This window comes from Diadema setosum, chromosome 9 (genome assembly GCF_964275005.1).
Source record: "Diadema setosum chromosome 9, eeDiaSeto1, whole genome shotgun sequence".
NCBI lineage: Eukaryota > Metazoa > Echinodermata > Echinoidea > Diadematoida > Diadematidae > Diadema > Diadema setosum.
Window position 1 is genome coordinate 2,696,694 of NC_092693.1, and position 72,089 is coordinate 2,768,782.

The 72,089-nt window shown below is 39.0% G+C and overlaps 3 protein-coding genes across 3 annotated transcripts in view; 2 read left to right on the forward strand and 1 right to left on the reverse strand.

The window, feature by feature from the left end:
• The window catches only part of LOC140233144 (ribosome quality control complex subunit TCF25-like), a 14,817-nt gene extending 4,011 nt beyond the window's left edge, over positions 1–10,806 (forward strand). The window contains exons 5-15 of the mRNA XM_072313259.1: positions 327–360; positions 1,045–1,141; positions 1,922–2,021; positions 2,957–3,143; positions 3,605–3,710; positions 4,970–5,188; positions 5,909–5,991; positions 6,532–6,690; positions 7,223–7,393; positions 8,375–8,456; positions 10,618–10,806. Coding sequence (XP_072169360.1) covers positions 327–360; positions 1,045–1,141; positions 1,922–2,021; positions 2,957–3,143; positions 3,605–3,710; positions 4,970–5,188; positions 5,909–5,991; positions 6,532–6,690; positions 7,223–7,393; positions 8,375–8,456; positions 10,618–10,806 — 1,427 coding nt within the window. The remainder of the gene's footprint in view (positions 1–326; positions 361–1,044; positions 1,142–1,921; positions 2,022–2,956; positions 3,144–3,604; positions 3,711–4,969; positions 5,189–5,908; positions 5,992–6,531; positions 6,691–7,222; positions 7,394–8,374; positions 8,457–10,617) is intronic.
• An 8,704-nt stretch (positions 10,807–19,510) lies between these two features.
• LOC140232631 (adenosylhomocysteinase A-like) lies at positions 19,511–27,930 on the forward strand. Its single transcript, XM_072312732.1, has 8 exons — positions 19,511–19,538; positions 21,423–21,613; positions 22,935–23,163; positions 23,945–24,057; positions 24,507–24,714; positions 25,302–25,507; positions 26,778–26,972; positions 27,558–27,930. The coding sequence occupies exons 1-8, from the start codon at positions 19,511–19,513 to the stop codon at positions 27,687–27,689; spliced, it is 1,302 nt and encodes a 433-aa protein (XP_072168833.1). The 3' UTR covers positions 27,690–27,930.
• A 5,028-nt stretch (positions 27,931–32,958) lies between these two features.
• LOC140232748 (uncharacterized) lies at positions 32,959–58,414 on the reverse strand. The gene is made up of 27 exons (XM_072312864.1): positions 58,342–58,414; positions 57,996–58,109; positions 57,722–57,832; positions 56,700–56,936; positions 55,788–55,898; positions 54,999–55,112; positions 53,276–53,496; positions 52,286–52,481; positions 51,150–51,260; positions 50,752–50,871; positions 50,004–50,297; positions 49,206–49,319; positions 48,491–48,613; positions 47,554–47,937; positions 46,601–46,726; positions 45,808–46,200; positions 44,829–44,939; positions 44,404–44,520; positions 43,119–43,490; positions 42,665–42,796; positions 41,909–42,283; positions 41,020–41,247; positions 40,680–40,800; positions 37,491–37,562; positions 36,952–37,023; positions 36,132–36,230; positions 32,959–35,272 (listed from the first exon to the last, which is right to left on the reverse strand). The coding sequence occupies exons 1-27, from the start codon at positions 58,412–58,414 to the stop codon at positions 34,141–34,143; spliced, it is 5,673 nt and encodes a 1,890-aa protein (XP_072168965.1). The 3' UTR covers positions 32,959–34,140.
• Positions 58,415–72,089: the final 13,675 nt, after the last annotated feature.

Here is a 72,089-nt window from a genome sequence, read left to right on the forward strand (position 1 = left end):
TCACTTCTTTGGATATCTCAGCCATTTGAAAACCAATTTTCATCAAATAAACGTTGAATCCTTCTTAGAATTACATGCTCTTTCATATTTCATAAGAGGTTTCTCATTATCTCACCTAGGAATGTTCAAAACATGAATCCCCACCTCAACCAGTACTGTACAGTCCCTTTAATATTTAACCCGTAGAGGACGGACTGATTTTGCTACAACATGCATCATCCATAGAGACCTGCCTGAGTATACTCGGGACTCGTCCTCAACGGCTAACAAGTAGGGTTTGGTTGAGTATCAAGTTTTAATGTACCTTATTTGTCCATCTATTCCAGGTTTGTCGATGAAGCACATATCCACAGAAGGAAGGTAAGCAAGTGTTTGTAAATTTCTGTTATTGGTACCACCTGATCAGATGTACATCATACCGTATGTCCAAAAAAAAAAATTACAACGGAAACCTCCGCAATGATAACTTTAAAAATAGTGAATTTCAGGGTATGAAACTATAACTTAATACTGACATCTTACAGAAAACCCCATTCGATTTGCTTCAGTGATCAAAGAGAAATGAGGAGTTTTGTAGAGCATGTCAGGAATCTCTTCCCTCCAAGTTCTGTCCATTGTGTTCACACATTATTCAGTTCCAAGAGCGTCCAAGTGCTAAACTGGACCCATGGCATAATTTACAATGATCCACATTTCTCTGTGACCACTTAAACAAATTGAATGGGGTTTTCTGCAAAATATAGCCAAGATGTTATAGTTTATGACCTCGAAGTAGCATTTAGACAGTTTGATCATATTGGTAGTTATCAGCATGAAAATCCAATTGTAATTTGTTAGGGGACATACTGTACATTGCAATGTATTCATGGAGTGAGATGAGATTGAGAGTATGAATAGAGTAACACAGAAAGAAATGAAAAGGGAGCAAGTGACTAGGAGACATACATGCCAGTGTAGGGTGCAAAGCAAGACCTCAAGTTTTGACTACACTTTCAGAGATAGTGCCTTATGCCACTCACATTACTTCCCGTCTCCCCGATACAGATATCAAACATTCAGCTACGAGCACTCCAAGGATTATCAGAATGTGCAGTTTGACTTCCTGGATGCAGTTGAATCTATGAACCCCGCAAACATAATGGTGAGTTAGCAGTTCTAAACCTAGTAGAAGTATGAAATGCAATCTAAAAAATCCTGGAGTTAGGTGTATAAAAGACTGTTGTTTGAAGGCTGGTTCTTGCATTGTGAGAAAGAAGAGTTGTAGATAGTTTGCAATACACCTTTGGAGAGCCCTAATGAAGTCTGTGGGATTATTATCATCTCAAGATGGTTATGAAAGAAATGAGCTGAATGCTATGAGAGCTTCACCTCTGAGAAAGGTTGAGTGGCCATATCTGCCACCGATAAGTAATGGATGGAGCTTGGTAAAGATGGTGTAGTACATGGACAGAGTCTAGATGTGCAACTAGGATGCTAGACATGAATGTAGGATGGACTGCTGGTCTGTCAGTAGAGTGGAATGTATGTGGATGTTGTATCAAGTAACTGTGGTAGGGTGCACCTTAAAAAGGAATGGTGTTGACATTTATTAATTTCAGTGACTTGCGTAATGAATCAGGGCCCAGTTTTATCAAAAGATAAAATCGGTTGTGAATTTCCTTACCACACAGGCTGCCATAGACTTGAATATAATCAATTATACCTCTTCATAAAACAGGGCCCTGGTGTTCCAGTGTTTGATTGATTAGTGCAATCAGTAAGCCGGTGTGTTGTCAGTTAGGGTTTGCACAAGGAACGGCCATGAATGTGAATATATTATTTGTGAAGCTAGCATATCACATGGCAAAATAGCTTATTTCATGTCTGAAATCAATCGTGGAAGTGAGAGAAGTTCAAAGATGTGAAATTTTGTTGTTTACAGGCAATAGTCAATGCACATCCCTACCACATAGACAGCCTCCTTCAACTGAGTGAAGTCTCCAGGATAAATGAAGACATGGGAATGGCCATTGATCTCATAGGTGAGTTTTAACCCCCTGACACTACCATTTATTCCTTTAAAATGTACTTAGCCTGGTAGCCCAATTTTATGCCACAATAGACGAAACCCTGTATGGGTTCATGATTTCAGGTATACATGATAGCACAGACCCCTCTTGCAGTCTCAACTGCTACCAGTATACAAAAATCATGAGATTATGACTTGTATGTGGCATAAATGATCCCTAAGTGTCAATATGGTGAGAAACTTTCAAATTAGCCTTTTTTTCTGAAGGTTAACCTTAGTAAAAAAAAAAAAAAAATCAAGATAGGGACTTTGACTTGTAGTCATGATTTGCCAATATTTTTTTTGCAGCATTTCTTTGCAGGATATAGGATGAAAAGCTCTAAAATGAGATGTTGACTGGCTTGAATAATTTTGCTATCAGTGAGTGTAAAGTTGTATGCGCTGTTAGTTTGTGTCATAATGTACATATTTGGCCTTTTAAACTGTTGTTGCACGTGAAATATATTGCAGAAAGTGACAAATTTATTTTCTTTTTGTGTTTTATTGTGTCTGCATATCATACTGCATGCTATTCTTGACAAGAATAAGTATTTAAGGAAAGATATTATTCAGACATTTTTGTTAATTTACAGATCAGCAGTTGCGATCTTATCAAATTTAATTTGTAGAGGGAGACAAAGTGAAGAAACTTGCACCTGAATAATTATTTACTATCATTTCTGCCTGTTTTTCCTGACAATTTTGTATCTCTCTTTGTATTTCATTTATTTCCTACTGCACTCTCTCTTCTTGTCAATAAAACATTTCCTTTACATGGCTTCATGGCTATTTCTTTTATACTCTTCATTCTTTCCACTCATTTTTCTTTCTTTCTGTCCATCTGTCTTTCTGTCTCTCCTTTCTCTTTCTATCTTTCGTTTTTCTTTCTGTGAATTTCTGTGTGTACAGAACGTGCTCTCTATGCCAGTGAATGTGCCTTCCACACTCTGTTCAGTGTAGCTGAGGGTCTGTGCCAATTGAGCTACAATAGACCTGAGAACAGGGGTCTCTTTCTCGCCCTCTTCAAACACCTCGCCTATCTGGGCCAGAAGGGGTGCAACCGGACAGCCCTTGAGTTCAGCAAGCTCCTCCTTGGGTAAGAATGTAGTGTGTTTGCCATATAGCGCGGGACAATCATGGCTCTTTCAGTTTGCCAGCTCGCATATTTCAAGGATGATGGTAAAATATGGTAAAATGTGGAACTTGTAATTCTATACATGAAGTCTAAGAGAGGGGTCCCCAAGTGTGTGTGTGTGTGTGTGTGTGTGTGTGTGTATAGTACAGCTGACTCTCATTATAATGAAGTCCTTGGGACAAGTATTTTTCTTTTGTTATATTGGAATTTCATTAGAACCATACAAGTGAATAATTTATATAAAGAGAGGTAAGGAATAATTTTGGGACAAAATTCTGTTCAAGCCATGCTCATTAGAATGGGAGTGTACAGGCTACATGCATATCATTCTTTCACGTTAGCAATTAATTTGATAATATCAAGTCTTTAATATTATTTGCAATTCCTGTATGTATTTTTTTCTTGTGTTCATTTCTGTGAAGCCTCGACCCATCAGGAGATCCCCTGGGAGTGCTGCTAATGATTGACTACTACTCCCTGAAGACAGAGCAGTACGCCTTCTTCATCAAGATGTATGAGGAATGGGAGGTACAAATTCAGTGTGTGTAGATGGTTCATCACTAATCAGTGTGGTGGTAGTTCATGATCATCATTCTGTTTGGACATTCTTGAAATTCTAGAAATAAATTGAAATAATGATAATAATGATGATGATGATAGTGATGATAATAATGATAATAATGATAATAATGATAATAATAATAATAATAATAATAATAATAATAATAATAATAATATTGATGATAATAATTGTAATAATAATAATATAATAATAATAATATAATAATAATGATAATTACATCTTATATAACGCATAATACAAGCATAAGTCTCTATGCGCTTCACGTTCATAACATTATGCACAAACGTAAATACAAACAGAAATCTGCTGTTATTCCTGGTATGACTTCCATCTTATGAATGAAATGACTGATTTTTTTTTTTCTGTTTGGAAATTTAAGGAAAAGAGGATATATCGGCAAAAAGGTGAGGAAAAGGTCATTGAAGCCACCTCTTGGTGTATCTGTATGCCCCTCTACATCCACAACACAACATGGAAGACTTCAGAGATCAAACTCATTATAACAGGCTAAAGCCGAGAGGTGGTAGTATGTCAGAAAGTCAAAGTCCTCATGTATATTGATTGAGGAATGGGACACTTGGCAACAAACTTGATCAGGCGAGAGCGTGTCTGTCACCGGCACTAGAGGTCCTTGGCTCTTGCCCCACTGGGACCAGCTTTAGCCAGTGTTGTATGTTCTATATGCAATTCCCTCTATTTATAGAAAGGAAAGCATCTTACCTTGGGAATAGGAGATTGAACAAGAGGTCCTGTGTATAAAGAAAAGACAGAGTCACAAGTCATGTATGTGATGGATCCCACTTCACCTCTTACTAAGAGCAGGGTGAAACCACGATGAAGTGGTCTCTTCACGGAAAAGGGATGAACTACTCCAACCCAGTGCTTTCTTCCCTGGTGACCAGTAATGGTCAATAAGTGATATCAGCCAAGCTTATCATGCCATGAATAAGAGGGAAAATAAAGAAGAGTCAATGGATCTGTGATCTAGAGTGTAATGCCATCTGCATGTTGTATTGCAAAGCTCAAAGAAAGACAATTTGACATGTTGACCTTATGCCACCTACACAACACATGATGTATCTGAGGAATTTATTTCTTGAATTGCTAGAAATAATTTGAAATCTTGAGATTATTATTGATAACCAATGGCTTTCATTTTCTTGATTCTTTCTTTCTTTCTTAATATATATATATATTTTTTCAGGCACACAGGAATCTTTCACAGCTGCCAAACTGGGCTTTTTCCATTGCCATGGCACATTTCCGTAGCAACTCTTCATCATCTTCGTCGTCATCATCAGCAGCAGCAGCAGCAGCCGCATCATCATCATCATCACCATCAGCATCATCGTCTTCTTCGGAGCATACCAGTACCAGGCGTGCAGACAATCTCCTTCAAGATGCACTCCTCATGTTTCCCTCGGTGAGTGCGCCCTCAACCAGGAGTTTGGGATTTTGAAAGATGATGAAAGAAATATTAAGTGCACCCAATGGATGTAGTACACACATATACACTTTTGTCTGCTTTGTAAACCTGTCAAATGCTGTTCTTGTTAGGAGGAACAACTCTCGTCTCTTGGAGTACAAGAGGAGTAAAGATGGATGTGTAGGAATCAAATCAATCAGATATCATTTGATCCTCCTACATTCAGGCAGGTGATATGGAGTGCACTTTGTGATTGTGATTGCATGGGCTGTTTTGATGTAGCAAATTCATAAATCTCACTGGAAAGTGATATGAGTATTGATACTGGTATGCTTAGCTTGTTTTCTTTTTTACCTTTAATTAAGATACTGCATCAGACACTTCGTAATGAAATTTGGTCGTGAAGCATCCATTTGTCAAGACCCTTCATGTAGGCATGTCTATTTTAAATGTCTTTGTCATAATCATTGCTCAAGAAATTGATCTTCAGTGATGTTTTTCCTGAAGGCTTCCAAATATTGGACTCTTGTGTCAAGCTTTAAAGCCACAGTTGGGTCAAACTGTGTTTGTGACCAGTCTTCCTTTCATGGTATATACCCAGCTGGCCACCTAAATTGGTAGAAACTGAGTGTGATTGTGGTAAAAGGACTTTACATTCTCACCAGGAAGACTGGTGCAAAGTCATTGTTTTGTGCATCCATTCTGGTCACTTTGCAGGTGTTGCATGCCCTCCTGGATAAGTGCAGCATCCAGCCAGATGCAGTGATCGAGAGCCACGCCTTTTTCACTCATCACATGCTGTCAACGTAAGTCCAGTCATACTGCTTCTCTAGATCTTGTTTGTTTTGTTTTGGTATCTGCTTTTCTTGGGGGGGGGGGGGGGTTGAATGAAAGGTTTTATAGCTCATTAAACCCAAAGCTTGAAAAGAACAATTAAATTGAAATATGAAATATTTACAAAATTTAGGACACAGCTTCTATTTCTTCTGCTGTGAATGAGTCCATTGAGTATACAATGTATTTCAACTGATTTAGAATGAGTGCTGAGTATGTTCGGGCTAGTGGTGTTATGGGGAATTGATGTGTTTTTATTGTAGTACACTGTATTACTTTCCTTTGAAACAGTATTGGAAAAAATGATTTTAGAATTGATGATAAAAAATTCACTGCTATTTGTAATAATCAGGTGAATCAGTGGTACGAAAAAAAAATAATAGAATGCTTGATAGCCAACCAAGAGTTGGATAAAAAGAAACCCTTTTGGCTAGGTCGTTAAGTCTATGAAGTATATGCTTTATACATGTATATATGTTTATCTATTCCTGATTGTTTCTGTGCAGGAACAAGACTGCTCTCCCACAGCTAGTGGAGCTGTTTGTGGCCAGGAATTACTCCTTCTGGAAGGAAGCGGAGAGCATGCTATGGTTGGAAAGGAATGCCAGAGAGGTCATCAACAGAGTGAACGCTGGTGACCCAAAGGTCAAGGAGTACGCTGAAAAGTGAGTCACACTTCTACTTGAGATCATTTACTGAGATCAAGGGCCAAAAGTCAAGGGTCAAAAGCAGAAGATTTGCCATGAAAAGTGAGGCTAGCTTCCCAACATAAGGATGTGACCTTATTGACCCTGTAGTTTTGCAACTGAATCTACAGGTGGTTTTGAAGGAGACCAAACATGGAATTGTGATCGTATGAAATCACATTGCAACACAGACTTTTGCTTTTAGCTTTAAAACATGTTTTTGACGTGATTATTTTTGTTTCAAGAAAAGATCTTAACATGGGGTCATCTTTTGTCTATTCTCTAAGACTGAGACAGGAAAATTGGAGCAAAGATTGACTAAGGCTGAAAACTGACCAATCTGAATCTATGAAGACAAGTGATTTAATGAAAAAAAAAGAAGAAACAATAACAAAACTCAGATTGGATGGTATATCAACATGTTAACTTACTTTTACATTGTAGCTCTGCATTGTAAACTTGTTTTTTCTCAAGAAATCTTCCCACACCTTGTCATTCCCATGCTTACTAGGCGGGAATCTCGCTACCAAGGTGCACCACGCAATATCTACCGTCACATCTTCTTGTCAGAGCACCTTGGTGTGAAGTTGACGCTCCCCTCAGAACTTGCCAGCACCCCCATGATGTCTTATGATCCCCTCCCTCCTAGGGACTCTGTAGTCTCCTACACTCGACCAACAAGGTGAGAACAGGATATGTTGTGTTGTCTCCCCTCCCCACACCCCTCCCCCCATTAAAGTCTGTAGTCCCCTATGCTTGGCCCAGATGTGAGAAAGCAGCAATTATGTAACTCTTTGTCCTAAAGACTTTGTAGTTTTCCTTGTGTAGCCCCTGAGATGAGTGTGCAGTACTTAATTTGTCCCTCACCCTCCCTTATAATTGCTGCAGTCACCTACACTTGGTCCCTTCATTAAATGGCAACATTTGATTATATACTCATCTCCTTCCTTTTATTTAGTGCTTTCCTAAAATATGCACGTGAGGTGGAAGGTAAACATTTGATCATGTTCTCCTCCCTGTAAGTAATGCAACAGTCCTGTATGTTTGAATCTCCTCCCTTGTTATATGTCTATGTGCACACCTGCAGCAACCTGTAAAGTAAGTTGTAAACATTTGGTTGTAATTTTCCTCTTTACAGGGACTGTGCTACAGGCCATGCTCTGCCTTTTAAATATTAGTGTGGCAGTAATTTAGATGAAAGTCTTGTGTACTGTTGATCACAAAAATGTTTTCATGAAATTTCTGAACAATACTATGTACAGTAGATTTTATATCCCAGACAGTTTGGGAATAAGTTGAAGAGCTCATCTGTTTGGACTTTTGGAATGATTTGATATTGATAACTGTGATGGAGAGGTATTGGTTTGATATTTGGGATGATGTATGATAGGATATTAGGAGAGTTACGTAAAGTGATCACAGTAATGTCAATATTTCTGATTCTTTCAAAGCTAAGCTAAAATGATCCTTGTCACAAAAGCACACAATACATAATGAATCAAGTTTGTAATTGCTTGTAGTATACTGTATATTATCATATTTCTTCTCCTTTGCTCCTGCTTCACAGCAGGCCTTGGAATAGTTGTACTAGATATAAGGTGCAGTGTAAATGCGATGTATTATTCACGGTGTACCCCTGGTATGTGCTGTTTGTCCCATGTAGTCGGCGGCCCAGGACCACAGCTGGCAGTGGAGGAATGTTTGCAGAGTTTCTACGTTCATTGGTGCCATCGTATATCCCTCCAGTGAGTAAAGGGCTTTCAACTCTTTTTCTGTGGTAATCTATGAAACATAGAATCATGGTGTATTGGAAAACACTTTGAGCAATGGATTAAAGGGAAGGTAAACCCAAAGAGCAATGTGGATTGAGTGAAAGCAGCAACATTAGTAGAACACATCAGTGAAAGTTTGAGAAATATCGGACAATCGATGCAAAAGTTATGAATTTTTAAAGTTTTGGTGTTGGAACCGCTGGATGAGGAGACTAGTAGAGGATATGACGTATGAGTGGACAACAATACAAAGAAAATATAAAGGACATTCAACAAAAATTCGCTTTTCTAGAATTATGAAAGAGCAGTGGACCAACCGCTTTCAGAAAGCAGGGGGAATAATTGCTACCCTTAACATATGTCAATATCAAGGTGATGGAATTTGTAATTTTCATGAAAAATGGATTTTTGTAGTATTTTCTTTATATTTTCTTGATATTGTAGTCCACTCATACATCATAACTCTAGTAGTCTCCTCATCCAGCGGTTCCAACATCAAAACTTTAAGAATTCATAACTTTTGCATCGATTGTCCGATTTTCTTCAAACTTTCACTGATGTGTTCTACTAATGTTGCTGCTTTCACTCAATCCACATTGTTTTTGGGGTTTATCTTCCCTTTAATAAGATTGCATGCTTCAAATGAGACCTTGGAGCTATTGCGTGGGAGCTACGTTTTGTTTGAACCAGTACCCAATGATGAATTACAGAATCATAAGTTTGAAATATGATATCATTTTCAACATGAATAGGTACTGATGTATTTGAAAAATAAGTGTAGGGACAATTGAGCATTATAAAAATGACTGATATGGGAAGGAACACACAGAATTATTCATTCAAAGCTTTTGAAATGCTATTGAGGGAGGATATGAGTTCCCAAGAGGAAGTCAAGGAACTTCTATAAAGGTTGTGTTTCCCTTTTGCAAATACCACAAAATTTTGCATGGTTGAAGAAAAATGTCTCTCAACATCTTGTATGAAATCTTAGAGTAATACTCCTCAGAGTTTTTAAAAATGGAACTAACCCCATGTCACACGAGACACAAAAATACGCTCCACTTTTGTACCAAGAATGGTTGAAATTTTTTCGGTGTCCAAATGAATTCACTGCAAATCTATAGTATCTTTTCCCCCTCCATCATGAAAAAGTTTTCAGTTTTATTACTCTGAGGAAAGGTCTGCATTACCTACCTCTGTAATGTGCCTGCTTATGAAAGGAAACTAATTTTCAGGGTCACCGAAGGGAAAAACAAATTTTAAGGTCTTTCCATGAAGAATGTTACAAATGGTCCCCTTTGTAATAATCCCATAAATAACCCCATCCCATGACCATGTTATGCAACAGCCTGTTGTATAATATCTGTAGAAAAAAAGCAACAATAAAAAAAACAATAAAACTAGTCAAAAAAAGGTAACTGAATGCTATGGTTTCTAGCTGAATGCATTTTCATGAGATGTCTTGCTGTGTCTTCTTTACAAGTGGAATTCATTGTAACTTTACTTTATTTGCTAATTGGCCCATCCCACATACATGCTTTATTCAACAGTCAGCACAGATTACATAAATGTCAGTGAATAAGGATCACATTACCTTCAAAAGTCTGTGTTCTCTCAGAGCAGTCTTCATGTTGGCATGTTACACTGCTAAACCGTGATGGGTTTGCAGAACATTTATCAGAGTCAAATGTAAGGGGACTGAATGCCAGTGAAATTCCGCAACTGTTACTAGGTGCAAGGGCACATAAAGACTTAAGAACCAAGGGTCATTGTGTCCATGGACTGCTGGCCTCCTGACAAACTGTAATGTTTAGAGGAGGAACTTTGTTTAAACAAAATACGGAGGACTCCCATTGTAACGAAGTCCTCAGGACCGACAGTTCTCTTTTGTTGAAAGTTCATTGCAACCAAATAAATAAACTGTAAAAGATCATAGAGTGAATAATGTTGTGGCCTGAATTTTTTACTTCATTGTAACAAGAATTTTGTTATAACTGTGGTCATTATAACGGAAGTGCACTGTATACATAATCTTGTAAAACATGTTGAAACTCATTTGTGAGTTCTCAAGGTCTTTTGTTCCTGACATCACCAGTAGTGTTGTATTTCCATGGTCTCTACCCTCCATAACCAGAACCCTGGAGATGCAGCAGCTGACGACGAGGATGACCTGGGAGCAGCGGGTGGGTACCTCAGTGAGAACAGCAACCTACGGCAAGGAGTTGGGGCAGTCATGGAGGCCATGAGGGAACTCCTGCAGAATCTGGAGCCACTGCAGAGGCCTGAGGGGGAGCCAGATCCTCAATTAGAAGAGTTCGATTGACGATCCTCCTCTTCCCATTTGACATTGAGCTCCGGTGAACACGGTCACCTCCTGTGTGAATCGCTATTGCATGAATGTGAATCACATGCATCGTCTGAAGCTGGAGCGAAAATAACGACATTCATGTTTGCCAACATGTGATACATCAATATTTGATCTCCCAGCTTGATTATATATTATCATAGGAGACTTCTCTTGTATCCTGTGAGAATAACCAATTTGATTGTTGCGTATATATATCATCCTGTTGATGACGAACTGATTTTGTTGTAACACACATTTCCCATAGACACCTGCCCAAGTATACTTGGAATGAGTTTACAACAGGTTAAATGAGATGCTTAATCATTCACAGTGCTCACAACTCATTTGCTGTAGGATTTGCTTTTTTTTTTCCACCGACTCACTACAACCAGTGAACTTAACTTAAACTTGTTAAAACTCTTAACCAAAGTTTTATGCTCTTTGTAATCCTTGCCCCCTCCCCCATTGCATGATCACTGAAAGAAAATTGTAATACTGTTTTACAGCATGCAAGTGCAGCTGCACAAAGCGGTGATTCTGTTCTTCCCTTGTCTTGAAGTGTTTTCTTTCAGGTATATGTGTGGCGCTCCGACGGAATGAGTCAAAAGTCGCAAAAAATGAAATCGTAGTTATGCCTATATGTGAATTCTACAGACTCTAAGCTTTACACTGATATGTAATACAACTCATTTCGACATCCCTGTAGATCACAAAAACGAATATTAACTACGCTTACGATGTCAGTCCTTTTTCTAAATAACGGAGAAAATCGCTCTCAAAGTTCAGGTTAGGTTCAAGCTCACAACCTGTTTCTTTCGCGGGACGAAACAATACAACAGTCCTGCTTAGCGACGGCGTTTACGCTCCATCGCACGCACTACCGTATAAGGCGATAGCTTGGGTGTGTAAGATAATTAACCAATCGCAGGACAGGTCTATCATTAACGATTCTGACCAATACGGTCGTCCGATGTAAACTTCGGTGCGTTTGTGTCCGTGCCGCTGCCGCCGCATGAATGAGTCGGTACGCGTTGTGTGTCGGCTGCGGTGTAGTTTGCCGCAAGTTTTTAACTCACAAACAATAGGAAACAGTAGAAAGAAAAAAGGCACGCAATGCGTATTACGAAAAGCGTCTATAGCGAGAGCGTTGATCGCTTCCATTCTCCTCCCATGTTGTTGTCAATGGAAACTATAGAGGATGCGTTTAGCAAGTACCAATACCTAAATCGAACCTGAGTACCTATTGTAGCATAGGCGGGCACGCAATGCGTCTTACGAGAAGCGTCTTTTAGCGAGGGCGTTGATTGCTTCCATTCTCCTCCCATGCAGTTGTTGTCAATGGAAACTAAAGAGGATGCGTTTAGCAAGTACCAATACCTAGATAGAACCTGAGAACCCATTGTAGGCGGGGGTTCAAAATGAAGTTAATTAACGATAGTCGTCTTTTGAGATCGTATTCTTTGCGTGTACTAAAAACCCTCAAATTACGCACATGGTCGTAATGTTGCAGAACATCAAAGACTGCTTTCGCGTCTGTTCTGCTGCAGCTATATACAGCCGTAACATTCTGAATTCCCGCCATATTAGGCACATATCCTTTATAGGCGTTGCGTCCACAGAATTATCGCTTATCAAGCTTGCCAATGTTGCACGTACTATACGTATCAGAAGCAAAGGTTGATGTAGGCCTGACAGCTTCACGTTGGGTTTATAATTATGACTGTATCATGAATATACTTCTTATTCTCGGTCACTTTTGTAATACCATAGCATATAAAGACTCGTTAACTTGTAGCTTAAGCTTATCTTTTTTTTTAACATCACATTTACAATCTTTACAATTTTACAATCTTTCTGCATTTGTGAAGTTGAGTATAGATAATTATAATGACATACATTCTAAATTGATAGTTAGGCCTTCCTCATTTCGTTTTGTATTCACAAACCTTACTAAAATAAATGATTGCTTGATTACTTTCGGGTAAAGGAAACACCGGAAAAGGAACCGCATTTAATGTGTGTGTGTTGTTTGTTGTTGTTTTTTAACGAACCTAAGCTAATAGCGAACCATATTTCATTGTATGATTAACAAACCTTCAGAATAATCAATTGTATTACCCCCCCCCCAAAAAAAAAAAAACCAAACAAACAAACGAACAAACATTTCAATGTCATGTGTTGCCAATAGTGATAAAAGGCCCGTTTTTATTTAATAGTATGTCTCAGTACTCCTGTGTTTATTTTTAAGGATGTGCCTCACCTTATGATTGCGATTGATGTTCAGCTATTTCTTTCCCGCAAGCTTGAAAAGGAAGCAGCTAAAGTTCAGGCAAGGAGACTAGTTTTCTTCCATGAGATACAATCATAATTGTATCAGGCACTATACAAAACGGTTGAAATCTGCTGAAAGTCGAACTTCGTTTTTTTTTTTTTTATAATTCCATTTCAAGCGGGGATAGACGAGAAATGAGTTTGTCTATACTGGCAGGAGACATTAGTTTTACAGTACATACTCCGCATTTAGATAGTCGCCATATTTTCGTGGTCAGAATCAGATACACACGTGATATTATCATAAAAATGAAAATACAAAACAACTAACACGCCATAATCGTACAAATATTATGAACTTCAATGAATTAGTGACTATACTATACAATCCGTTTCAGTAGATATACAATGTAATTCTGTTTTCATAAAATGAAAGAGAAACGTAAAGAAGTCAACTTTTTAACTTCATTTAGCTTTCTCACCAATTGAACTTGATTTGATCTGCCACGCATGATATCGCTGTATGTTCTATTAATTCTATCAAAGTATACCTTGAAGTAAGAAAAACATGACAAGGTGACAAAGTTTGTGACTTATTCCATTGCCTGCTCTTAGGGAAATGTGAACAAGCAGTTGAGAAGTATTGTATGAGAAACTTGCGTGTTTTTGAAAATTGATAAGCACTTTTACATTCGTGCTATAGGGACTTTCGTGAAGGTGGCAACATTTGAATGATATTGTTCAATAAATTATATCCATAAATAGTTACCACAAAGGCAGTTGTCATGTAGTCGCTGTGAATAATGTAGACAAAATGTTTAATAATAAAGTCTGTAAAACTACTTATACAAACTTTACTCAGCCTGTGTATCATTGTCAGTGGTATAAAAGCACAGTGCAGCATGACATGCTTAGGGCCTTGTTTGTTCACTCTGGCATGCTGTGGACCACATTGCGTGGTGCTCCACTGAGTCATACCTCCTGGCCCAGTTCTGAGAACATGTCACCTTGGCATTTACACTTATTCACAAGACTCTACTCTCCCTCCTTTACACTTTTCTTTTCACTTTCCACATCTCTTCTCTTTACAGTCCTATTCAGGACTTTCCATGTGGTATACCACAAACCTCTCTCTTGCTATGTTAATCTCATCACCATGCAAACCTTTAAAGATGATACACTACAGAGACTCCAACTCTCCCGTTTTCGACGGGAGATCTCCCGCCGAAAGCCCATTTTTGCAAAATCTCCCGTTCTCCTGCTTCAGATTTGATTTCTCCCGCCCTGGCTCTGTGTCTCCCGTTGGAAAGGATTTCTTACTTATTGCTATTGTATGTTGAAAAAAATAAGCCTTACATAGCACCAGAGAACATCTAGAACCCTAGGAACTTCGCGCTTCGCACACATCAACTTGAGGTCTCCCGTTTGCTAGGGGTTTCGGGCGGGAGAACCTCCAGATCAGAAGGTGCTTAGGGTTGGAGTCTCTGACACTATAGTTTGTATTTCACAGAGAAGACAAGAGGGACATGATTTGTCTATAGTCCAAGAAGCAATAACCAATTATGTGTGCATGAATGATGCTTGTATGCTTGTATGTGATCATAATGATTATATGTAGGCCTATTGTATAGTCCTACATATGCATATCTGTGTGTGGTCATTGTCTCCTGCAAAATGTTTGTGGAGTGAATCATTAGGTGGCAGGATTGAATGAATAAATACCCCTCTGTACCTTTGAAGCATCTGTGTCTGCTTTGTAATGAATTTAATCACTTCAGTTTTATCCTTTAAGACTTGCTGCTTGATTTTTATAAACACAATAGACCCAATGATAAAGAAAAAAGAAATCAGTAACACACTAAGACTAAAAGTAGGTTCCAAAATATATGTTTACTGTTAAACTGGACTACATAATTCTTTCTCGGTTCTCTGGGGGATGTGTGACTGAACATGTGTATTTGTGAATTTATGAGAGATGTTGATGCAAGGAACCATAAAGTTCTTCCACAGTGGCGGATCCAGAGGGGGGCACACCAGGCACACACCCCCTCTTTATTTTTTGTTAAAAGAAATAAAAAGAAAAAATGGGGGGGGGGGTGCATGTACCCCCCCCCCCCCCTTTAATTAGCTCACCTGAGCCAAAGGCTCAAGTGAGCTATTGCGATCGCCCTTCGTCCGGCGTCCGGCGTGCGTCGTCTGTCGTCCGTCGTCCGTCGTGCGTAAACTTTTTACATTTTTATCTTCTTCTTGAAAACCCCAAGACCGATTTTCATCAAACTTGGCAGGTAGCATCCCTAGGGGGTTAGGAACTCAATTTGTTAAAATGGACACCATGCCCTACCCAGGGGGCCCCCAGGGGGGCCCAAACCCCCCAAAATTAAGGAATCTGTAAAAATCTTCTTCTCTAGAACCAGAAGTGATAGAGCTAAGTTAATACTATGAGTTAGTACATTGATGACTGTAGTTTCAAGTTTGTTCATGGCAGAATCAGGGGTGCCCCCCTTGGGACCCAGGGGAGGGGGTGGGGAGGGGTCCTAATGGGGCCTAAATTATACATTTTTATCTTCTTCTTGAGAACCCCATGACCAATTTTCACCAAACTTGGCAGGTAGCATCCCTAGGGGGTTAGGATCTCAATTTGTTAAAATGGGCACCAAAATGAAGGAATCTTTAAAAATCTTCTCTAGAATCAGAAGTTATAGAGCTAAGATAATACTATGAGTGAGTACATTAATGACTGTAGTTTCAAGTTTGTTCATAGCAAATCCAGGGGTGCCCCTCTTGGGGGCAGGGGGGAGGGGGTTGGGAAGGTCCAAATGGGGGCCTGAATTGTACATTTTCATCTTCTTCCTGAAAACCTCATGATGGATTTTCGTCAAACTTGGCAGGTAGCATCCCTAGGGGGTCAGGATCTCAATTTATCAAAATGGGCACCATGCCCCACCCAGAGGGCCCCAGGGGGTTCCCAATCCCCCCAAGTTAAGGAATCTTTAAAAATTTCAGCCCTTATTGTACATTTTCATCTTCTACTTGAGAAGCCTGGTCAAATTTTAGTAGAGCTGTGAATAATTTAGATTGGTGACTGCGTGAAAGGTGAACTTGCGATACTCAGGTGAGCGCTAGACCCGCGGGTCTCTTGTTTTGTAAAGGCACCTCCCCTTTACGGAATTCCTGGATCCACCCCTGCTTCCGTGTAGACCAAAAGATAATGTGGACCTTGGTGTGAGTCCTGTGTGTGTGTGTGTGTGTGTGTGTGTGTGTGTGTGTGTGTGTGTGTGTGTGTGTGTGTGTGTGTGTGCACAGGGTCAGGTCATAATAACTCCCATTCTATCACAGAGTGACTGAACTAGTATAGTGCTTGCTGGAGTGAGCGGAAAACATTGGCAACTAGAGGAGCATTCCAAGAGAGCAGATCTCCGCCAAGCAGCCATGATTGAAATATTGCTCCTTCGTAGGCAGTATCTTTAATGCTAACATAGAGATATAGGGACAGCTACACATGTACATTTGGTGAAAATCTTATCATCCATTGTTGTTGAGTTATTGGGAGATTAAGCTTATTTTTTTTTAGACCCTCATGACCCCTATGACCTTTGACCTCATGACCCTTGGTTTTAATTGTTTCTTTCTTACTTCATTTATGAGCAGACCCTGCAAGTTTGATGAAAATTTGAGCTTATTTTGTATCCTGTATGACTCGTATGACCTTTGACCCCCAAAGTAATTGATTTCCTTCTTGCCTTCTTATGAACACCCTGAAAATTTTGTGGAAATTATTCATTCCTTCTCGGGTTATCTTGTGCACAAACAGACAAACACACGGTCGTATGATGTGACAAAAATGTATATATTCAAAAGGATGAGAAATTTACCCCACAAATCATAAAAACGGTAGGACTGTTTTTTAAAACTTGATTGGATCGTTATTTGCTAAGTCAGAAGAGGGTTCACTCCACTCAATGTTGCAGTTGACAAAAAGGTTGTAGAAGTTTGTAATCTTTCCATGAAGCAATCACAAGTGGAAGTTGAATTGTCATCGACTCATATACGTCTCCAAATGACTTGCACACCACATTTCACTAAAGTTCTCTTTTAAACAATCAGAGAAAAGAGAAAATAACATTGATTGCATTGGAGAACTTACAGAGATGTAATGATTTGATAATGAATGTGAATCTTAAAGGGAAAGTTGTATTTGGGAATTTTTTTCATTTTTTATCTATTTTCTTTGTGTTTTTGTTTGCCAAAAGTGTCGTTATCGTCTTTTTAGGCCCTATTCTATACTCACTACAGCAATAATTGATATGCGTGTAATGATGGATAATGCTCTGGTAGTACCACTCCTTTTTGAGTCGTCATATGATGTTGAGTGTTTATGCCAAAAAACTATGGTGGGTATATATATATACATTATATAGAGGCTGCAGAACCCGAGAGGGGGGGGGGGGGAGGGGCTACAGCCCTCCTTTGGTTTGCTCATCCTCCCCCCCCCCCCCAAAGAAAAAAAAAAATGCGCCATCCACCCCCCTCCCCACGCGGTCATATGTTCCGCACACGCGTTTCCCGGGAATAGGGGTATATTTTAGGGGCTCAATTCGGAGACACCCCCCCCCCGAAAAATCATTGAAATCTAGGGGTCGCTAAGTACTTTTGCCCCAAAAATAACTTTAATTAAGGATACAGTATTCAAATCCTTCCCAGTCAATCTTAAAGGGAACCCAAACCTAAAGAGAAATGTGGATTGAGTGAAAGCAGCAACATTAGTACAACACATCAGTGAAAGTTTGAGGAAAATCGGACAATAGATGCAAAATTTATGAATTGTTAAAGTTTTGCTGTTTGAACCGCTGGATGAGAAGACTATACTAGAGGTTATAACGTATGTGTGGACAACATTTTAAAGAAAATATAATGAAAATTCCACAGAAATTCACTTTTTTAGCTTAATGAAAGAGCACTTAATTGACTATTAATTACCGCTTTCAGAAAGCAGCTGGGGAATAATTGCTACCCTTAACATAAGTCAGTATCAAGTTGATAGAATATGTGTAATTTTCATGATAAATGAATTTTTGTGGAATTCCCTTTAGATTTTCTTTATATTGTTGTCCACTTATACGTCATAACCCCTAGCAGTCTTGCCTCATCCAGTGGTTCCAACACAAAAACTTTAAAAATTCATAGCTTTTACATCGATTGTCCGATTTTCCTCAAACTTTCACCGAAATGTTCCACTAATGTTGCTGCTTTAAGTCAATCCACATTTCTCTTTGGGTTTGGGTTCCCTTTAAAGTATAGGGTCCCAATAAACCCCTTGGAAAAAAAAAAATCCAAAATAGGGGTAGGTTGCCTATAGTGCGGCTTCTAGCTTGATGTTTGCCCCGATTTTTCCCCCGATCGAGTGCGCTTTACTGTGCATGTTTTACTCCAAAGCATACCGGGCTGGTCTCGGATCCTTTTGGCAGGGACATATACTTATACATATACATATATACAAGTACATGTTCTCTGGTAAGGTATATGAGAAAGTCCCTGTCCATGCAAGTGCTGAAAGTGTGGACATTCTTCATCTCGGCACTCTTCGATCCTTCATTTTTATAAAGGGGGCAGGTCCTAATTCTGCTAGCTTATCTTCCAAAAACCTGTGATATATAGGGGTAATTTTGCGCATTCCAAATGCCCATGATAGGGGTTCAAAATCCTAACCCAAGAGTCTGGAGCAATTAAGGTTCCGTTTTAGCAGATTAATAATTTAAATTGATTATTCTTCTCGTCTAAGCGGGATCATAAATATGCCAGTGACCCGGACTCCCGAGCTCCCCACCCCACCCCAAAAAACGTTCCGCGGCCCCTGCACACGAGTGTTTATTTTCTCGCAAAAATTGACTACTCAATATGTTCGTATCATTGCATCTCTCCGATCTGATCATCGCAAAAGAAAAAAGAAAGAAAGAAAGAGAAAAGGGATAAATGAGTATAGAGATAAATCTTCTAAAACCGCTCGTATATCTGTTTTCTTCCGCAGAAATCGTGTACGGAAGGAAATTTGCATTTGACGTTTTCAACACAATTGTACTGGGTTTGTGCTCTATGGAGCCTGTGCGCGACCCAAACGCACATACAGTACATGTTGTATTACATGCAGAGTTTAATATATTGAAGCGGTGGGCGTGACTTTTGAGAATAACAAACATGCATGAAAATGCCGCTGCGAACTTTCAGTTGTTCTCTTTCTCATGCGCCACTGCCAGGGTCAGACGTGCCAGCCCGGAGCCCAAGTACACACACGTGCGTGCAGCGTACAACTCCATTGATCTCACAGGAACTACATGTATACAGAGATCAGTGGTACAACTTGCTAACAGGTGTAAATCGTCAGCTATAACTGTAACCAACTGTCGGCAGCACCATGTCTTCCAAACCCCCTTACAAAATTGGTGAGTAATTTTTATCATGGCAGGTGGATAAATGTTCTGCGGTAAACTATCGACAGACTATCAGTATGAAACATGTAAGTAGCGCGTAGCCTCGTAGAGGGAAGTGAAATCTTGTGCCCAGGATTGCAATTGCCATCTGACTGATCGTTTCACTGCAGTATCGTTTTGTATAGCGCCATCTTCTGGTAGCATCCATATGTCACCCCAAGTCTGTCAAACTTGAAAAGACAAACATCCACTTCATATAATTGATTGAACATCAGTAGGGAAAGAAAGACAAAAGCGCTAATTTCCACCTCCATCAATAATATTGTTCTGTGAGCTCACATAATTACATCTCATGAGTTTACATGATAGCCATATAGTCAGGTCGCTTAGTGAAATTACCGTTACACGGCGGATAAAAGCACCAAATTTGGAGAGATGACCCTTCATGACCTACTCATTGATATTTGAGTAGGAGCCCTCTGTAATTTTTTTATTTTCATGGTATAAATGCTGAATTTCATTTTGCAGAAAATATCGCGGGCATGAAACTTTCGCAAATTCGCGAGGAGCTAATATTTGCAAAAGCAAAATGCGCGCGATTCTAAACAATGCATTTGATGCAGTGGCAATTCGCGGAATTTTCATGCTGCGAAAAAGACCGTCGGCTCTAAGTCACGAATCATTCGTGTCGCGAAAATAACACCGTATTTATGTATCTGAGGGAGTAAAGTAACAATAAAACGACGTTCACATTTGTTGTACATGTTTCAAGTTTCATGGAACTGGAAAACAGGAACCCATCTTGAATTCCTAGATCAACAAAGCATTTGAAACACGGAGGTGGTTGAATTAATGACCGATTTATGAAGAGAAAAACGCTTAATGCTGTTAAGGTGTCACAGTCCCTAATATTCCCAGTTTGAATACGTATACAATATCAAAGGGGCTTGGAACGTTTTCTAATGTCAAGGGGTGGGACATCACTGACCCTTGAACACCCCCCCCCCCTCCTCCCTCAACGGTTCACATCCCCCTCCATCCCCCCCCCCCCCCCCCATCATTAGAAAACGTTCTGCAGCCCCTTTAATATCGGGTCTATATTTATGTACATGTATAGTACATAAGTGAACCGCCAATAGTACATCACACTGTGACACCTCAACAGCATTTTCTATTCATAAATCGTAATATATTCAATAACCTCCATGTTTCAAATGCTTTGTTGATCACGGAATTCAAGATTGGGTTCATGTTTTTCTAGTCCCATAAAAAATGAAAAAAATACAACAAATTTAAACCTCTTTTTTGTTAGTTTACTTCCTCAGATACATAAATACAGTGTTATATTCACGACATGAAATTTTCGCACATTGGAGCTGACGGTCTTTTCGCAGCATGAAAATTCAGCGAATTGCCACTGGCATCTAATGCATTGTTCAGAATCGCGCGCATTTTGCTTTTGCGGATATTAGCTCCTCGCGAATTTGCGAAAGTTTCATGCCTGCAAAATTTTCTGCAAATTGAAATTCAGCATTTATACCATGAAAATGAACATTTTACAGAGGGCTCCTACTCAAATATCAATGAGTAGGTCCTGAGGGGTCATCTCTCCAAATTTGGTTCTTTTATCCGCCGTGTAACGGTAATCTCAATATTTGACATTAAGCGACCTGACTAATAATTTCAATGATCACCAAATGATTGGGGGACCCAGTGGCATTGACACCCCCACCCATACACACACACACACACACACACTGACAAATGTTCCACGGCCCCATGCAGCTGGAAGAGATTTTCATGCTAAAAACCTGCCCAGATTGACATTAGAAAATAAGTTTTGAAAGTGTTACCAGCCACTTTTTAACACATTCTCTTGTTCTGATCATCCCGCAGCCGACATCGAGCTGGCCGAGTTTGGTCGCAAGGAGATTGAGCTGGCTGAGAATGAGATGCCAGGTCTCATGATGATGAGGAAGAAGTATGGAGCCAGCAAACCTCTGAAGGGTGCACGCATTGCTGGCTGCCTGCACATGACCATCCAGACGGCTGTCCTCATTGAGACTCTGAAGGAGCTAGGAGCAGATGTAAGCCTCATCTTCTGCTTTTTACAGGAATTTAGCAGACTTGGGGAACAACTGGATGGGTTGAGTGAAAATTCAGGAAAACAGACGGATAGGAGCAGAGGTACATGTATAAAGTCTGCTTGGCATTTCCTGAAAAGAGGATTTGAGCAAGAGAGTGTAAACATTAAAAATTAGATGAAACTATATCTGCTCTTCATGGAAAGGTTACATGTACAAGAGTTGGGTTTGAATGAAAAAAAAATTACACAGAGAAATAAGAGTAGCAGTAAGTTTGGTCTTTGTTTTATAGAATGATGTGAGGAGTGTGGGTGTACTAAAGGAATTAAAAACCTAATAGTGTAGGGAAATCAAGGTGGTCTGATTGAGTCAGTTTCATTCGTTACCCAGGGGCGCACATTTAAAAAACTACAAATAGCGCCCGTCAGCCACGTATGCATAGAAGTGTACTCCATCAGTAAGGATCAATTTAACTCCAGTCAAGATTGTGTGCTCCTGTGTTTGTACTTTGTACACCCCTCCCCCTTCCCTTCACTCATGCTCTTTTCCTAAATTCTTTACCCTTGTGTTGTTCCTCATCTCCTTTGATGCTTTCCTATTCATATTTATCCCGAACAGGTTGCCTTTATCATCCTTTAGGTCATCACTGGCCCACCTCTGCATTTTGTGTCCTCCCCCTTTAATCCCTCTTCTTTTAAATCTGTTTGACTCCCTGCCTTTGACTCTAACCTACCCATTTTGTTTTCATTGTTCCATGTTCATAGCCCTCCTCAGACTGTGCTTGTTGTGTGTAGTCCCATGCTTACCCTTCATGTTTGTCATTTTGCCTCAGACAAAAATTCTGCTAGGATCAAAAGTTCAGGCGTTTTGACTCCATCCTATTTCCATAGAAGTCAGTGATAAAGCAGTACACAATTCATTGGGAGGATTCTTGAATTATCTGAGCTAGGCCAGCCTTCGTAAATCCATAGTATTCCTACACTACCAAATCTGTAAGTAAAATATTTAATATTGATTGTATGAGAGGGCTTTGAGTGAGTGGAGATGATGCTACTCTTTACTCCACAGAATGGTCATTGGTGTACATGTTTGGGACAGATACAGGAATTGAGTGAAAACCTCTCCAGGTTTAACACATAGAGCTATAGGAGTAGATGTCATGTTTGGGAATTCATTCCCAGAATTACAGCAAAACATTGCAGTCTTTATTGTTAATAGTGATGGTAGATGGGAATGAGATGTACAAGAGACATATATGGAGAAGCGACTGTTTGATCAAGTATACAGCCCAAGTATATTTGTCCATCTGTTTTTTGATGACCAGGTCCAGTGGTCAAGCAGCAACATCTTCTCCACCCAGGACCATGCGGCCGCTGCCATTGCAAAGACGGGGGTGCCAGTGTATGCCTGGAAGGGTGAGACGGATGAGGAGTTTGAGTGGTGCATTGAGCAGACTCTATTCTTTAGAGACGGCCAGCCCCTGAACATGATCCTGGATGATGGAAGCAATCTCACACACTTAATCCACAGGAAGTACCATCACCTCATGGAGGGTAAGAGGGCCTCTTTGTCTCCAGTGTGTTCTTTGTAGAAGAGATACTTTTATTGTGAGTGTATGTTTAATCTTAAATCACAAGACTTCAGAGAATATTGAACAACGCTGCACAAGTCCTGAAAGGTGCAGGAAGAACTGATCATATCACCCCTATTTTAAGGGAACTCCAGTGGCTCCGTGTGTCAAGAAGAATCGAGTCCAAGATTCTGACTCTTTTATGGAACATAATGCTCTCCATAATGCAGCACCTACGTATATCAGGGACCATCTTGTAATGAGACAGAATAGCTATCAATTACGATTGTCGTCATCTACTGTGCTGGTGATACCTCGCAGCCGAACCACCCATTATGGGGACTGTGCTTTTAGCTGTGTAGCACCAACCATGTGGAACAGGCTGCCTGGTAGTATTAGGAACATTCATAACCTCAAAGCTTTTCAGTCATGCTTTAATTGTCACCTGTTTATCAAGGTAGGACATCCTAGTTATCATTTGCATATATGTGTTTTTGTTAGATGTCTCAATTTATCAACTTATTCATTTGAATTATATTGTTGAGTAATTATAATGCATCAGTTATTGTAGCGCCTTGAGTGACATACCGTCAGAAAGTGCACATTAGAAGTATTTATTATTGTATAAACTGACATGTCTGAAGTTTGTATTTGTGACCACCGTTTGACATGTTCTGCCAAAACATCGTCATCTTTTGAAGGAGAATTTGAATGTGGTATCTTCATTTTGTTTATTATTCTCTTTTACTTTTGTTTTGAGCCAGGCATCAAAGGTTCTTCCGAGGAGACAACAGCAGGGATCCACCGTCTATACAAGCTGATGAGCGAGGGCTCCCTCCAGCTGCCTGTCATCAATGTCAATGATTGTGTCACCAAGGTGAGTAAATGGCTATTATGCTTTGTATTACATGTATATGATTATATATTTTTTGAAGAAGACAACAGTTAGTCATTTTTGTACAAGCAAGGAGAGGACAGTCGATAGGTTAATGCTTTTGAAGCCATTAGAGACTTGAATGCGTGGGTGCAAGATCACACAAAAGACCATTTGATGGATGCAACACACACTTTAAGGATAATTCATTTTGTCTTTGATTTGATTTGGAATAAATTGTATGACCCATCCATGTTTTATGAAATGTTAAGAAGCCTATGAATTTATCTTCAACAAATCACAAACTTACTGAAAAAAAATAGTTCTCACCTGCTTAGTGCATGAGCCATGTACATGACATGCATGTGCATGGATTGTTCTCTGTGTTTTGAAGTAGGTCTTGTGTAAGCTATGGTTGACTGCATCTGTCATAACATGGTAATCTGCACTAGAGCAAGTTTGACAACCTGTACGGCTGCCGCGAGTCTCTCGTTGACGGCATCAAGAGGGCGACAGATATCATGCTGGCTGGCAAGTGCTGCGTCGTGGCGGGGTACGGTGATGTCGGAAAGGGTAGCGCCCAATCTCTGAGAGCCTTTGGTGCTCGTGTTCTCATCACAGAGGTTGACCCCATCAATGCCCTTCAGGCTTCCATGGAAGGTTTGTAGTAGAAATAGACTATAAGGAGCTTTAGAAGCCTGTATCTGAATTATATGAGTTGATCAATGTTGTGTTATAATGTAGTTGGTTTGTTGTGCATTTCTTTTGTCAAAAAATCTTGTGAAACCTACACTTGCATATATAATGATGCAAGTCATGTAGTGAACTGCACATAGTATTGGCACATGTAAAAGTGCTAAAAATGTTTGTTGGGGAAAGCTGACTTTGAATGTTGCATTTGTCATTGTGCTGTAAGGGGAAATACTGGTTATCTAGATTTGTGAAAACAATAATTTGGATATACATGCATACATCAAAATGATGCTTACAAACCCTGTTTACACTGACAAGTGTTAATTTTAACAACTAGGGCCTACATGATTCTTCAGAAATAGATATTAAGAATTTCTTAAGTTGGTTTTGCTGCCATTGCTTCAAATAGTGTTCAACTTGATGAAGCATGCTTGTGAAATGACACAAAGAATCATGCAGTTTCCATCATTCAGATTTTTGCTTGCATGCATGGGTTCTTTAAAAAATAGAGTCATGGATATGTATGCTTTCAACTGTTGTTTGTGTGTGTTCAGGCTATGAGGTGATAACGATGGATAATGCCTGTGAGAGAGGCCACATTTTTGTTACTACCACTGGCTGCGAGCATGTCATTGATGGACATCACTTCCAGAGGATGAGAGATGACAGCATCATCTGTAACATTGGTCATTTCAGCTCAGAGTTTGATGTGCCCTGGCTCAACAAGAATGCTGTGGAGAAGGTCACTGTGAAACCACAGGTGAGCATAGAGATGGTACTATAAAGAACACTAGAGGGCTTACTACCTCATATTTGTTTCAGGATGATATTATTTTGCACACATGCTGATGTTTGAATATTTATTTTTGAGAGAGGCATTTAATGCATGCCATGAAAAAAAAGTTGGAAAAAATTACGATAGTGTACACACAAAAGAACTTTCTCATTTTTTTATTACTATGTACTACTATAAACATGTATTTTTTTATTGTCATGTGATGAAACCCGGAAGTAGGACTAGAAAATTGCACTTCATGCTTTTTTTTTCTTTTGCTTGTCAACCGATGAAAACTTGAAGTAGCACCAGAAATGTGAAATGGCCCCACCTTTAACCCTAAAAGGGCCGGGGGGGGGGGGGGGGGGGAATCCGCCCCCATTGACGTTTCGTGCTATAATTCTGTAACGTGAGAAGGCCTCGTCGCGAGGCTTCTTGACTTTGTTTGTTTAAGTCTCGCACAACTTTTGAGACCAAATTTGCAATGTCCACGCATACTTTTGCGAAGCCACGCCCATTTTTGTAATGGAATATCGCCCCAAAATGAGCACAATTTTGTGATTTTGTGTGCATTTCCTATGGAAAACAGTGCTCTGTCATGAAAGTCATAAAAACCTGATTATTTTTACAATTAATCACTTTCATTGATTAATTCTATGCTAATTATGGTAGAAAAGTGGTCAGTGACATTTTCCAATAAAAAAACAAAGAAAAAACAAAAGTTTAAAAACAAAGAAATACATAAGGAATTCTGAAAACAATAAAATACATAAATATTGAAATGAGTTTTGAAAGTTTTTGTGATGTACAATTGTTGAATATGCTAAAACAGATATACAGATAGAAAATTAGACTCTCAATGCTTTTAATTAGGCTAAAGTATGATCTTGAGCTTAATTTGCATGATTAATTAATTAAAATTAGAAATTGATTGTTTCAAAAAATCTTATGACACAATCTTGTATCCCCCCCCCCCCTCGGTCTTAGCATAGCAAAAAAAGCCCGACCCTTTTAGGGTTAAAAATGCAGTGCTGACTGTGCACTATAATGAAGTCATTTTTGTGATTAGGTTATGCGGAACCATGGACTTGATGTTATGTATTTTCTAATTCACTGTTTATGTTTCAGTGCAATCTGTGCCAAAAAAAAAGAAACATTTGATACTCAAAAGAGCTATAGATATACAAGTGTGAGGACACACAATAACAACAGCTTTCAAACATCCGAAAACTGTCAACACTATATCTTTCTGCAGGTTGACCGGTACACCCTGGCCAATGGACGTCATGTCATTGTCCTGGCAGAGGGCAGTCTGGTCAATTTGGGATGTGCCATGGGCCACCCGAGCTTTGTTATGTCGACCTCATTTACCAACCAAGTCCTGGCCCAGCTAGAACTCTGGCAGAATGGCAGCACATATGGTGTTGGAGTTCACAGGCTTCCTAAAAAGGTGAGTGACCACATTGATTGTAGTCCCGCCTGTTTGGGACGGCGTGCTGGTGGAACAGTTTTTTGACAAATGAAAAGTATTGCTTGTTGTTGGTACAAAAACACCAATGAGCTAGGCTCTGTTGTTCATTTATTGATTTGGATGTCATGCATTCTAACCACTATTAGAATATAATGTAGAAATATAATTTCTTATGAAACATTATAACTGAAGGAATACTGTCCATCAAAAGAAAATATATATATATATTTATATAATCTGCACAAGCTGTTCAATTGACAGACATTGATTTAATTGCTGCTTTCAAGTTACCAAACTAACATTGCTAATAAACTACTAGTAGTCAATGAACCAGCACTATGAAGTCATACCACTGTATTCAAAGGAACACACTCTCTCTAGGCAAATTCTTTTTTTGAGTTGATTGTTTAGATGTGTCCTTTTGAATCTGAATCAAAGATGAGTTAAATCGTCAAGTTTATCATGATTTCTTGCTACCGCAAATCTATTTCTTTAAGAATTTAAAAAAAAAAAATGCATTTCAAACAAAGCGTACTACTTCAAAGACACCTTCCTCTTTGGCAGCTTGATGAAGAAGTTGCACGACTTCACCTGGACCACCTTGGAGTAAAGCTGACACACCTGTCAGATTCTCAGGCCAAGTACCTTGGACTGCCCAAAGATGGACCTTACAAACCAGAGCACTACCGGTATTAGATCAAGTCTCGTTCCGCTGCTACTAAACGGTGAGAGAGATTATATGGAGAGAGAGAGATACTTTGAGGAAACAGCCAATGTTTCTGATGTCATACTCTGTATCTCATTTTGAACCCAGTCAGTGCCGGAGGCATGATGGAAGGTATCAAACTTAATTCAAGCATGTGACTTGCATTGTTGAACTGTACTTTACAACAAGGTTTGCAGTAGGTACAGTCTACACTTCAGTTCTTATCTGCAAAATTGCCCCATAGACCAACATAAGTTTCCAACTATATCTTTGATGTGCATGTGTTTTAAGTAATGTTTACTTGCACTTATATGTGTATATCAATGCCCTGGTCATAATGGTTTGAAATAGATATATGTGGATTCAGTCCACTGATTGGTAACTCTCGAATTTCCCTATGCAACTCAGGAGTGGAGGTGTGAGGTGTGAAGAAATACCCTCAGTAGCTATGGAAGAACTGCCCAATCTTTATCCAAGGTACCTGACCTCAAGAAAGATATTTATGTTGGGTTTTTTTTATTTCATTTCAATTTGTTTTCATATTTCTCATGAAAATGGCACCTGCTCTAGGACAAGTGCAATATGGTCTGAGGCAGGGCAATATTTTTACAATGTCGGCTGATGAGATATCAGCTTGAATTATGCCCAACATTAACACAGAAGTATAAAGATGTAAGGTTTTTTGTCTTTTGAACATGTATAAAGCTTGACTTTCTGTAGACATCTACAGGGATTTCACTAATCTTCTGGGGGCTATGGCAGTCTGTCATATGTAGTTGCACCTAGAAGGTAGATAATAGTAATAAATGAAAGCTGGACATGCATTGAAGTATTTTCTTCCATAGACTGTGTGTAAAAGATATGAATGGTACATTAGTCTTAATGAATACAGTCATGTGAGGAAACGGGTGTTCTTACATTATGAGTATAATTGGAGCTGACGATGTATGTGGAAACTTTTATGACAGAAATTGCACACAGAATTATATATGTATATATACATTAAGAAATTTTAGAAGAAATACCGTATACTAGAATTGCTGATATTTACATACATAGAATTTACATGAATGAACAAGTACCTATTGAGGAAGAAGTATGCATGCTAAATGACTTGCACACAAGAATTTTTGATGGTGAGAATGTAATGTAACATAATGTGTTTAAGGCCCGGTCCCACTGCACTTACGGATGCAAAGAGGATGTAAAGCGTACAAAAAATCTTGCCATCCGTTGGAAAACGCTACGAATCCGCTGTGTACCCATCGCATACGTGTTTCATCCGCTCTATCCATCGAGCATCCGTCCACTGTGATTTCATCCGCGCAAAAAGTTTTAAGCTGCTTAAAACTTTTAGAACGGATGAACTTTCCGCTGTGTACGATGTAAATCCGCGACATACGAGCAACAAACGTTGTATGTCCGTGCGGCATCCCTTAAACGTCCGCTGCATCCTCTCTGCATCCTCTGGGCATCCTCGCAACTCACATCCGCTGCAGCTAAAAACGGAAAGAGGGAGGAAAGATATGGTACGTGGAACGTCTTTACATCGTCAATAGCACGTTAATAGAAAGGATGTAAGCGTATGCATCTCGTATATAAAGCATTTCGAAAGCATCCCCCCTGCATCCGCTCTGCATCCACTCTGCATCCACTCTGCATCCGCTTTTTCTGCTATGCGTCCGTTTCGCAATTATCTCCGGTAACCCCTTCGGAGCTGTCACCCCCTTCCATCCGCTTTCATCCGCTAGGCTTCCGATGAACATACGTTTAACATCCTCGCTACATACTACCCACGTCCGTTCTATTTCCGTTCTGTTACCGCCAATTTTCGCCAATTTTGTCAATTTTTGGAGCGGATGAAAGCGGATGAAGCCATCCTCGAAATTTTGCTCGTCCGCTGTGTCCTTTCTGCATACGCTTTGTGTCCGTCGGCCAGTGGGACCGGGCCTTTACTAAGAGCAGTACTAAAATTTGTGACTACTGGAAATAAAACTATAATGTTTCAGTCATTGTTTCTCGTGGATAATTATGTCATGTTGATTATGTCATGTTAGGAAGTTTTTACATTATTTTGTGAACTTATTTCTATCTCAAAGTGTAATGTTGTCAAAATACATTGCCAAATCTATGGTCATAGGCAGTGTTTCACCAAACCAGTAGTTTAAAATTTAGAACATTCCAACAATGACTTGTACTATTTTTATGTAAACCAAAATGAGGGGTACCGGCATGCGGCAAAACTCAGTTTAGTATTTATATCATACCGTTAAAGTGTCACTCGAAATGATTTACCAGCTACTCGCTGAATTATAAGGATGAATAATGAGTAGTTTAATTGAGATAAAGACTAGACAACTGCATTAAATGAAAGTACATGTAGTACCGTGGTCAAGCCTATGTTTCTATTGGCTTTGTGTGCTGACGTGGATGAACATAGCATGCTGCAGTGATTTGTCTTTGAATAGGATGCTTCCAAATTCCGAATCCCGTTTTGCTCTCACTTTATCTGGTCTTCAAAACAAACATCCAAATGCATCCTTGTTCTCCAACCTGCCCCTCTTTCGTGTGCAAATATTTGCTAGTTTTTTTTGTTTTTTTTTTTTGTCTATCAGTTTTGTGCTGTTATCATTTTACAGTTATAGGGATAGTACAGTATTGGTGGAGATGAGAATTGGGCTTTAAACTTTTTGCGAGATACCAAGAAAACACTTATGATATAGTACAGAACATACCATTTTAAGAGGAATTCAAATTTTATTTGATGAAAATCGGGTTTAGAATGACTGAAACATCCAAAAACAAAGTAAAACAAAGTGATCGTAATAACGTGTGGGTCCCACACTCTATTATAATCACTCTTTTTTGGATATCTCAGCCATTTCAAAACCAATTTTCATCAAATAAATGTTGAATTTCTCATAGAATTACATGCTCTTTCATATTTCATAAGAGGTTTCTCATTATCTCACCAAAAAAATGTTAGAAACCTGAAATTAGGTATCAACCAAAACTGTAGCATCCCTTTAAACTCAAACACAAACAGTTATATCTGCCTGATTTTCAATGTGCTATATTTACAATGCATCCTTCTTCAGCCTACTCTTCTGTCCTCTTCTTTTCTTGTTAATAATTATTTCCTCTTTCATATTCACCTATACTTCATTTTCTTCAAGAAAAACATTCACAATGAACCTTTCTTCTTCTTCTGCAGCCTGCTCTTCTTTCTTGCACACATTTTATTCGTGTTGGTTGATGTTTTGTAATCCCTCCCTTTGATTTTTTAACATACCAAATTTGTTTGTCTCATTTCCATCCACCATTCTTCTGTAACCTATTTCTCTCTCCTCGAATCACACACGTTTATACCACCAGCTGTACACTTCTCTCATTCAACAGATGTACCAAAACGTGGTATGTTGAAGTCCACTCAGAGCAATATATCCATATTGCTTTTGCTCATTTTTTTGGACATATTTGTCTTCTAATCCATTTCCCATGCATATTATCCTGCTCAAATTTGGCAACCAATGTCCATTTACATTGCCCCCCCCCCCCCATTTACAAACAGTACTGACTTTGTGTTATATTTGAGTTCAGAAGTGTCAGTTTTTGTAACTTTGTTAGAATCAATTAAAACAATAAAGTTGGGTCTGCAGGATAGCGTGTCACGTTGGGTTTGTGGTGGTGGTAATGGTGTGTGGTTGCTGGGTGTGAGTGTGGATGGTGATGATGGTGATTGTGGTGGTGTGTGTTAATAAAAACCTTGGGTTGGGTTTGTTCGGGATTGTGTTGGTGATAGTGGTGTGTGGGTTTAGGGTTGGGGTTTGCAGATAGCGTGTCACGTTGGGTTTGTGGTGGTGGTGGAAATGGCATGAGTGTGGATGGTGATGATGGTGATGATGGTGGGGCTACAGACAGCTTGTCACGTCGGGTTTGTTCGAGATTGTGGCGACAGCGGTGTATGGTGGTGGTGTGTATACGTGTCACGTTGGGTTTGTTCGGGATTGTGGTGGCGACAGTGGTGTGTGGGGTTTGCTGGGCGTGAGTGTGGATAGTGGTGGTGTGTGTGCGCTACAGATAGCGTGTCACGTTGGGTTTGTTCGGGATTGTGGCGGTGAAGGTGGTGTGTGGTTGCTGGGAGGGAGTATGGATGATGGTGGTGGTGTGTGTGTTTAAGAAGAGTGTAGTTTTATAATTGGGTTGTGATGAGTGTGCCCGCGATTGCGTGAGGGGCTTGTGCTGCACGTCCACTCATGGCGACCATCAGGGGGAATTCCGCCCGACCATCCGGGGGTTGCATCTCTTTTATTGACTTCTGGGTGTTACGCATGAATGATTCCCGAGTAGCCTAGTCTTTTCTTACCAGCCGCTTTCTCTCAAATCTAGAGAGGATAGCATCCAAAATAACTTAACCACAGCATGTTGGGTGATGTAAAAAAAGACTAGCACGTGGAGACCAAACCCTATTGTCCGGATCAAGTGCTTACAACGTAGCTACAAAACAAAGAATTATAACCCCCTTGAAACCACAATCAAAGGGTTCCAGTGATTTTGTATGCAGTAGGTTGTGAATAGTGATGGCAGTTTCAATACACCAGACACTGGCCGCCGATTAAAAGGAACTTTGACCCTAAGTAATCTTCCAGTGTGGTCGAGGATTGAAATTCAAAAAACTGGAGTAGACAAATAAATGGATGAGGCAGTCAAGAGTTTTCTATACATTTTGCGTAAGAATACCAGGGTTTAGTGTCCCAGGCTTTCTACCCGTATTTATTAGCTCCGCATTTAAGACAGGACAGGTATCATAGATGCAGAATGTAAGAATTACAATAGTCACGCCCCATCGTACCAATAAACTTAAAAAAAAAGTACAAAGCAAAGCTCAAATTGTCCCCCTCTTAAATTCGTCACTTTGAGTTTGAGATCTAATGTACACCTCACACAAATACTGAACAAGATGAACTCACATTTGGACATTAGAACATAATCATAAGTATATTAAAGCCTGAATCATATGTTCCTTTTACTTACACATTCATTCTCAAGGGAACTCTTTGAAACATATTTTTTGTTGAAAGATCACATTATGAATAAGGAAATAAAACAGTAGAATGCTACCGATTTTCATTTTCTAAATCATTTCTTTAAGAACTATTTAGACTAAGGAAAAGACCATGTACACAGTTCAGTAGTGATAAGATATTTGGTCTTTTTGAGTGGTTTTGACATTTATTACTGTAGAGGAACGTGGGGCAAGATGGGACACGGGGCAGGATGGGACAATGCGATAACTATCTAAGTAAGCATCAGAGGGCGCTATAATCTGCACTGATAAAAAGCACGCTGTCAGGAAGCCATCTTTACGCTCTGTGAAGCTGAGATTCTCTTGAGCTTTGGTGAACAAACGCAAAAATTGATATCGATGACGGTAGAATTTCTGCCGGTAAGAAATGTATAGTATCCCTGGCATAATATGAAGAAAGGTAGAACATTGATATCGTGTGGTGTTTATAGTATATACACAGGGCTGCCAACTCTCGCTCATTGAGAGTGAGACTCACTCACTTTGGTCCTTTCTCACTCTAAAACTTTATTTCATTTGCATGCATTTCTATTGATGTCACTCATTTTGACTCCTAAATTTATAGCATTGGCCTATGGGAGTCTCACTCTTTCTAGTTTCCAATGTTGGCAGCCCTGTATACATCAAGTTTATTTCACAAAATGTAGGCAGACTGTATGTCATTGCATGTATTGTGTAGAGCTTAGAAGTGTAGTGTGTGTGTGTGCATGGGGCAGGATGGAACATCCACCTCGGGGCAGGATGGGCGGGTGTCGCATCTTGCCCCATCATATTTGATATGGTTAATGTATATGTTTTATTCTTTTTTTCAGTTTCAGAATGGTCCGGAATTACAAAAGAAAGAGCGATCGTTTCCAGTGGAACACGGAAATAATTATGCGTCTTCATTGTTTGTCCCAGCCATCGTATGTGGGGCAGGATGGGACAGATTTGGCTATGTTGAGATGGATATTACGTAAAATAAAAGATGATATTAAAAAGATGTGATAGTGTTGCCTTACACAATCTTTGTAAATCCTGTTTCATGTGGTAGTTTGTGACGTAGTATTTGAAATAAAGCACATTTAGTGAAATGTGGTCCATCCTGCCCCACGCTCCCCTAAGCATATTTTACCATCACTGTTGGACGAGACTATGTAGTGATATGAACTTCGGGTACATAATATTTCGTTATAATGACATGTGGTTTCATATAAGCTGATAGAGGTGTAGTGGTTGTATTACTGATAGGTAGGCGTTACTAACAACTTTAAAAATTCCTAACTTTTTACGGATTGTCCGATTTTCCTCAAACTGTTCTTCCAACATTTTTGCACTTACTAAATCCACACATATATTTAGTGTATAGTTCCCCTTTAACGGCTCTTAAGAACATAGCTGTTTCCTTTGCTGATAGTTGATATGGTGGTCTTAATTGGTTTCTTATTTTGGAGTTTACTCAGCAACTCGGGGACAAGAACGGAGAGGGTGTAGAGAAACGGATTGATGGCCGAGTTGATTGGGAGAACAAAGACAACCACCCAGGCATAGGTCTCCACTGGGATCTTGACGAGACGTGCCTGTGACAGTATCCCCATGACGACAACCGGCATCCAGCAGAAGAAGTTGGTGAGGACAATGACAGCCATCTTTGCGGCCATTCGGATATCATCCTCGCGGTTTCTGCTCCGAGCCACGCTCTTTGCAGATCTCTGTACAGAGACAAACATGGCGGTGTAGCAACAGGCAATGACAAGGAGACTCAGAAAATTAATACCCAAGAAAACCGCAATAGCGTAAGGCCATGCCGGCTTCTCTGCATTTGCAACGGCCTTCTGGTACTGTCGCACTTGTAGTGGGCTGCTCACGTCCTCCTGAGCTTCAGAAACACTAGATGTCTGAGTAATGAGGGGAAGTCCGATGCAGACATCAGACATGCCGTAGATGGCGTTTTCCGATCCTGAGAGTGTGATGGGAATGACAGAAATTGTGAATGAGGCAAGCCAGAGCATACAGACGACTTTCCTAGCCTGAGCAAGGCTGGCGATCCTTGCCCTGCTGAAAGGAAATACGATGCAGGTAAATCTATCGACTGTAATCAGGGTAATGAGGAACACCGACGTTTCACTTGAAAGCAACGACAGGAATCCGATGACTTTACACTGGATGCTGTTCCGCCACTCATCGGCGTGAAGAAAGTATTCGTCCCCGTATCGGACATCAGCGATGGCGACCACGATCATATAGACACCCATTAGGAAGTCGGAGATGGCTAGATTGGTGATAAACAGCGACTGGACAGCCTGCTTGTGTGTTTGGTCGTACAGCCGCCACGAGGCTACCGACAGGTTTCCAAGTATGGCGGTGCAACCAAGAATCCATAGACAGATTCTGAGGACTCTGTTAGGCATGAGACCGGCACACATGAAGAGTGGTGGCAGGGGTTCTTTGGTGGTACATTCTTCAAGACCCTCCACCAAGCAGCAAATTCGATGGTCATCAACATACCTTGACAGAAAGCATGAGACGAGGAGCGGTCACAAGTTATGCAATAGTGACATCTTGCATGAATCATTGTGATTAGATTGTCAATTGTCATCGCTCCTTTGGTAACATTGAATCATAATGCATGACACTTTGAATTGGATTTAATACGTCATTATTTGTTTGGATTTATTCTACGAAGCAACTGAAGAAGATTTCAGCTGAGTCTTTATGAGCAAATCATCACGGGACTGGAGACTTTAATTCCCCTCCGAAGGAGTATCAAGGCAACGAGGATAAAGTGCCTTGCCTAGAGGCACAACCACTGCTTCCAGTGAACTCGAACCGGTAACTTTATAATCGAGAGTATATGTGGTCTTGATATTTACTGTGCCTCGATGACTCCCTAATAATAAAAGGACAGTCGCTAAAATTTCTGTCGCGACTTATCTTCCACTGAACAGAAATACTAAACTTCCTGCAAGCTTGCAACCAAAGGTTCTTCGAAACCTTCGAACATGATAAAGGAATGATAACCACATCCTTGTGTGACATGATGTTGACATTATTACATGAAGTAAAAAACAAACGAAAAAACAACAGTAACAACCAAAACAAAACCAAAATAAAACACGGCTACGCAAGAAAGGAGGGTGTCAGAGAACATTGTGCGCTCTGACAAAATGTAAATACACAACTTTGTACACATAATTCCGTATCCGACATCGGTTATAAAGCACAAATCATTTTGCGACTACACAAACAACAAATGCCAACATCTACGTCTGTTTCTTAGAATGTGATAAAGTTCAAAAAGTTAAATTCCCTATTCATTTGTATTCAATCCATGTTGATGATAATTATGTCGAACGTTGTAACTTACAGCTTAGATAGGTTGACCAGCCCTTCAAAACTCTGTTGGGTCAGGGTGAGCGTACTGGGACGGCTGTAACGATCCGATGTACTCTGTTGTATTATCATCCTACAGAAATATGTTTATCAAGGCACTGTGAGAAAGCATATATAGTTAACCTACGTCCACCTCATACAAGTCGAAAAAATGGCCAAGTCGAATAAAAACATGCGTTAAGTTTATTGTGTAAATCGAAATTCACGTAATTCGAAGGTTTTTCTCCGGTCCAATTTTAAAAATCGACCTATTAGAGGAGGTCGACTCTAAATTCGAATTTAGTGTACATGGTGGCAAGGAAACGATTAAAATGTTTGTAGAAAAGCAACCATTAGACAAACGGCTTGAGGTCCCCTCGAATGACTGGGCAACAAGAGTGCACTATGAGCACAACCACTTATCATGGTGGATATACCAATCATGATTTATGGAATCATTTAATGATATGGCAAACCGTTATTAATTGCTAAAGGAGTTCAAATACATACTATTTCAAATATTGCTAAGTTCAAATAATGCTATTGACCGTTTGGGTCAATAGTTTGGTACCTGTAGAAGATGATTTAGAAGAGGTGCGTATCGTACCAGCAACGCTCTTCTTGAGCAGAAATCTTTAATGTATACTAACTGGAGAGAGCTAACGCCCCCACGCATGGTTCTGTACCGACTTAAAATGATACCCTGTGATGACAGAATAGTGTGTGATATGCCTCTCACGATCACAAGCTTACCTTACCTCTTTCAACTAACAGAAATACAATGATTGTGAAACAAAAATTTTTGGTAAACTTACAAAGTTGTCACGAAGTGGAGTCCGTGAAACGCACCGGTTTGAATGTCGGATAGCGGATTTTCCCATAGAGACCTGGAAAATAGTACATGATACAGGCTGTAATCAATAACTTCATTTGTTTGCTTGTTTAGTATTACAAAAGCTTACAGAAAGGGATGAAAAAGAAATAATCAGTTAGTGTGTGAACAACGTCATATACTTTTGTTGTTCATTAGAAAACCATCTTCTAGTTTTAGGTCCTAAACATCAAGTTGATCCATCCAAGAATACATACATGTACATGTATTACACCGAGACGATCCTCTGCCCCCCCCCCCCCCCCCTCGTCAGCAGATTATGATGAGCATTAAGAACTGGATCTCCTGCTGCTTTCCTTCTCATTGTGAGGGAAACAGACGTAAACAAAGTTATTTTTCCTGGGATTGTTTTGTAAAGAAACATAAAAATGACGAAAAGCCACCAAATTGATGTTCAAAGTGTGATTACAACAAATTTAAGATATCACACTTACAGCCAGATATACAAGAAATCAAACTTACAGCCAGATAAGTGAAACAAGATTCTCAAACACGCCAGGAACAAGTGACTGGATTCTGTTGTTTGACAGATCCCTGCAAAGAAAAAAAAGAAATTATGCGATCCTTCTAAGAAATGCAAAGATTAAATGTGTTTGTACGTACATGTCTTTGTTTCCTACCATAACTCATGTGAAATTAGTTTACTGTTTTCCTTTATGGACATATTTGAAATACTTCATACGATGATAGACATTTAATTGATATGACGGATTTTTTTTTTAGCTAGGAAACTCAATGGTAGGTTTTGACAGGGAACATAATTATTCACGTTGTTTTTTTCCTTGAAGAAGAGAGACAAAGCGTATACCAGAATAAGAAAAAAAATATAGAGGAAAATTAAAGGAAAGGAGTGCTAGGCCTTTATAAACACTTTGGTTCGTTAAAAAGGAGAGGGTATAATCTTCGAAGGAAAATGAAGCACGACCCGAATGACATGAATCCTCAACATTGATGTTCTTAAAAAAGTTATTAATGATTTTCGTACAATTCGTATCCCAACTGTTGGCAATGCTCAACTACTACAACTGTTATGATCATTTTTTCATTATCTTTATTACATTATGATATTCATAATTTTGAAATCACAAAGAATTGATTGTATCTCTTATGTTCAATCGCAATCTGTGATACGTTCATTCATTTGTGCTGTATTATCCTTTCTTCAAAGTGTCCATAGAGAAAAGAGGTGATGGCGAAGAAATAAAAAAAGACTAAATAAACCGCGATGTCATACTTTTTCCACTGTGAACATATTTAGATGTATATACAAACAAGAAATCCGTAATACTCACAGCCATTTGACGCTACTTAATCCCAGGAAAGAAGTGCCATTGAGTGTCATTATTTCGTTCTTTGAAATCGACCTTCATGCACAGAGAAAACGAAACAGACACTTAGATAAAATCAGCGACCCAAATGCGGAAAGTTTACCTCTCTTCGCAGTTCATTTGAATGCCCACTTCTTTTACTTTCATTCTTTGCATAGATTCCATCTCTAATGTCGGACAAATTTTAAGTTTAAGTTTAATGTGCTTTTAATTTGGACCCTATCTTCAAATTCTTCTTATTGGTCTTTGGCAGTGAATGAGTCTTATTCATACCCTACATAAATTGATTGGAGTGATAATTATTTTAGCCTTTACATATTCAGTTAGTTTAGAGTGTGGGGTTGTCTGGAAGGATGAAAACTTACATGCTCTGAAGATTGTCCATTGTCTTGAAGCAGCCGTCCCGTATTTCGGTAGAATTACTGCCACTTAAAGTCCTTCAAAGACAGCATACATAAAACAGTAAAGTATGAGGTAAAGAACTTGTGTGACTGTCTTCAACTGCCTTGATGTGAAACATGTTTTGCCCTCTCGTCATGTTAGTAAATAGAAATACGCTTCATTCAAAATGTCATCGGCAATGTAATCGGCAATGTGTGTCGACCAGACAATGGCTAGCAGAGAAATAAAATGTGGATGAGCAATACTGAGATTGCGAATGGTGATTTTCAGCAAATCAAGTTCTACCTCCGTCGTTACTCCAGCTCTAAATACCGTGAAAGTGGAATTTTCATGAAAGAAGAAATAATTTGTTTTAAAATAGCTATAAAAAAAAAGAAGGGAAAGCCGTATTTCGGCAATAGTGAGAGTTTTCCTGCATACTCAATATTCGAAACAAAGTTACAGATTAATCTGTGTATATATCTGACAAGGTGTCATGTCGGGGCGTCGGGGAATAGCCCCGACTCCCATGGTCTAATGAATCTTCATGTCACTTACATAGAAAAAAAAAACTTGAGTTTGTATTGAGACATCAATTTCCTGCTCCTTGTCAGATTGTTCTATCATTGCACAAGGGAGGTACACAGTATTCTCTTACCACCTCCCTGATTTTACATATTATTATCACATATCTCGCGCACAGCGGTAATGTTAAAAAAAAATGTTAAAGAGTATACAATTTAAGGGGAATCAAAAGTTTATTTGATGAAAGTCGGTTTTGAATGAGTGAGATATCCAAAAACAATATGAAACAAAGAGATACTAATAAAAATCTTGACCTGTCAAGTTTATTAGGACCGCTTTTTTGGATATCTCAGCCATTTCAAGACCAATTTTCATCAAATAAACGTTGAATCCTTCTTGGAATTACATGCTCTTTCGTATTTCATAAGAGGTTTCTCATTATCTCACAAAAAAAAAAACACGTTATAAACCTGACGTTAGGTCTCGACCAAAACTGTACGATCCCTTTCATTTCATTTCATTTCATTTATTTCATTTCCAACAACATTTTCATACACAAAATAACACAACATCAATGCAATGTGGTAACAAAGAAAAATACGTGAAGTTGACAATACTACGCATCACAAAAGCAAAGTAAACAATGAAAATTGAAACTAAAGTTGCAGGAAATGGAGGAGACATGCTAAAAAGCTAAGCTTGTATTTTGCAGTCTCCTCGTGGACAAAAAGACTAAATAACATCAAAAAGCAATTAGCTAGACATAATATATCGGTGTACAACACATACAGACCTATACATATAAACAAACAAACAAACAAACAGACGGACAAACAAACACAAGCAACCTCTCTTGTAAAGAGAAAGATAGAGAGAAAAAAACAAAACACAGTAAAGGAAAAAGAGGAAAAGAGGAAATTATTTTGAAAGAAGAAACAGAAAGAGACAAGAGGACAGGGAAAGGCGAGAAAGGAGAAGAGATGAAGGGTCTATACCAGCACACGCGAGGCACATGATGCGGTGGGTCACCGAGGTATATGTACATAATGTAGGAAAGGAATAGATAAAAGAAAAGAGTGAATATAACGAATATAAAAGAGAGCTCAGAATTAAGGCTAATTAAAATATAACCCTTTAAGTATAATGATTAACAGGCGAATACAATCAGGAAAGTGGTATCTGTTTTCAGGGTGTCCTTAAACGCTGTATACCGTTATACACTGTAATGTCTAATTTCTTGCATCTGTGTCACAATAGTGTATTATTTTTTAGGTATCTGTGTTCACGAAATATATTTTTGAGGCATTTAAATGTTAACAAACTTTCTACAATTCTGATTTTGACAAAGATAACAAAGGACACAAATCGGTACTCATCACTCACTATGAGACTTAAGAAAAAATGGAGATTCACTCACAGCGAAAAAGTTATCTTGGCCAGGGCATGGAAGTCCCGTTCATCCCATGCCATCGAGCATACAACATTCAGTCCGAGATCATCGCTGCTGCATTCACAGCCAACGGGACATTTCTTCAAATCTGCAAATAACAAAAAGAAGACACACACAAGTAAACTGGGTGTGTCGCAGTCTGATGGGGAAGTAGAGGAGTCTTAATGAGAATCATTGTATCAGATACCGATGGAAAAAAAAGCACTAGATATAGCGAATTAATTGGATATAACACTAAACCTTAATAGCATTCTTGATCATTTCAGCTCTCTGTTATGACTGAGGAAATCTAAGCTATAAAACTTACGACAGTCGATCTCGTCGTCGCCTCGAGGACAATCAATCCTGCCGTCGCACACTTGGTCAAAGGTCATGCAGGTCACTGCACTCTGACACCGGAAGTGATCTGGGCAGGAGATCGACCCGCAAAATTGCTCGTCCGAGTTGTCTCCACAGTCGTCAAAACCGTTGCACTGGGCCACGACCCGGATGCAATTTCTATTATCACACCGGAACTCAGTCGGTTGACAGGAATCTTCAAAGAGATATCCAAGCAGTACCAGGGGGATTACGTTTTGTACTACTAATCTCGTTGCAAACTGATCATCAAAACTGCTTGACAGTTGAAAAAGTTAAAAGTGACAACGTTTGTATGCTTCCCATGCATAATTAAATAAGATCAAATTATGGCAATATCCCCCCCCCCCACAAAGAAAAAAAAAATGATAAATTGATCAAAAGAAATGCCGTCAAATGTAAGCTAATACGAATATTGGCCCTTCTGTGAACAGCAATAGGCCTTGAGTATAAACTGTTCTTTTGTTTATCAGAGGCTATTATCAGTTCAAAATATATAAAACTGATTGAAAGTTTGTTTTTCCCAACAATACGTTATTAACTTTCTTCTCATTCTTTTTTTCATTTTCTCTATGCGTATCATAAACCTTGTTGATACTGTGTAATCAATACCCAAATGCTAAATATAACCATCTGTCGCGTTATGTTATACATGTAAAACATTATTTACCAGATGGATGACGTCATTGCTCCTTAGGGATACATTTTTTATACTTTTTTTGCGATAATTTTTTTGCTGTAGGATGGGGAAGCGCAAATCCCATAATAATCACACCATACTTACAACCTCGTCCTCCCAGAATAGAACAAAAGTTTTCATTTTGCTTCATGCATCTTACCAACATCCTCATTCGCCAAAGCCTTGATCTCAATGGAGTATCCCCTACCGGAATTGGTATCGTCCGTCGTGAACAGTATCCACATAGTATTCCCGGTGCCATGAATTTCCCGGATATTAACCGTCTGCCCCGTCAGCGTGTAGGCAACTTCATTATCGTTCCCGTCATGGTATAACCCGTTCCCGACTTGTAGAAAATCAAAGTTGTATTCCAGGTCGATGGCCACAATTCTGACCTTCAAGATCGGCTGATAGTCCGGTGCCGTCACCTGATACAAGCACTCCAGGTTTTCGTCATATGAATTAGGGTAGCCTTGTGAAGTCAAGTTCAAGACTTGAAGGTCGTCTAATCGTAGATTAGTTAATCCACATTTATCTGCAAATACGAGGTCAGTTGATTGATAAACACTTCACATGGTTAATTCTTTCGATCCATTGCGCGCTGACACATGAAACTCTTATTATTTATTTTATATTTCATAAACAGTCTACGTCCCCACAAATAATCGGCGGTCTGTGTCGGAAGCATTCTATCTTTTGCTTGTTTTTGCTTATTTCTATTCAGTACGATTTCCTCTACACCATATTGAGGCAGTCCGGATGGACCTTTAGTCGTGTGTCTATGAACAGGATTTGATTAAGGGGAGGAACATCGAGTCAAAGAACAGAACTTTAAAAGTGGATATAAAGGTCGAAAAAAGGGTGAAGAATGGTTATGAGACAGTTGATGTTAGTAAATGTAAGATTTTCATCTTACCACAATCTTCTTCATCTGACTTCCAATGCTTGCTTCCACAGTCCTGCCTTCCATCGCAGACAGAATTCATCTCGATACACTTGAGGACCAAACTATCTGAATCTTTGCAGGTAAACTGATTCTCTGCACATGCTACTCAGTGAAGAGACGTATAAAAATACAAAAAGAAATATTTGGAGGGATCTTAAAACATGCAACCATAGCTCTGCGCTGTGAAAATGAAAAAAAAAAAAAAATCCAGCAGATATACAAGTCAATTTGCAGGGTTTTTTTAACACGATGTATACAAGGAAATTCTTTGAACAGTGTTCTGATCGTAAAAAAGAACGTCACCTCTAGTTCATTCAAATTGTGTTATTGATCTAAAATGGAGTAAATTGCCAACATTTCTAATATTATATGATGATACAACAAAGATAAAAAGTATAAAACGCACAATGGGATAAATTCTTACCCTCCTGGGTTGTCTCTTTGACTGTCGCAAGGAAATGCGTTTGGTCGTTGTGTGGAGGCTGCAGGGGGTCATCGAACCTCGACAACAGGACCGATATTAGTGCGCTGTTGTGCTTGACTATAATGAACACCCGAGCGGAACTTTCGTAAAGACTGTAAAACCTAGAAATGCGATTGATACTGTCAACGCGGATGTATTCAGTCTGTCTCCTTCCGAACAATTCAACGATGTGTGTGAAGTTGAAAAAGATGGCGATGAATTTTCCTGGAGAGGAGTAGACGCTCCAGGAGCATGTCACGCCTCTTGTGGTGATGCTGATGCTGCGAGGGTTGCCATTGGTAACGTTAATGTAGGTCTCACCACTGCAGCCAACTACAAATTAATAGTATGATGATTGTTTCTTGTTAACAGTTGTTTCTAGTTAACAGTTGTTTCTTGTTAACAGATGTAACAGTTTGGTTTTTGGACTTTTTAAAAGTTTCTTCTGTATCAAATAGACGGAGTGGTTGAAGTAGAGTGTTCCAGATAACAGATCCTGCAGTAGGACCGCAGTCGGACCCTTATTCTTATATATATAGATATTATACAGTGTACAAAATAAGGGTCCGACTGCGGTGATGTATGAAGTAATCCAAGAATACAGCAGAAAAATTTGACACCCCTATAGGAGCTCTGAGATGAATGTGTATCGGTTATTGTTATAGACATCCCATTCAGCCAGAGGAACGTCTTATACTCACTTAATAGAATGGAGGCTCCGCGTTTCCTCTCTCTGATCTCTCAGAAGGTCGCATTACCAATATCGGTAGAGCAGTAATTCGCAGGAGAGAGGCTTCTTCAAAGCAGTCCGCAATCGGGCATATAGATTTCGCTATTGAATGTGCCACCTGCAACTATTTCAATGTCTTCATTAAAGTACCTTATACAGTGAAACAATCCCCTTTAAACGCTGGCTGATGGAAGCGCAGAAATTCAGGGTTTTATTTCAATATCGACGATTTTTAATGTACCGTGGATTTTTTTCGGACATTTCGATAAAGAAGGGACGCGGAATGCGAACACAACACCGAAAAGTCATAGGGGCCTACTATACAGCAATAATAGTTACAAACCACAGAAAAGGACCTTGGTTTTGTTTTGTTCTTCTTTTTTGTTTGGGGGGGGGGGAGGACGGTGTCACTCTCTTTCTGTTGCATTGTTCCTTTTTCTATAGCTTCAGATGAGGAAAATCAACAAAAATATGACGAAGATTATGATGATGGGTATGAATTGTTTTGTGACTTACAACAGTTGTGAACTGGAAGGCAGTCGGCCATGTACAGGCTCTCGTCCTGACACAACCATGCGGTAGACGGGCAGTACAAGTCATCGCAGTAGAATGTTCCTTCGGAGCACACATCATCTGCATGGAAAGTATAAGACAACAATGAATGTTTGTATCATTCTTGAATTTGTTTACGTAGCAGGTGACTGGGATGGTCATTGATATGCCGAGCCGGGCGGGAGAGCATTTGGTATGACAACAATGACAATTGATATCTGGCTCGAGGTATTTTTTTTTTCAAAGATTTTTGCTCTTACTCTCATAATCTTCATCAATACTAACCATGACTGTTTTCATCACATCACAACTAAACAGTCCTACGACTCCTGAATAATAATCGTTTTAAATATCAATGAGGATTGTTTGTAGGTGTAGTCTTGACTTACTGCAGGCAAACTCATCAGAGCTGTCCAGACAGTCGCTGAAGTCGTCGCAGACACGTGACCGTGGGATGCATTGTTCGCCAAATTCGCAGGCGAATTCAGGACCACAGTCCACTACAGCAAAAGGACATGAAAAATGAAAGATTCGCAATAATACCACTTGCTGAAAAGTCTTTAAGATGAAAACGCGATTGCGACTTAAACAATAAAAAAAAGGCAGCGTGGAAAATTTATAACCCTATCTTTTCACCACAGGTTTGTGCTAGGTGGAAGTGTCATAATGATATTTAAAGGGGACCTCCGGATGATTTTCATACTTTTACACCTGAACAACTATAAATTAGTGAAACCGAGTACAGAGTTTCTGAATTCATAGTGATTGGGATGAGAAATGAGAATGTTTCCAAAATTTATAACAAATTGCAGTGAACAAGGATGATGACATGGCAGCCTCACCATAAGAATGCATGAGTTTGGGCGCAAGGAAGCAGAACAAAAGAAGAAAGCATGCATAGATTCTTCACAGGTGTACTTGTTAAGCAGGGGGTATTTTAATGGAATTACACTGCTACATTTCTGACGTATGTGAGGCTCTGATGTCATCAACACTGTTCAGTGTAAAATACTTTGTTTAAGATTTTCATTTTATTGGTTTCTCTACTCAAGGGCAACAATAAATTACACGAATCTATATATGGAGCTGTTGATTTATGTACTACATGATGTTGAATTATGAAAATCGTCCGGAATGCCCCTTTAACCCTTTCTGTCCCAATGAGTCAAATGTGTACTAATTTCACACACAATCTATGGTCAGAAATTAATGTGGCACACAGAGGATTAATGTAAAGACAATTTCGATCTTCAAATATTCATTATTAAACCAAATAACTTAAATGAGATTTTGTTTTTCTTTAATTATAACTTCGGCTTCTACTGCCTAGGGATATCCCTGACTTTGGAAAAAGATTCAAAGTGTTACCTGTTTTCTGCAATATTCTTGCCTCCATTTCTAATTCATAGGCGTTAAAGGCCGTCTTTGTAAACTGGACCCATGCGTTGTGATCTCGGATGGTGAAGACATGAGGAACCGAATTCATGTGAGTTCCCCATAAGACGTTAAGACCCCTGATCGTGCCACTCCCGAACTCAAGGACCTTTCGATCGATACGATCCAGGGCGACCGTCAAGTTGGTGAAGAATCCCGAGTTGAATGACCGGAACAGCAGCACGATGCGATTACCGACTGGTGCCCGGATCATCCAACCACTCGTGAGGTATTCCCTACTGTGGAGTTCGTTCAGCGTGAGCAGCGGCGACTTGAGGATGGCGGATGGCTTTAGGTAGGTTAGGTCCACCGCTTGGAAGAAGCCCCCTATTAGTGAGATGTGAAAAGCATGCACTATAAAGGAGATGGGGAATTGCCATAATATAGTCATTTCTTTAACTGTATAACATATTTTCATTGTATGTTTTTCTACAGCATTGTTTCGTCCTGTGTGACTGTCATTCTGCATTAAATCTTATTGTTCAGTCATGAAGTAAGAAGCACATGAGTTCATTCCGCCACGGATACCGCATGAGGGGCTGTATATGACAAGGGACTAGCTAAGTTATAGTATATGGCGTGTTTTTTAAGAGTGTGAAACACAACAAGCCTAGATATACAGATGATTCCCTAGTTTGTTTTGAGAAGGCTGACGATTTTAGAACACGAATGATTATGGTTTGCAACGAACCGTGCTTAAAGGGCCCTGTCTTATCAAAATCTTTACCTTCACACTCAAATTCGTCTGAGTTATCAGGACATTGACCAGATCCGTCGCACACCAGGCTACTGTTGATGCACAGATCTACGATGGAATATCTGCATTTAAACTCATCGCTGTTGCATGTGTATTCTGTTGGAAATGAGATGTTTTAAGAAAGCAGAGATACACTTTTAGAAAGTATTATCTGTTTAGAAAGCATTTAATTCTTTAAATCTAGTCACTGTCACAGCGTACAACACAAAAACGAACTTGTCTGATGGTCGGGGGGAGGGGGGGGGGGGGGAGGGGTGCCAGCGCCCCATGACGCAAGCAGCAATTGCTCTTCAGAAGCAAAATATAAATGTTTAAAGGGTGTGTACAGTTCTGGTCGAGGTGAGGATTTAGCTTTTAACGTTTTGCGAGATATTCAGAAACCACTCTATGAGATGTCAAAGAGCATGCAGTTCTAAGGGGTATATCAAAAGTTTATTCGATGAAAATCGGTTTTGAAATGGCTGAGATATCCAAAAACAAGGTGAGAAAACAAGAGATCCTAATAAAGTTGTGGCATGTCGCCTTTTATTATTAGCACTTTTTTGGATATCTCCGCCATTTGAAAACCAATTTTCATCAAATTAAGATCCAATGCCTGAACTATGGAAGACACGTACTTCATCACAGAAACTGCAGAATAAAAACAATAAAGCGCTAACCCTCCGATGATGTGTGACAATCAACTCTCAGAATGCCATTCTAGACTCAGGTTCACAAACAAATTTCACTAACTCCTTGACCTACAAGAAGAACCCCACTACTCAGGTCTAAATTTGCCGACGTCGATAAATTCAGTCGAACTATTTTTTTTTCCATCAATGAAGAGCCATTGTCCTCCATTGTTTACTGACTGTGCTGCGATTTGAGATGTTCTTTGAATCATTTAAAGCACGACTGACGAAAAAAAAAAGAGTATTTCTCACCTTCCGTCACGATTCTTTCATAGATCCTCACCTCCACCGTTGGTTGGTATTTATCAATGTAATGGAAGGCGGTCACTTCATACCACACCAAGTGACTTGGGCAATGGACCCGAGAGAAAGTGGAGGCTGAGCCTTCATCAAAGCTAAACCCTAGGGCCCTCTCCGATGGGTTATGACCTCGGCCGATAGAGATCGAGTTGGCCACGGGATTCCATCTAGGCACTTCTGGGAGGATAAGTCGGATCAGATCGAACATGATCGTCGTACCAGGGGTCGAGCTGACCAGCCAAACGGCCTCGATCATGGACCCGTATTCGATAGCGGCAAGATTGAACATGTAAGATCGCCCATCGGAGATGTCAATGTTAGGATCATGAATGGGATCTGTTTTAGGAAAAACGCATTTATAGCCAACTTATGCATTTATACTCCAATTCATACAGGGTGTAGTTTAAGGGGGTGTAGTTTAAGGAGCTCTCCTAAAGCGCTCTTACACGGTCATCAAAACATTTAGAATAATATAGTGGTTACCGGCTCACGCTGTGCATAAATTTTCAAAATGTCGAATCAGGGGTAAAGGACAGACCATGTATTCTTGACTTTTCCATTTTTTTTTTTTTTTTTTTTTTTGGTGTGTGTGTTATCTTGACCGGTGGTGGCTCTAGGTATGAGCAAACTGAAAGGGGTATATATCGAAGCGCTTCAGGAGCTAGCGCTCTAGTGTCCAACTCTGTCTATAAAATGGCATATTACATTCTCAACTTAGTGGATACACAACCAAGAACGGTATCTTCTCTTCAGAACAATAGGAAAGAGAAATGCTGCCATGCTCAGTTCTCTCAAATTACGTACAACACAAAGCTTTCTGTGTTTCAAAATAGCTATTTTTAACATTTCTATACCCAGTGTTACTGAATTATTGGTCAAGCACTTTTACCGCAGTGTCTTTCGTCCAGTAAATCAGGGCAGTCCCGGTAGCCGTCACAGACCAGCTGGATGGAGTCGGTTGGCGAGAGACACAGACCAGACTGACACGTGAACTCATCGTACTCACAAGATCCTTAGAATAATAATGATCATAGTATCATGATATTGATAAACTTTTCTGCATAAGTATAAATAATGCTTCGTGATTACATTGGTGCAATTAAAGCAACAATAACAACTACAGCTACTATACATTCTTTACACAGATTTTACTCCTACATCGGTCTAAACGACTGCTTTACATAATAAAGTTTGTGATACACTACCTGCAATTCGTCGGACTGGGAAGATGATAATAAAACATGATAAACAAACACACAAATTGCGCAGCTCCTGCTATGACTGCGATTTAATGCAGAACTCAAATTCCATGACTTCACTTGGGTAAGTTCACGCTGACGATGTGAAATTGGCTAATTCATATACTTGAATGTTATTTACTAGTACTCAGTCACGTCAGTGCAACATTTGGGAGTCTCGACATGACTATGAGAATAATTATTCTCTCTCTAGGATGTGGTCTGAAAGGATCTGAGCTAGCTCATTCAGGTTTCTTCTCAAGAGAACGCACCAAAGAAAGAGTAAACCTTAACTCAGAAGAGGGCTACTTCCTTTTCTTGGCATGTTGCCCCCCCCCCCCCCCCAAATCACTCTTAGCTACTAACCGCATCCAAATTCGTCTGAGAAATCAGCACAGTGAATGAAGCCATCACAGACAAGCGACTGGTTGATGCATTCTGCGCCGGACCGACAGGCAGCGTATCCTTCTGGACATTCGTCTGAAATTCAGTGGGATTCATTTAACAATTATTTCATTGCAATGCGCAGGGGCAGTTCTGAAATGTTTCTATGTCATCAGTTGACCCGTTGTACATCAAACTATATATTCATGAAACGTCTATATTAGTAATTGTTGCTGCCAGAAGAACAGCGACAGTACTTTGATTTGAAAGGGAACCGAATTCACAAAAAGGAGAATGAAGTCACAATATTCACCCAATCCTATAGTGGCTGACAAAAATGTTTTATACCGCGACAAAATCCTTTATCATTCAACCTGAATTTTCCCTTTGACGTCGGGACTGTGCTGGCAAAATTTAGTGAATGAAACCTCATAACATCACCTTAAAACTCAATTAATCCATTCTCTCCACTATAAATTAGGACATTTTGTAATTTGGGAAAAGCACCTCTCGTTTCCTCTACGAACTATGTAAAGAGCCTGTTTTCCATTCATCGTGTTGCGCATTAAATGAAAGTATGATATACTATTTAAACGCGATAGAAAATCAATTCCCTCTTTACTTTATTCTCAAATGCATTGACAGTTTTGGACCTTTGAAGAATATTTCAAGTATCCGGACCACACTTACATGAAGGAACGAAAGCACGAAGGTCAATGGTGAAATTTACAAATGACGCTAAAATCACGGAATCCAGTGTGTGCGCTATCCAAATCTCACTGACCCGGAAGTAGAGTTGACTACGGTGAATTGGTGCCATGATTCGAACAGTCGCGTCTGCTGAGAAGTCCAGTTTGACCAACACGAGGTGACCCTCGCCCAGCAGTACACCAAACGGTTCCCCCTGATGCAAAAACTTGGGAAAACTCGCTACGATGTGATGCCCCTGAGGGGCCGAGACGAGCCAGAGGCAGCTGGCGGGACCCATAGGGAAGCCCGGGTAGAGACCCATCGGCGATGAAATGGTGGCCGACTGGTTCATGTTCAGACTGATATGTGTTGTCCCACACGCTTCTATGGGAAGAAAAAAGTAATAGCCATGAATAGCAAGAACCCACCTCAAGTATGCTGACCTAATAGTTCGTTTTCATTATGTATTAAAATGTATAGATTTTTCATCCGAGGGAACATAATAAAGACGAGCTGTCTATTAACATTAACCTGTTCTTGTTAAATGACACTAAATTTCTGGAATCCATTCTCCCCGCGTACTTGTTCCTGAAGTCGGACAAGCTTCGGACAAGCTGTCAGGTTGTCAAGAGCAACCTTTGTTTAAAAGGTATGCCTAAAATTTGAATAATAATTATGTTATGCTATCATATACAGCAAAGTGAAATAAATGTCATAACTAATTGACGTTGCGTTGCTGCCATAAGTGAAAGTCAGATTTATTTTTGTTGTTGTTAGATGTCAGCAACAGAAATTTCACTTGCTTGGTGACTTACATTGTGGTATTTCTCGCACTTACCACAATCGATTTCGTCAACGCCATTGTCGCAGTCAAAGAATCCATCGCATATTCTATGCCTGGCTACACAGACGTCTGCATACTCGCCAAGGCAGGAAAAAGTGGTGTTCTGACAAATGCCTGTGAAAGTAACGTAGGAAATCAACAGTGTTTATTTAATTACAGTTATTATAAAAGACTGCTACTATTATTACTATTAGTAATAATCAGTAATAGCAATAATCATAACTTTAGCAATAGTCACAAATTCATATCATTCGCGCGGTCACATTTCGTTTACCTTACATCTCAGATTCCAGACGAGTAAGAAATAAAAGTATATATCATGAGAGTACACATAAACAGTTTACGCGAAGTCAAATATATACATGTATTTCATATGTTTCGATCGGTCTTACCGCATCCAAACTCGTCGGAGAAGTCTCGGCACTGAAAAGCCTCATCGCAGATTGACTCCGCAGGAACACACTCTATACCAGACCTGCAGGCAACCTCACCCTCCTTGCAATCTGAAGAGCGTAAGTGAAGGTATTCATTCATTCTAGAATGTATTTTGGATTATTTGCTTATAAGAAAGATCTTAAGGGTAACCGTAAAAACACGTGGGTAAAAACGCGTAAAAACAAATAAGCTCGCCTCTTTACCCCCGAAGGATCCAGTTTTGATGAGTGCCCGAAGAATAACATGTGGATTTTTTGGGTCTCTAATACATGGTAAATTACCTTGTAGTCGGCACACACGCAGTTGACGTATTCTTCTTCTTTTTTTTCCCCAGGAAAACAGAGTTTCACAAATGATTCCGTACATTTTAGGGTCTTCTTTTGAACATATTGAGAAACGTCGTGGGGAATAGATAGTTCTGTATTAAGAAAACAAATACGGAAAATGGTTTTGCTCGAAAAATTTCTTGGCCTAATATTGCATAACAGAGGAACAAAATGTCATGTTTTCTTAGCGTATTCCGCAGAAGCATTATTCTATGAAGAAGATGTTGTGATTAATTCCCTGAAGCTGCAGTGAAGTCGATTGTCAAAATTTCATGCCATGTAGTAGGTCCTACATAAATCGGTAGTGCCATGTATAGATTTGTTTAATTTATTGTGGTCCTTGAGCAGATAAACCAACACTCAAAACTAATTACACTGAACAAGAAGGATGACTCTGTAGATGTTCCAGTGCTGTAGTTTTGTAATTCCATTACAATACCACCTGCTTAACAACTTCACTTGTGTAGAATTTACGCATGCTTTTTTTTTTTTTTTGTTCTGCTTCCATAAGAACCCAATTAGGCACTATGCATTCACAAGTGGAGCTGCTATGTCATCACCCATGTTTATTGTGATTCATTATGAATTTTGAAATAATTCTTATTCCTTATCCCAATCACTATCAAGTCTGTAAACCTGTACCTAGGATACCCAATATTATTTTGCTGTTTACATGCAAAAGTCTGAAAATCATCCGGAGTTCTCCTTTGAGAACGTCTGTCAAAGTTTGATATCATACCAAGCTGACAATCCATGACTAGACAAACCTATCTCATCGATGTGTGTGAATATCAGCTGCATGTCGAACACGACATCGGCGACGTACTCTTCTATGACGTATTCAAGCGTTACCCACATACGAGGGCCGTCGGACACGACGTCGCTGTACTTTCTCGAGAAGGCAAAGTCGAGTGCATCGAAGAGCAAAGTGTCGTCATCGTGTGGTGTGTGGCCATTGCCAGCCTTCAGAAAGAAAGTATGATATTTTTCAGAAACATTTTGAATATGTTTCAGTTTCAGAAACTTTCATATGTTATATCCATCGTGTATTCTAAGCTGCCATTCATTTTCCAAAACCACCTTACTGTCCTTGATAATGTTACCGAGCAGGAATACTGCAAAAACGGCATCAAAATCTCGTAACCTTCAAAACCTATGCATGATGCCTATGAGAAAATATCATACCAGACTCACAGAGATAGTTGAAATAGATTTTATTTTGCGAGTTTTTTTTATTGTTTTTTTGTAAACTAATTTTGTTTGAATGCTGCTCCCTGGAAAAAAGTGATGGCGCTTAAACCGCTATTCCAATATATGAAAACATGTTTGAATGAATGAGGACGTCAAATTTTTGCTTGGAATTTAATGATATCAAATTTACAACTGTTTGTTTTTGTAGGTATTCTCAACCTGTGCCCCTGAAATACCATCGTTTCAATGAATAAGCCACTTGGTAATTACCTCATGTGCACATTTCCCAAGTGAAATTTTTGCAGTTGGTCACTGTTTTCTGTCATAATACATAAGCTTGACTTACGTATAAGAATTGATGAAATTCATGTTCAAACAAAGAACGAAATTGCGTTGACGAGGTGAGCAGGATGGGAAGGGAAGCATCTATTTCACTGTTTTGAAGTGAATACATTTTTTTTTTTCAAACTGTGTGGACATTTTTAAAGCATCGACATGATTTCTAGAGAAATGCATGTGACCACCAAAATAAAGATGTCATTTTAAAGAAAGTTTTGTTTTTTAACCTTGAGGTGAAGATCGATTGTTCTTGGTATGACGATCAAAATGATGTGAAGATCGTGCATCCATATTCTTGAATTAAGTCCGCTCATCCTGTCCTTATCGGCAGTTAGCAGCCAAACAAAGTACGAGGTTCGGTCAACCGCGGTGAGACTGGGATAGGTCCAGGTTAGCTCTAAACTCTCGTTCTGATCGAGGTGGACAATATCGTCGATCACTGTCAAGGCTGCATTGTGTGGAGACACCGACATACAAAGATAAAGGAAGAAAGAGGAGGGAGAAAGAGAAAGAAAAAAATCTACAAAACATTCCGACTACGACTTCAGCTTTTTAATAGGGTCTGAGTGCCACAAAGGGCGAGGGATGAATAGTACGTAACTTTGAACAAGTTTATAAGGAAATTCCATTTTCATAGATCTATGGAGTATAGCGATCATTTGAATGCAAGACACTTTGCGGTACACGTGATCTCCGCATGAATTTATCCTTTTCATGTACAACACCCGCAGGTGTACATACAAAGCAATTATTTATAGCAATGAGGTTGATTACAGTCACCAAAGTGGCATGAAATCTGTGAGCTCCTATCTGTAAGTTTATTCTTGAAAGAAGAAAAAATCAATAAAATCAATATGAAGACAGTTATAAAAGATTGTAAACACAGACTCGTCCAGCAAGGAATTTGCTGGCTCCAGGTGTGACCCATCAGATGGGATGCTTCACATCATATTCAGCTGTTTATGTTTTTTATTTTGCTGTTTTTTATCTATGCTGTTTATGCTTTTTTGTTTTTTGTTGGTTTTTTTTTTTTAAACAGTAAGGAATTTAGGGAATTCTGGGACCTGTCGCCTGCAGCTTCTTACTGGACCAAGGCAATTTTTAAGACACACCGAGTTATCGTATACCCATACGTCGCATGGATATACGTCCTGTGGCTATGACAGCACACGGGCACGGATAAACGTCGTATATCGAAACGCTGCTCAAAATATCGTTTCGATATATGACGTCTTTCCATACGACATATAGATAAAAGAGCATTCAGACACATGAAAACGTGCTATACAGAGTATTCACACGTCGTACGTATATCCATACGTTGCAGAGCTATGTACGAGAAGTCTCTATAGTCTGAAAGGGGAGGGAGTTGTATGCTCAAAAGGATACTGGAAAATTCCATGTACACAAGTAACAATTACTTAGGAATTTGCTTACCAGTAAACATTCATGAGTCACAAACTCATGAGCTGATTCGGATCTGATAAAACGGCTTTTATTAGAGAAATTCAAACTTTTTGTGAATCCCCTGCGTGGTTTTATATGACTCGTAAGGAGCAAGCTGTTTTGAGTACTAGTATATACATTCATAGAGTTTTGAAACAGCGTCACAGGTGGCATTATCAGCAGTACCTCTTGAGAAATTCAAAACTGCTCCGAAAGATATTTTGTTACACAAGTAGGCTCCGGGGACATGCACTATTCTCACGCATTAGTTTCTGTTTATATTTCCAATTGTACGTAGATTCATTCATCCATCTTTATTGGTCTATTATGTCAGACACAGAAATTTTGTTTCCATAGACATTACAATAAAAAGTCGGAGAGAAAATGCCAATGGTGGTCACTACAGAACAGCAAAAGGTGTGATGCGCTATGTAAGACTATAAACGAGATAAACCTTACCTCCATATATATGTATAACCCTATGTCTCTTTTCCTGTTACTCACTATGGTGTATTTCATCCATGAACGTAGGACAGTCCGGGGAACCGTCACTCACTGTGTTCCGGTCAACACATTCACCTCCGGGGCCACAGAGAAGCTCTGAAGAACTACAGTTCCCTGTATCATAGACAACAGAGAACCAACAATAGAGTGTCCGTTATATCAGTACTAAGCCTTTGAGGTCGACTTGAAGACGTATACTAGTTTATAACACGCTATTGGCCAACTCGACTTTAGTTGGGTACAATTCCTTTGGGTAACAAGGCATCATGCCGCCATATTGTTACCCACTGGATCAGACTTGGCCAAAATAATTCTGTGAATGGATGGCAATGGATCAGCATATTAAAGCGTGTGTCGTCGGGATATCGAGTTGAATCACCACACTGTTATACCTTTTTGCGAATTTCCTGTCTTCGACTGCATACGGCGTATAGAGACAGATAAATGTCTCTGTCCAGGGCGAAGAAATGCAAAAGATGACCTTCCATATTGTAGCTTTTTGTTGTTGATGCTGTTCTTTTCGCAGCTATAACTACCCAAAACCATATTGCATGCGGCTCAATAATTACTTGAAGTTGCACTGGAAACCGCAATATCAAATGAATAAACAAACAAACAAACATAAATCAACCAAATATACAACTGAATATATTTGAGCCTACCAATCGCAACGGCAATACCTGAGTACTTGTAATACTTCTGACATTATAATTTCAGTTGTTAACGGTGCTTTTGCTATTGATGTTTGAGCAGAGTACGAGACGATTTGAAGGCTACTTCATTTCTTACCGCATCCAAACTCGTCGCTGGAGTCCAGACACTGTGGGTAGCCATCACAACGCGATTCTTTGGTCACACACTGAAGGCCAGAGTCACAGGGATACTCGTCCTCACCACAATCTGGGGAAGTCAGAATCATCAAGGTAAATTATTGTCTGGAAAACATTTCAGTACTTTTCACAAATAGACCAAGGAATGTGTTTGATACTGGACAAATGAAGTTGTATTTTGCCTATTCAGATATCTTCTCCAAACGTGTACACCGACTCCCGTGATCCTCGTTGGAAAAAACAAAACAAAAACACAGTGCCTCTTCTCTTCAGGATCTTCTGTTCGGTACGCATGCTGAGTTGGTAGAATAAACAAAACTCCTCGTGAATATCATGCCAACATAACATTTTTACATGGTCATTCATTCATTTCACACTGCTTAAAAAGAATGATTTGAGAGCACAATTACTGTTTGTTTGTATTCTTATATCCTAGTTATTTAATGTTCTGCGTATTGTACGGGACTGTAGATTGCAGTATCTTTTTTTTTTCTTTTTTTTTTTTAGGAGAGAGGGGATAAAATCGTCTTATGTTGTTATGGGACTACTATTGTGAGTTTATCTGAAGTTATAAAAAAAATCAAGATGAAATCAGATGAACAGGTTTCCACGCAAAATTGTTAACGGCATATCACATTTGAAAAGATAAAGAGTGATAACATTTCTAGGTGAGATTTATGATCTATCATAATGATTCCAATCTCTGTACATGTACACATCCATATACCATTAGGTGAAAATGTCTCTAAGTGTGCTTTCCAGTGGCCCGCGAATTTGGGAGACAGAACTTGGAATGACATCCACAATTTCGTCGCGGGAAATGTGATATGCTTTGGCACTGTATTCCTGTTGACACGACTGAATAAAGTACTTCCGGGTGACATAGGTGTATGACCACTCCCGATGTCCAGTGAGAAGAGTGTTTCTCGAATGTTGAGGTTACTTGGGATGCAGTAGAAAGGACTGAACTGGAGCGAGATTCGTGAATCTCTCCCGCTCGTCTCAATGAACCAAACACAGGACAGGAAGCCACCGTAGAATTCTGGGTAATTTGGAGACGCTATATCGAAGGCCGTGTTCGAGCTGACGAATGAATTTCCACAGGGAACTGATGAAAAGAAGAAATCAAGAAGGTAGAATCAAATTATCTTAATTATGATATCTTATTATAAACTTTCGAAAAAAAATATTTGTGATGACAGACTTTTTTTCGCATTATATCCAATAGTGACATATGACATATGAGGGCGGTGAGTTGGCTCAGTCGGTAGCGCGTCTGCCTCACGATCACGCGGCCCGGGTTCGAACCCGAGTCTGGACTGAGCAATGTTGTGTGTAAACATACCGTCCCCTCTAGCAAGAGGCAAAACACTCTGTCCCTCGGATAGGACATAAAATGGAGGTCCCGTGTATGAGAGAGTAACAACTCATGCACGTAAAAGATCCCGCTTCATTCATTCATCGCAAAGAGCAGGGTGTTTAACCCGGTGAAGTGGTCCCACCTCACATCCAACTGGACCCCATGGAAGACCAGCTTAACGTAGCTGAATATGGGCTATCCAGCCATCTTGTCAGATGGAAAATGAACAAACAAACAAAAACATTTAACATAGAACGATTGCTGTGGTGACTCATTAGTTACGTATTGGTCCGACGATTCCTGACGTAATTTATACGGTATGGTAATAATTCTTTTCATGTGAGCAAAGAGATAACAATCATCTAAAGACAGATTAATAGGTTTTTCAAGCAAGTTTCAACATAGCGATTATGGGCAAGCATTTTCTTGATATAGGGCCTAACATAACCATCAATTGAATGACTAATCACGTTTCCAATCCAGCTTAATACATAATAATTTGCGTGCCAGAAATTTTTTTGTAAAGCACTCACCGCAGTCGATCTCGTCGCTGAAATCAGGGCAGTTGAATCGTCCATCACAGATGACGTCATCCGGTACACAATCCCCTGTCTTGCATGTATAATGGTTATCTGGACATCCAACTGGGAAGCGACAGTTAAATTATTAGTACATTTACGATATTCCAGCGGCGCGTTGAATGGACTAAGCTACATTTCAAAGTAATGGTCTGAACGGTACACGAATACGAATATGGATCAATTGGTTTCTCTACATGAAGGAGAGGACCAAAATAATTCAACTTACAGCAGCCCAGCTCGTCTGAGTAGTCGGGGCATTGTGGATAACCGTCACAGCGCTGTGTGATGTCCATGCAATGAAGTTCTGACGCACAATGGAGTTCGTCCGTTCCACACTCCACTGTTACGGCAATAGATGAGGTACACAAAATAAAACTTTCGATTAACAAATCATTGAGGGGAAAATGTATCATAGATACAAAGCTATTGAACAGAAATCATGGTCGCCTGGCTAGAATACCTCTTTTCGGCTCTAGTGTCAGGCGTATCATGAATGGTGCCACGTCAGTTCTGTTTTTCCCTGTCTGGTCTGCCCATTCAAATTCCGCACTCCTTTTCGCGTTTTTCCCCACGACTAGCCAGGCCCGGTGGGCTGTCGAGGCGTACCATCTCCGGGATGCCGTGGTCATCACCGACGTCGCCCATGAGGTCGGTGTCCCCGAATAGAAATCATCGCCAATCGAAAGAGAATATTCTTCGAACCTTGCCGTACATGAAAAACACAAAATGCGGTTTATCTCTGAAGAAAAGTGCAAGCTTTATCCTCTCTTGAAGTTAATTTTTGCACAGTGTACAGTGCCTCTTGAATCTTGGGCCTACTGTATTTTACTGTCATTCATATCTAATGTCCTCTAACCTTCCAATTCATGCATATCATTATTATGCAAAAGGCAATCTAAAATCTTTTAAAAAATGCAAGCTATGCTTACTTTAATGTTTTTATACACAATATATGCTTATTATTAACACTTAAAGAATAATGGGTTCAACTTTGCACCTTTACGAATGGCACTTATTACAGCACCCTTACGGGTGCAAAGCTGTATTTGTAAAGGTGCTATCCAATGATTTTGTCACACGTAAACGTGCAAAGTTGAAAGTATTTGCTTATAGTGTACACTTATATTGTACAGACCGATCGGAAGAGTCAATGCATTATTTAGCATAATAACATTTAGCATAATAACGTTTCGCCAAAGAACCTCACGTCATTGATTTTATCTCAGAGAATACAAAATCAAATTGATAAAGCAAAACGTGAACCAACACTTTCTCGTCTATTCATCTGAAAATGAAATAAGGTCGTTGTTCCAAAGGTTGATTCGTTCGTCCGAAGATGAAACAAAGTTCGTAATTCTGAAGGTTCGCTTGTACACACATAACACACACACACACACACACACACATACACACACACACACACACACATTTCTCTTTCATTTTTGGAATGACGAATTTTACAATAACGATTTTTTTTTTCCAAATATTTGGATAAGGAATCTTCTAAGTAACAAACCTTCGAAATAATGAACCTGTTTTCATTTTCGGATTAACGAACATCTTAGGTAAGGAATTTGTGTGTTTCCGAAAACGAACATTCGTTATACATGTTATAGTGAATATCGCTCCTTGCTATTAACTTTAAAAAGATGCAAGAAAATCTTCCAAAACAGGAAAATACATAGCAAAAAAAAAAAGGAAATTCGTTTCCCATAATGTGACTTCATTAAAACTACTTGTACCACCGCCATTCACAAAACATCCACAATGTATAGAGTTCTCTCTCTCTCTTTCTCTCTCTCTCTCTCTCTATATATATATATATACATCATATATGTATATACATATCAAAATATACAATCATTAAATTTATATGTATAATTATATTTATATATATAGGGCCTACACGTTATCACTATGACTATCATAATCATAATATATATATATATATATATATATATATATATCCGTTAGACTCTTCTGCGATCCAATCATGTAGGCCTAGCTGTGACATAGGCATACGCACCTGAAATCTGCTCTTAAAATTTCGAATCCAATTCTGTATTCAACGGGGCAGGATATGTTATACTCGCAGATGAACACATCTTCGGTTACGTCATTAACCGAAGGACCAATGACAGCTGATGGCGTCTCAGTGTCCAGTGCCACGCCTTGATTTCCACAGATATTCGGAACTAAATATTTGGAACGTGTGTGTGTGTGTGCGTGTGTGCGTGTGTGTGTGTGTGTGTGTAGGTAGGTAGGTAGGTAGATAGGTATGTGCGCGTTGGTGAAGAGGAGAGAATAAGTACACGTTCAATGCATTCCTAAGAATTAAATTAAAATGTATTAAAGAACAACTTATCTGATGCATATAAACAATAGTGTGTTTAGTTAATAAAGGAAAAAATTGTGACAATTGGCCTGTTAACATTTGCTTCCAGTATTCTGAGATGTATTCCGAAAATTCTACTGAAAAGACGAAACTCTTTCAAACAATTAAATATTTCTCCCTAAAGGAGATTTTAAACGAATTTGCATATGGAAATAAAGACTGCGTAATGTATTACATCATGGTTTTCATTTATTTCTATTTTTCGTTATTTTGATAACAATCCAGCTATACGTATACCATTCCAATCATCACGCCTATATTGATATAGTATTGTCCGTTACTGACTCATCTTTTTTTTTTCTTTGATTAGATATTCGTAGTGAGGTCGTGCTCCATTTCAATTAAATTTGCAAATATCAAATTTTCGAATGGGTCAGAAGTTTTAAAAAGAGGCCTGGTTTTATTTCTTTACGCATCTGATCTACAAAGACTCCTCGAGGGTTCGCATCTAGGTTAATTGCCTGAGAGGTAGGAAGGAGGTTTGCAGTAAAAATGATTATCTCATTTGCGGGCTTACGGTTAAGTGAACGTGGTGTACGCACAACCGCATTACAGCTTTTCCTTTAGATACGTTTACACTTTTTAATTTTCAACCCTCGTTATGAATGGTGTAAGGAGTAATTGATGATTCCTGCCATTACTCTATACCTCATCGCTTCAAGCATGTTTATAATGTATACCATTAAGGCAATGAAATAGCATGAAAGACATCTGAATTACTGTTCGTATTCGTTTTTTTTTAAAGCACATTTCACAACTTCCTACATAGATTTTGCTTTGTCTGTACTTTTTATGAGAAATTTTGCAATTTCCATCTGCAGTTTTTACCGTGAGAATTACTACTAATTGCCCTCACCATTGTTGAATTTACTTTTTTAATCAATGGGAAATTGCCACATTCTTAGATGTTACAACATGAAATTACTCTATCAGTTTTTTATCAATGACATCTGATGCATAGAATACAAAACATATGGGAATTTACCATCCGTAGCAGCATTTATTGTTACGTGTGTCAGTACCGTTGACAAAACCAGCCAGAGATAAAAGGAATGATGCATTTTTAGCCTCCAAATGTCTTTTTGCTTTCAAATATCTGGAATGATAAGAAATGAGTTATAAAGACTAAACAAACATAGTATCAATACACCAGTTGCCCGAAAACATTATAAACACTTTTGTGTACAAGGAATATTGAAGGTTTAGTGCTTTGATTATGATATCGTATACCTGACATCGCTTGCCCTGTATTGAGATAAAGGAGTGTATTTTACATGAGTATTCTCTGTTGAATGTAAAGCTTCCAAACTGTGGAATTAAAGGGGATGGCTAGTAACTGATCAGTGGGAATCAGCGGGAATGCTGGGGGATGATTGTTCCAATCCTTGTGGGATTAATTTAAGAGTATATTATATATATATTGCTGTGTGAAAATTATTTGCTTCTGAATGGTCTCATATTCAAGTAATGTGCAGTTTAATGTTTCCAGGTTAGCGTCACTGTACAGGCATGCTAACCTGGAAACATTAAAGGGGATGGCTAATAACTGATCAGTGGGAATCAATGGGAATGCTGAGGGATGATTGTTCCAATCCTTGTGGGATTCATTTAAGAGTACATTATATATCTACTGTTGTGTGAAAATTATTTGCTTCAGAACAGTCTCATATTCAAGTGATGTGCAGATTAATGCCCCGTCACTGACCAAGCACGCTAATCTGGAAACATTAAACTGCACATTACTTGAATATGAGACCATTCTGAAGCAAATGATTTTCACACAACAATAGATATATAATGTACTCTTAAATGAATCCCACAAGGATTGGAACAATCATCCTCCAGCATTCCCACTGATTCCCACTGATCAGTTACTAGCCATCCCCTTTAAACTGCACATTACTTGAATATGAGACCATTCTGAAGCAAATAATTTTCACACAACAGTAGAAACGTACTCTTAAATGAATCCCACAAGGATTGGAACAATCATCCCCCAGCATTCCCACTGATTCTCACTGGTCAGTTACTAGCCATCCCCTTTAAAATCAAAGCAAAACAAATATAGAGCAGTCTACACATGGTCATGCTCTTTGATTTTGATATAAAAGTTTTAAAAGTGGATTCTTTACGAAAAAAAAAAGGGTTAGTCTTTGTGAACTAAAACTCTAGATCATTTTGGTAAGCATGTTCATACTGGTCTTTGTAAATGATGTTTCAAAAAAGAAGCGCACAAAACAGGTTCTTTGTACATTCTCTAGACTGGTTAAACAAGAAAAGGAAGAAAACGCTTCAAAAGTTTTTATGAATTCGATTCAATCTAATTCAATTCGTTTCTTTATATAATTTTCTGATAAAACAATGCAACAGTACTGAATTTTACCCCCCCCCCCCCCCAAAAAAAAGATAATCAATCATTGACAGATATCTGTGAAAATGAAAAAAAAAAGAGAACTTGAATAAAGCCAAAAATGTCCCTCACTCTTTACAAGAGGTATTTTAACTTCGCAAGCATCACTTATATTTTTTTTCATTCCCTTCTTTATGCTCTCTCTTCTGATCGATGTCTCTCCATCTTTAATATCAATAAAGCTCCAACAAACAAAGACGGAGAAGTGTACAAATACAAGATCTTCCAGGAATAAGGGTATATACTGTGCTCAAAATGGTTTGGAAATTGTTTAGTTTTGTTTGCGTATATTCTACGCCGTCGCTTGATATTGATATCAAATTTCTCATCTCTTTCTGAGTCCGCATGTTCACAGGAAAGTAAATTTGGGTTCCCCTTCTCTATAGCTGTCCTTTCTATCCTGGCACAGAGGTAGTTACTTGGACAAATATTTCCTTTAGAAATCAATCCTTGCTTATCCTGAATTCTGAGCCAAAGGAACAAAGAGGAAGAAGAGACAAGACAACCTTGTCACACTGACGGACATCAGAAAGACAAATCAGATAAAAGAGTTTCTTCTTGCTTCGTGTGATGGACACCGTAATCTCATATAGGCATATAGTTTCACTGAAAAGTGACAGATTGTAATAATGATAAAAGTCAACATTTGCACAAATTTTTCTTGAGCTGGTGCGCAATCAGTTTGTTCGGCGCTGGCTCTTTTCCATACGTTTCCATTAAACCATACAATTGTTTGAAATTCTGTGCCATAGGTTCGAATCGTTTGCGAATAAATGGTACAGGAATATGTATGCAACCAATCTCTTCTCTGCATTCAATTTGTGAAAGCATCCAGCGTTTTCCCTTGAAAGTCGGACAGCACTCGACAAAGTGAATAATGTTTGAGGATTTGCCCGTGATGTCATATGGTGGAGAAGTAAATATGTAGCACTGAACGTCACGTTTGAAGATTCTTCCGACAATGCTCACTCCAGATTAAATGTGATTCAAAAGCATGTAAAGAAATGTCCAACAGTTCTAAGGAGTGATATCAGGCGGTATTGTCAGACAAATATACATGACAGTCGTAATATTCAGGAATGTCAGCTTGTTATTTCACTTTTATTATTTAGCTTTTCTAGGTTTTGAGATTCGAAGTCTCGCAATGATTGACTAACTTCATTTTGCTCGAAAGAAATGGAAAGAATAAAAAAGAATGGTCCACCTGATTAATACGATTTTAAGCAAACGGAAGTAAGATGCAAATGTTGAAATAAAATGTCATGAAGACAAAAACCGTATTAAGAAAGAGAGTCCAACTAAAACATTTTCCATCAAAGCTCTTTTAAGGAACATAGCCACGAGCTCGATTTGGTTTTATACATCTATACATGTATACGTACATACATATAAAGCACATACATCTGGTAATGAAATTCCTTGAAATATCAAGGAGATTTGTGGTCTGATGCTTGATCTTTTTTTTTTTTATTTCATGACCCCATTTATTCCTACTTCGTGTCGCACTGTCACAAGAAAAACATAAAGCTAATACCTTAGAAAACAAATGCAAACTTCAAAATATTGTTTCTGTATTTCTGTATTTTGGTAATTTCAATTTCATTATCAGTGTACAAGAAAATTCGTCTGATTACAACAAAAGAATGGTATACGGGTATCGATCTGATGAAAAGGATCTAACCTTTCGATCAATATTCATAAAGGTCTTGTAACTTCTTGATAAAAAATAACAAAAATACCTTAAAAACATGATTGTAATTAATCACGTCAGATGCACTTTGCTAACATTAGCTTTCTCCATTCATCAATTATACTTGGAAGTTTATTTTCGTTCTAATACACATGCCCATAAAAAGCTTTTACGGGTGAATTTCGGTTATTACCGGGAAATCAAAAGTGTCAGTAAATGAACTTAACAGTGTAACATCTAGTTCTAAGAAACCTGCGCGTTCAAGAGAAACACCCTTTAAAATAACTTAAATTTAAAGATCTCAAATTCTTTTCAATTCTGCATTTCCAAAATAAAATACTCCTTGAATTTTTGCATTTTAGAGACATTTGATAATCTTTACACTTTCTTTGTTTTCTCCAGTTTTTGCTCATGATGAATTATTTGAAGAAATACCGCCTCAATTCTAATCTATCTCTCTCTGCGATTATGTGTTTCGTGAATCGCCAAAAAAAATAAAAAATAAAAAAAATATATATATATATATTTCATGCGAATTCGAACAAGGGTTGAATAACTGACACTACCTTATTAGCACTAATTCCCTTCCTCTTTCCTTAATTGTCATTATTTGTTGAAATGAATTAAGGCTCTTACCTGGCTATGAAGTCTTTCCTAGACAATAACTTTTCTCCTCGCTCCTCACGAGCAACGTCAGATATAATCATGTATGGATACTTGTCGGTCTTTAGGTGTTTGATAGTGGCATACTGACCATCCTCGGACTTCAAATGCATATATACCCCTTGATAGGGGCTGTCTGAGCATGCGCGCTGGCTAAAGCGTGGGAGGTGGGCGTGGCAAGTTGATAGATATCATAATTGACTGAATCAAAATAACTCCTTAAGACAATCCATCATTTCAATTCTTTTGAACAGAATTATGATATACATCTGCTTCTGTGTCATTTTTCTGCACTTGTAGTGTACGACACAAATCAATTATGTGGAGTGCTTTCCACCTAGTCGATGGACTATACGTCATAATTTAGTCATTAGTCATAAGGTTAGAGAACTAAGTTAAAAAATTCTACAATTAAAAGTACTAACTGAAAAGAAATGGAATACATTGAATATGCAACAAACTTGCCTTCTGCTGTATATCGAAAAGCGTGGGGAAGAAGCATGATCTATTCTGATTTGAAATAATCCGATAGGTTTTCTGTTTTCAGTTTTATAGAATAAAGCATAACCATCTCGAGAGAGTTGTCACCTTTGTCGTTGGTGATATCTGAAAGAAAATTAATTTTGGAAAAATCATTCAAGTTCAACTTCAAATTAAGATGATTTTTTGTTTCAAAAAAAAAAAATGCTTTTCAATGACCAGTATAGTTGACAAAACTATTTCTTGTTCCTTTTAACTGAAACCAAAGTTTGCCAAAATACTGACCATCCAGATACAGTCAAAACACTTATTTGCTGTACTATATCAAACCAGCAAAGGTTTTTCATTTGAATTTTATTAGATTTTTCTCATTGAGCTGACGTCACACTACTAGTCCTCTTCGTATTAGATTTGTTTAAAGCTGTAGCCGTAGGTTTGGCTCCGTATCTGAGCAAATATGGCAATGTATGCACACGCGACTGGTATTAACACAATGGTGCCTGTAATGATATTCCAATTCACCACTGAATTTCCTTGATGAACTTTCGTATTGCTGGATCAGGATGACTGATAATGCCTTGTGCGGTTTTTTATCATTCTTTGTGTACTAAGTGGTGTATTCGTTTCATTTAGTCGTTTTCATATTTCTTTGTTTGTAAGTGCCTGTCTTGTACAAAATATTTTCATTGAACTTTTGATTTATAACATGGCTCCTCATTACTTCTTTGTTGTTGTTACTGTTATTACCAAGCTAGGAATATTCATTATAGAATACTCATTAAAAGGTGGAAAAGATTGTACTCTCTCTTGTATAAGGCAGTGTCATGCAATTCTACATATATTCTGAGGGGGGGGGGGGGCTCTCAATTTTCTTTCCAAGCGTGATAATGAATTACATATCCCTTATTACTGAGATGGGAGTTACACAATGTTCGCTGTGAAATCATCGCCACTCGTACATTTTTGATATTAGACATTTGCGCGTTCGTTGTTTGAATGAAGTTGCCAAGTAATTACATAAATGAAATCCCATGTATTTCCATAATCATCTATATAACAAAGACTGGATTCATATTATACTCGAACAGCAGTTAACACACACACACACACACACACACCCACACACACACACACACACACACACAAACAGAACCAAATAAATAATACAATCTACTAAATGTTCCTAGTTGTCTTTGTGACATTCGTGTGTCTGTTTTATTCTCAAGGACATACTAAACCATTTCAATGAAGATTGTAACAAAAATAGAGAAATATGATCATGCAAAATTGTGTGACAAAGACAGCTCTTTTGGGTTGGGTTGGTCTGAAAATTGTGTCAATGCTGGTTCGTATCAGAGATTCTTGAAATGGTGTGACACTTCATAATTAAAAATATTGAAGATTTTTTTTTTTCACTTGAATTTTGGAATGTTCACGTGTATTATTTTTTTCAGTCTAGAGCACCTGTTATTTGTTGACTAGATTGTAATGCTGTCCTATATTGAAGTGATGATATCCTTTACGGTATAATAATATGATTTTATTTTTGTATACGTCATAATAGTACATATATATAGTCAAATACAAGCGCAGGGTTCACGTCACGAGCTGACACCCGCGAGTTATACAGCACATGAGTCATACACCCAACGAGCTATACGGTCCACGAGCTAGACACTATAGGCAATTAAGGCCCATGAGCTCGATATTATACATCACGTAGTTTCCAGCTCATGGACCTTTTTCCTCCAGCGTGAAGCTAGTGGGCCTTATTTGCCTACTGTCGAGCTCATTTGCCTCATTTGCCTATAGTGTCCAGCTGATGGTCCTAGGTAAGTGGACCAGTTATAGTATGTGTCTAGCTCGTGGGCCGCCGTGTTACTCGTAGGTGTCGAGCTCGTGGGATGACCCGCAAGTGCACACTGTGGCACACATTAATACACACACACACACACACAGACGCACACACAGACGCAGTCACTGCGACGTAGCGAAAATCATAGAATCTCTGAGGTAAGAAATGAAATAATGACACAGGAGAGGCAAACTTCACTCGTTACTGCCTTTACTACCTTCTGCAACTAACGGACGAAAAATGTCGGGCAAATAATATGCACTATTGAAGAGAATACCATTACCTACTTTCATACTTTAAAGATAGCGTCTCTAAAAGCTTTATTTTCTTACCGTTCTTACGTTCAACATTCACAGCAAATGACTCTTTCCCATTCATTCGACTTTACAGACTCGCACCTCTAAACGCATGCGCGGGAAGAATATCACTGAATTAGAGGTACTTTAATTATATTACATGAACAGTGACAAACAACTAAGTGCAAGGATCTTGAAATCTTGAAGACGTTTTGTTGATTAAAGTCTAAATTCAATTCTGGACCAAGTGTATTGTGATACTGCATTTTATACAGCATTATGACTGCCCTCTTTACAGAAATAACCCCTTTGTTAGGAATTCAAAACTCCATTTATTGCTCTCATACCATTCACTACTATTGGAAATCATTGGCTCTTTTGTGCTTAAGTACTTCGAAATCAATACTGAAGTGCATTAGCCAGGATGTTGAAATGCGATTCTATTAAGACTTTATTCACAATTATACAGAAGTATCATGTTGTGGACCTGGAGTATTGGATATTGCTTGGTAAGGAGTAAGAATCCTTATCTTCATGCTGTCAGCACTTCCATCAACGTTTTATTAAGAAATATGCTGGATATTTCGTAAAAGTTGTTATATTCTTATAGTGATTTTAAATCTTCTGTGATAAAGAGATCGACTTCAAGTCGTTCAGTGTCACTCAGTGAGTGGTGACTTGTATATTATATTCTTAGAATGTCATATTGTTTTGACAATCATTTCTGAGGCCATTGTCCTCGTCAAGCGTTTGCTTATGATGATGGTCTCCTGAATTTCTGTACATCAAAAGTTGCTTGATTAGTCTTTGAACGACAGATATACGGGATCCTATGTTTGTATATAGATATATGCATAAAATAATGCCTGTTTGTTTTCATTTCGCATTGTATTAGAAAAAAAAAGTTGGATATTTGAATTAATCACTTATTTGTTTTAACTGTCAGATTCAATTTATACCGTGTTCAATTAGTTCGTTCAATTGACTTTGCATTTCATTTATGTATGAAAAAGAGATTCAGAAATCAAATCAAATCAAATCAAATCAAATCAAAAGTTGGAGTCTATGCTCATTTCATCTACGCGTGCGGGTACTTTTTGGAATAAAAGAATATGAGAGAGCCTGGACGTAACCAAAGGAAAAGAGGTAGTGCATGTCCCTTATTACAGAAGGTCTGTAATAGACATCATGAATTTTCAGGTTTGCTTACAATTTGCTTATTCCCCCTTGCACCATGGTGCACTTTGGATTATACGTAGGCTCTTGATATGTAATCGGAAGGTCTTTGGTTTCGAATCTTGCATGTGTGTTCACCATTGGACAAAATGTTTGCCCAAAATATCCCTCCTGACCTAAGCGTATCTTGACCAACATTTATAAATGATTACAGGCAGTGCACGGAGAGGTATCTTGGACAGCAGTGAAGACAGAAGGGGCAACCCTGGGTTAATGACACCATATCTTTATCATCATTATCTTCATCATTGTTATCATCACCATTACAATCATGATAATTATCATTGTAATCATCATAATTATCATTACATAAGATACAATGGTACTTACTTAGAATGTGCTAGCCAGCCTAGTGCATGGTGTTAGATTTACTATTTGAGAACACGTGATGAATGTAATCTAGCCTTTGCACCAAGTGTACATGTAAAAGCTAATGTTTTGCTAATGACGAATGAACGATAAGGAAAGAACGTATATCTCACAGTGTGTCATCGTATTATCGTATTACACAGGCCAATCAGTTCGTGCCATTGATATGATATCAGTTTTCTGTGTATTTGTGTCAACGCTTTACTGAATATTCATCTTGCTGTTGATGTATGGTGCATCCCATTTCTTTATTTTCAAGTCATTACAAGGTGGACTGCTTTAAAGATCGATCTTTATACAATGAATGAAAATTAGTGGCAGGATCCCGGGCGGCAGCCATCGGATATAATTTCTGCATTCTGGAACGATAAATCGTACATAATCATTGGTTCATTTAATCAAGAAGGTATATACCTCCTTGATCTGATATAGCTCTCATATGTAAATGCTGCCAGTATACAAAGTTCGCTAAAATATTAATGTCATTAACATTGCGTGATGTCACTAGATGGATACTAAATGCAAAGCGATGATTTGGCTGTGTCTAATGTCTAGCATCCAACCCCATACATTGTATTTACGTTTACCATTTTTGAACTCCGACATTTTGATGAATTGGTATTTGACTTTGATGCAATATTGTTATCAAACATTTCTATCACACAAGGTTATAGGTCACCGAGTTATATACACTGAAATAACGATAACGTCTTATACTACGATACAAGTTAGATGCCTTCTTATATACTGACTGAGAACACGTGGTGAATGTAATTTACTATCCTACATCATGGCTGAATCCATAAGCTTGAAATCGATTGCCAGTTTGACGTTTGAATTATTTCCATAGGGTTGCGCGATGAGAAGGAGTTGGGAACCATGTGACCCGTTCAAAACCTTACTCTTAATTCACTGAGCTTTGTAATCTCTCTTTGTGCCAAAATTACTTTCTTTGCTCACTGTCATTATTGACGCTGTAGTCGTCATTGGCTTCTGCCTTCGAAGTTTATTCAGCAGCTCAGGAACAAGAACGGAGAGGGTGTAGAGAAACGGGTTGATGGCCGAGTTGATCGGGAGAACAAAGACAACCACCCAGGCATAGGTCTCCACTGGGATCTTGACGAGGCGTGCCTGTGACAGTATCCCCATGACGACAACCGGCATCCAGCAGAAGAAGTTGGTGAGGACAATGACAGCCATCTTTGCGGCCATTCGGATATCATCCTCGCGGTTCCTGCTTCGAGCCACGCTCTTTGCAGATCTCTGTACAGATACAAACATGGCGGTGTAGCAGCAGGCAATGACAAGGAGACTCAGAAAATTAATGCCCAAGAACACCGCAATAGCGTAAGGCCATGCCGGCTTCTCTGCATTCGCAACGGCCTTCTGGTACTGTCGCACCTGTAGTGGGCTACTCACGTCCTCCTGAGCTTCAGAAACACTCGATGTCTGTGTAATGAGAGGAAGTCCAATGCATACATCAGACATGCCGTAGATGGCGTTTTCTGACCCTGAGAGTATGATGGGAATGATAGATATTGTGAATGAGGTAAGCCAGAGCAAGCAGACGACTTTCTTAGCCTTGGCAAGGCTGGTGATCCTTGCCCTGCTGAAAGGAAATACGATGCAGGTAAATCTGTCGACTGTAATCAGGGTGATGAGGAACACCGACGTCTCACTCGAAAGCAACGACAGGAATCCGATGACTTTACACTTGATGCTGTTCCGCCACTCATCGGCGTGGAGAAAGTACTCGTCACCGTATTGGACGTCAGCGATGGCGACCACGATCATGTAGACACCCATTAGGAAGTCGGAGATGGCTAGATTGGTGATAAACAACGACTGGACAGCCTGCTTGTGTGTTCGGTCGTACAGCCGCCATGAGGCTACTGACAGGTTTCCAAGTATGGCGGTACAGCCGAGAATCCAGAGACAGATTCTGAGGACGCTGTTAGGCATGAGACCGGCACACATGAAGAGTGGTGGCAGGGGTTCTGTGGTGGTACATTCTTCAAGACCCTCCACCAAGCAACAGATGCGGTGGTCATCAACATATCTGGGAAGAGGCAACCATAAACAATGCAATGTCTTCATGGTATTTGAGTCATACAGTGGCCAAAGTTATTCATCTCCATCATGTAAAAGGAGTTTACTGGTGTCCATATGAACGGAGCTTTTGTTAGTAGATTCCTCTGAGCTACACCTGCTACTTCCATCAAATCTCCCATTACCATCATCAACAATGATTCATGGGGATACGATCTGAAAATCATATCCTCAAGATATAAAGTTTTCGGATATTATTATCATTTCCATAACGTACAAGGAGTAACCACTGCACCATGTATAGGGAAGCTGGTAGGCCTATTATGCTTAAAACTATATTTGTTTTTTTTTTTGTTTTTTTTTGTTTTTTTTGGTTTTTTTTCTCTCTCTTTTTATTTTTTTATGCAACCATAAAACAAACAAAGCACACAATAAAAACAATGTACAAATGTCCAGCCTATAGCATTAAAAAGGGTTCAGTAAACAAGTCACATTAAACTATCTGCCATAATGGAATAACACAAGAAGATGGATGTCTATGAGATATGTGAAAATAGAGGATCAACCATTACAAAAGCATGGACCACTTCCTCAAATGACATTGTAATTTACCTTTCTTTTGTGCTATAGCATATTCAGTTTTCTGTTTATACTTTACTAAAGCCATAAATGCATCAAAATTCAAAGTTGAACCTTGAAATCTACATCTATATATATAAAACTTAAGACAAAGAAATAAAAGATTTATACATGTACAAAATTCTACGTCATTATTTACACCAAACATCATATTAAAAGGCAAAAAGGTATATACCTTTTTGGTCTTTTCCTCTATGAAATCAAATAATTTTTTCCATAAAGGTAGTGTTTTAGGACA

Excerpts from the sequence above, each read along its gene's own strand:
- LOC140232748 (XM_072312864.1), bottom strand. The coding sequence starts at position 58,414 with ATGGGCGACGTCGGTGATGACCACGGCATCCCGGAGATGGTACGCCTC. Across the intron at positions 58,110-58,341 it reads CCCACCGGGCCTGGCTAGTC|TGGAGTGTGGAACGGACGAA; the intron begins GTGGGGAAAAAC and ends TTGCCGTAACAG. Across the intron at positions 44,521-44,828 it reads CTCTGATGAGTTTGCCTGCA|ATGATGTGTGCTCCGAAGGA; the intron begins GTAAGTCAAGAC and ends CTTTCCATGCAG.
- LOC140232631 (XM_072312732.1), top strand. The coding sequence starts at position 19,511 with ATGTCTTCCAAACCCCCTTACAAAATTG. Across the intron at positions 24,058-24,506 it reads TCAATGATTGTGTCACCAAG|AGCAAGTTTGACAACCTGTA; the intron begins GTGAGTAAATGG and ends AATCTGCACTAG. Across the intron at positions 26,973-27,557 it reads TTCACAGGCTTCCTAAAAAG|CTTGATGAAGAAGTTGCACG; the intron begins GTGAGTGACCAC and ends CCTCTTTGGCAG.